This window comes from Leopardus geoffroyi, chromosome C1, assembly GCF_018350155.1.
Source record: "Leopardus geoffroyi isolate Oge1 chromosome C1, O.geoffroyi_Oge1_pat1.0, whole genome shotgun sequence".
NCBI lineage: Eukaryota > Metazoa > Chordata > Mammalia > Carnivora > Felidae > Leopardus > Leopardus geoffroyi.
In genome coordinates this window covers 12,272,723-12,334,117 of record NC_059328.1, presented here as the reverse complement: position 1 = coordinate 12,334,117, position 61,395 = coordinate 12,272,723, and the positions used below count along the sequence as shown (strand labels likewise).

Below are 61,395 nucleotides of genomic sequence, written 5' to 3'. Positions count from 1 at the left end.
TCCAAAGGTGCTGAATAGAAACTTCCTCCCTTCTCTCTGGACATGCTGCCAGTCTGAGACAGGGCGGGGACCAGGACCTGCTCCCCAGGGTCCCCGGTGGGTGCAGTCCTAGCAGTTCACGGATCTCAGCGGGACTCTAAGCCTGGTGCTCTTTTACCCAAGAGTTTGGGAAGGACGTTCTCAAGGAGAGCTGTTGGGCTGCTGGCTTCAGTCACCGCTTTACTTTTTCGGCTACAAAATGGCTTGCTGGCCAACTCACCTCTGGGTAAGAGTCAGGGCTCAGGAGGAAGCCCCAGTCTCCCTACCTGCTTATGAACCTAGTTGGGAAATAGATCCAGAAAGTGGAGGCTTCCCCCTGGCCACTGGACCACTGTGCTGGGGGCCGGACCAGCCTCTGGCTTGGGGCCCTGTCTCTCCCTTTGGAAATAGACCCATGCCTTCACCTCCCCCCAGTTAATACCAGCGTTTAGAAACACATCTGGCATTCATTCAGACTAAAGTGTCAGTGGCTGATAGGCAGCATCTTTTTGCCTGAGTCCACAACAAAAGGTAAAAGAAAGTGACTGAGTGAGTGAGTGAGCGACTGGCAAAGCGTGCAATCGAGGCAGGAGCCAGCGTGTAGGATGCGAGGGATAATACTTTCAGGCCCCTGAGATCAGACCGCCGGGTAGCTTGGTAACTTTGGAGGCAGGAATGAAAGGCAATCATAGTGGCCTTTGGCCCTGGACACAGGTCCCGCTGGAGAATCTCCCACCTCTGCCAGTAGGGCCCAGCACACCTGTCCTCTGAGGGCTGGAAGAGATAGCCCAAGGAAGGGAGAAGAGGTGATGAGGTAGGACCCGCCCCTCGCCTGATGCCCATCTCAGCGGGGCAGTTGGCCTCAGAGCCACGGGCCTGTGCCAGCCATCCTGCTGAATCAGCCCGCCTGGCCGGCACTGGCCCCGGGGGTTGTCCCAGCCAGCAGAAGCTAAGCCAAGGAGATGGCGGCTTGGGGGAGGGGGGGTGTAGAACTAGGATAGGGCTCCCCTCCCCTCCCCACTCCTCCCCACAGCCCGACAAACAGAAGCTGAGGAGGCAGCCACTTGAAGAAACGCACGTTGACATTTTTATTAATCAGGTAGGAGGCGATCCATCACCCGGAACATTCTCAGAGGGGACATCGGGCTCTCCGACAGCTCCAGAAGCAATTCCAGGGCTTCCCACGCTCAGCGCAAGTCCAGAAGGCTTGCTCCCCACCCTCCCCATCTCTCTGCAACCTCCCTCCACCCACAGCCTTTCCCTGGGGAACCTCAACCCTGGCCGCACGCCCGTAGGCTCCGAAGGGCCTCCTTGCCGTCTTGGCTCAGGCTGGGCTGTGGGTCATGGTTACGAGCAGAAGGTGCAAAGGTTAGACCAGGAGTTGGCACATGGGGTCCCACAGAGTCTTCCGGAGGGGGAAGAACCCGGGTATACCCCCCGCCCCCCGCCAGCCACCTGAAACCAGAGCAGCTCTGTCTTATCCATTTCACGCGTTGGGTGTCCACGGCAGCCTGGCCAAGTGTTCCGTGGCTAACAGAGTTTGACCGTGGCGGGCTGGCTCAGTCTCGGCCTTCCCAGGGGCCACTGAAAATCTAGAAGGCGGAGGCCCAGGGCTGATAGCCACCGCAATGGCCCCAGGGGAAATGGCGGGGAGAGGGCAGGCTGGCCACCTCGCGCCCCTGTGTGCCTGGGACAGGGGTCACCTCTCACCCGGCACTGGCCAAGCCCGTGCACGTCCCCGTGACCCCACCTGGGGCCAGGCTATTAACGTCCCGCACCCCCATGGCAGCTCTGTGCCCTGTATGGGAGGGGACACAGGCCTGCCGTGGGGGTTTCCTCACAGGCGAAACCCAGGCTACGGGCAGGGTCTCCGGGTTGCTGAGAGCGACTGGGCGAGCCTTCCCTCCCACGGCCTGCAGGGCGAAGGGGAATAATTAAAGACTATTAAAGGAAATTAAGCCCCACCCTCCGAGATAACCTAATGGCTCCGCCCCCCCCCCCTTCTAACATCTGGGCTCCTATCCCCTGTGACATCTGGAACGGCCAGCCCCCTTCACATCCAGAGTCCAGAATCGGAAGTGGGGAGACCTAAGACACAGAGGCCAGGCCCCACCGTTTGTCCTCATGCCTCGGCCCCCTTTACCATCCTGGCCTCCCGCCTGCCAGCCTTCCTTGCGTGTGCCCTCCTGAGGCCTCTCTCTGGCCTCTCAGCGTTTCGGGGCAGAAGCAGCCAGCACTCGTAATTAAAGGCCTTCTCAACAGGTAACAAGCACCCTTCTGAGGACGGAGTCAGGTATTAAAGGGTTTTTGTTGCCTTTTCTTTTTAAAGCAGGCCCCCACATGCTAGGTTTTCCCGTCCTTATTTGCCTCTATAAATATGGCTGAGGGGTGCTGGGAGGTCACATCTTGAGGGTCCCCTGCAGGAGAGGACAGCTGGTCGGGAAAAGAGGCTGCCTCGCCTCCCTGCACCTGCTCTTACAAGAACCACAGACGGCCTGGACCCAGGCCCCTGCCTCTGAGCCCAGGCCCCATGGATGCCGTTCCCGGTGCAGACCCGCGAGAGGAATAGGAGAACAGAGGGAGAGTGACTCAAAGTCGGGCACAGCCGCGGCCACGCGCGGCTGCCCTTGAACGTGCTGAGGCCGTTGCTCTTTTCCAGAACCTCTGGGAGTGGCGGATCGGGAAGAGGGAGGGAGGAATGAGGACGGTCCCTCTCGGGCTGTGCAGGCCACTCCAGAGGTGAGGGTGTGGGCGTCCGTCGCTGCGTCCCGGGGCCTGCGGTGGCCAGCACGTTCGCAGGCACTCGAGGAGAAGCGCCCGAGGCTCCCCCACGAGGACGGGGGCCGGGTGGAAGTTCCTCGCCCCCTTCCCCGGTGGGGCTCCCTGGCAGGTGGGCAGAGAGGACGGCGGGTGGAGGGGGGCTCAGGGCACCATGTGCCACCACTTGAAGGAGAAGGGCTGCCGGCGCACGTTGGTGCCACAGTGGATCTCCCCCAGCAGCTCGTGGTAGGACAAATAGTCGTCGATGAAGATGCAGCGGAGGCCCAGGGGCTCCAGCAGGGACCGCACCTTCTCCTCCAGGCAGCAGCGGCCGTCGATGATGGGCCCGAAGGGCTTGGGGATGCCCAGGTGCTTGCCTAAGACCACCATGTTGACCTGTAGACGAGAGAAGGCAAGAGGGAGACAAGAGGGGACCCATCCCCAGGTCCGACCCACCCTCCCCAGCATGCCCGGGCCACCAGGACTGGCGCTGCCCCAAAAACTAGGGTCCCTGAAGAGAAGAAATAGGGCTGCCAGTAACATGCATGGTAACTCTGTACGAATGAAAGTCACCCCTTCCTCCCACGCTGTCTTCCATCCATCAGACAGTGGTCGGGACAATTCAGGGCAAGATTTTACCTTCCTCTGCCAGAAACCTTGTACAGCAGCTATCTACAAGGTCGATGGTGTGAATGTCTTTCTAGGTTTGGTGCACTTGTGCAGTGCACAGCCTGCTTCACTCTCCCCGGAAGCCCTGATCGTCGTGACAGTTTACCGAACATCTCCTGTGCGCCAGATACGCCATCACTATGCCTCACAGCCTCCCTGCGAGTCGGTGGCAGGGAAAGGTTAAGTGACATAATCCAGGCCACACAATCAGAGAATGGGGAGACTGAGCTTTGACGTGGGGCCAACTCACGCCCAAACCTATGCTCTTCATATGCTGCCAGAGTGTGGCACGGTGGCTGCCTGGGGAGCTGAGGAGTTGGGACAAGGGGCTGGGAGCCCTTGGGGGCGCCTGTGTCTCCAGTGGCGCGTCTGCTTCCCCGGCTGGGGGGCCCTAACACTGGGGAAGGGACGTCTCCCCGGGGCAAGGTATGGAAGTGTCTTAGAGAAAACCTCGGCCCCAGATGGGTGGCCAGAGGAGCTGTCCTTGGTGTTCAAAGGGGATACGCTGAACCTGCTGTCTGGAGGGGAGGGCTGGGTCATCTCAGCATGGGGTGGTCTGCCCTGGGCTCTGTGCCCTCACGCTCTCCATGCTCTGGCCCCTCGCCCTCCAGACTGCCCTGCAGGGCCATCCACAGCTGGGATCAACATGACCCTGGAGGGTCCTCTGGGGTCAGTCCCATGGCCTCCGCCCTGAGCTACCCAGTTGCCCCCTAAGGGGCCAGAACGTGTTGAGTAGTAGTGGGACAAAGGGCAGGGAGGGGAGCCAGGTCTGTTTCTTCCCACATGAGGACTCAGGAGCCTGGAGGCCACTCACTTGCTGGATGACCTCAGGGGAGTCAACCACTCTCCTCTGAGGGCCCGTTTCTTCATCTGACAAACGGGTCAACTGAGTTCTTCCCGTGAGGACATACCGGGCTCCTTCAGCAGGGTCTGGGTGGGAGCTGAGAGATTCCCACAGAGGGGGGCTTCCAGCCGGTGTGGGCAAGGCCACCGCCCAGAGAGGGCCGGCCAAGGTCATGGGCTCTGGCCAGAACAAGAGCCAGGCCGCCCCCTCAGCTCCCCCCTGTCCAATGGGGCAGCCACTGGCCACACGTGGCTGTCGAAATTTAAATTAAACAGAAGTATAAAGTTCATCCTTCGGCCACACTAGCCACATGTGAAGACCCCCATCGCCACAGGTGGCTTGGTGGCTCCCCTGTCCCATCGTGCAAACGCGGAACGTTTCCATCGTCTGAGAAAGTTCTCACAGGCAGCACCGCCTTGGAGGGTCGGTTCTCAACCAGGGCGATCCGGGCCCCAGGGCATTTCGGTTGTCACAGTGAGAGGAGAGCGGCTGACACCCAGCGGGTAGTGGACAGGGATGCCACCGCCATCCTGCGATGCACAGGACGGGGCCCCCACGACAAAGGAGTCAGGACCAGACATCAGTAGAGCCGAGGTCCTGCCTCTGCCAAGACCCCGCAGCGAGGAGTCAGGAGTGCGGGGTCCCGGCAGGGAAACCCTGCCCTGTCACCGTGCCTCCAATCAGGACCTCGGGACCCGCTCCCAACCCTTCGCTTGGCCGGTGCCGGTGCCGGGGCGGGGGGGGGGGGGGGGACACTCCAGTTACAGGCCCCAGGCTGAAGAGGGAGGGTCTCCCATCCTGGGCAACCAAGCCACAAGGGGCCAACAGCCTGACATCCCTTCCCAAAGGCGTTAATGGTCGTGCAGCCGATAACATCACCGGGCCCCTCCCAGAGGCCACACGGGTGACATCACAGCTGTGCATCGGCTGTCAGCTGCCTGACTTAATGACAGCCAGGGAGGCAGCCACCGTGGGCCCGCCTGCCCGCCTCAGGAGCCGCACCGGGGAGCAGCCGGTGGGGTGCAGAGCAGAGCAGGCGGCTGGGCCCCCCCCCCCCCCCCGGAGTGAGAGCTGGAAACGCTGAAACCGAAACAGGCTTCCTGTCTTGACTTGGGAGGGAAACAAAAAGCCCTCAGTGGTGGGGGCCGCCCCGGACACTGACCCATGTTCAACGGCATCCCCGGCCTCCACCCACTGATGCCAGTAGCCACCTCCCTCCTTGTGGCAAGAAAAACAAATCAAGAAAACCTGGAAGGCAAAATCGCCCCAGTGGAGACCCCCCCCCCGGCGGAACCCCTGCGGACCCTGCCAGGGGGCCCCGGGGACAGGAAGTGCCCCGTCCCGCTTCTGCGCTCTCACCATGTCAGGGAAGAAGGCTTCCGCGTGGGAGCCCTTCAGGAAGAAGAGCTGGGGGATGTCCACGATGTCCCGCTCGGTCAGGCCCAGCTCCCGCTTCAGCACCTCCCGGTTCCAGTCGATGCATTTCTGGGGGGGCAGGAGGAGAGGCAGCAGGTGGGCCCAGTGAGCCAGGGAGGCTCTCACGCTCGCTGAACGCCGGCTGCGTGCCGGGCCCCGTGCAGAGCCCTCTCGCCCTCGCGCTCCTCGGGTCCTCCAACAGCTGGGTGCCACTGCCCACCCGCAGATGGGGAAACTGAGGCTCCGGGGACCTGCCCGAGGGCACAGAGCTAGGAAGCTGCACAGCTGGGATTTGGACCCAGGCAGCTTCCGGTTCCAAAAGTGTCTGTGGCCCCCCGCCCCATCCCAGCCACAGCGCGGCTCACACGTCTGTCCATCTCAGCCATCTCGGAGAAGGTGCCAGGCTCCACGCAGGAGACATGAGGGGCCTCTGCGCCGGGCCCTGCACCCCGCCCGTGGCGGGCGTCAGCCCTGCCCCTTCCGGAGACCTCCTCCCACCCGGTCTCCTCCTTGCCGGATCCCCTTGACTCCCACCCACCCCACCCCTCACCCCCACGGGGCCCCAATTTCTCATCTCACTCAGCTTCTCCGGAAACTCATCGTTTCCCCCAGACCAGGGCTGGATCTCCCCTCATCAGACCGGGAGCTCCCTGGGGGCTCCTCTGTGCCTCCTCCGTCAGACTGTGCGTTCACGGCCGAGGCCTGGGGCTGAGCCCCGTACTCCCACTCCACCCCAGCGAGTCCCGGGGCTGCTTCCCCTGGGAGGACGGGGACCCCCCCCCCCAAGAGCAAGCAGCATGGCCATATATCCTCACCTGCGCGTAGAGGCTGTCCCTCCTGAGGCGACTGTCGGCCAGCATCTCATTAATGCTTCTGTTCACTCGGTGTCTTAACCCTGCGAGAGAAGGAAGACAATATGAGGGCTCAGGAAGGACCGCCCAGGGCCTCCTCAGGGCCAGGGGGCTGAAGGATAGAGAAAGCCGGAGACCCAAGACCCTGCTGGGCCCAGGGTCTGGCTGCCAGTATGGCCAGAAATTCCTGGTGATGGAGCCCAGACTCTTCGGGAAAGGACTCCCAACTCGGGGGCCTAATGATCACGGTAGAGCTGCCATTACTGAGCACCCGCCATGCTCTGGGCACCCTCCTAAATTATCGTTCATCTTTAAAACAACGCCAGGTGGGGTAATTATCACCCCCCCCCCCAATTCAGAGAAGAGGAAACCGAGGCACTGAGAGGTTTAGAACGCGACCTTGATCTCCCAGCCATGAGTAGCGAGATCAAGATTTGAACCCAGGTCTTGAAGCTCTGCCACGTCCCTTCCAGTGCTCCAGTTCTCAGATGAGAACACTGAGGTCCGTGGTGGGGAAGGGGGAGGTGCTCGGGGGGGGGGCAGCCAGGTCCTGAGTAAGTCTGGCAAGCCCCAGAGGCAGGTCCCCAGAGGGGCCCCGACCACCCACCTGGCTTCTCACCCCTGCCACTCTCGAGCCCCTGGCCCTGCCGCATCCTGGTGACAGCCCTGGGCACGCCACCCCTCTCTGAGCCTCTGGGGAAAGGGGTTAGGGGGCGGGGGCGAGATCCCGCGGGGTGTGCACGGGATGTCTTTCCAGTTGTCTTCCTCTCCTGGGGTGTGGCCAGGAGCCGCCCGCTCTTCCTGAGAATGTCACCTTCTGTGGGCGCCTGGGGCCATCCACCGGCCTCTTGGCCTCCCGGCCTTGGCCCAGTAAAGGGACAGTGCCCATCCTTAGCTCCCAGGTGAGGGTGTTGGGAGAATTAGTGATGGCCGGTTCTGAGCTGAGGGATCCAAGCGAGGCGAAGGGCCCGTAAACAGAGCGCAGCCACGAAAGGCATGAGAGGTGCTCAGGGCTGGCGATCGATCAGAGGGCAGAGGCCCCACGCACGGGGCGACTGGGTCATTGGCACTCACCGTCAAACTGGGCCGCCTCCCCGTACCCCTCCTCTTTCTTCTGTTGGAACAGTTTGAGGCAAGCGATGGGGCTCGCCAGAAGCAGCCGGAAGCCCTGGCACAGAGGAAGGGAGAATGGCTCGGTGGACGGGTTCTCCCCGAGATGCAGGAGACCCCAAACTCGGGAGGAGGCCAGACCACGCAGGCGGCTCCCCTCTCCCGCTCAGTCCCACCCGCCAGCCACAAAGCACCCCCGGGCAGCATCCCCTAATCCCCCAAGCTGGTTCGCACCCCTGGGGCCTTTGTCCAAGATAACCTCTTTGCCTGGATGCCCTTCCTCACTTGCCTTCCGGGGAACTCGGTCACTGGTCACTGGGAGGCCGCCCCCCCCGGGCTGCGTGCTCTCTGAGGGCTGGGCCCCTCTCTGTAAAGTGGTGGCAGCCGAGCGGTCCCAAGCCCTCTGTCTGGGTCTGGGTCTTGCCCTACCAGTAACTGCCCTTCCGAGCCTCAGTCTTCCCATCTATAAAATGGGGTCGGCGAGAAGCGTACCCGCCTCACGGAAGTGTCGGGAGATCAAATGAGTTAAAACACACACACATCATAGGTGCCGAACGTTACCAATTACTATCCGTGTCATTCCTGGGTCTAGGCTGAGAGGTTTGGATCAGGGCAAACGCCCAGCAAGTGTGAGGACGGGCGTATGAGCAGGGGGGCCGACGAGTACCCTCCGGAGCTGAGCTCTGACCTCCTCCAGGAAGCCCCCTCTGATAAACACCGCCTGGTTCCCCGGGCGCCCGGACTCTGAACTGACCACGGACACGGGTGGGGAGCTGATTTCAAGTGGCTTTGCCCTATCCCATCCCATCAGATCGGGGAGGAGCAGAGGGGGCTCAGAGAGAAGGGACGCACCTTTTGGTCCGAGGTGGGCACAAAGCTCAGGAATTCGTCCACGTGGCCCACGGAGAGCCAATCGGAATAGAGCTCCACGGGCGCCTGTACCTGCTGGGCCTGGAGGAAGTCCCGCACCACCTTGGCCATTCGCCTCCCACCGGACCTGGCCCAGGAGGGAGACAGCAGGGTCACCAGTGCCTGCTGGCCGCTGGCTCCCTGCAGGCCCCTCCTGAGCATCCCACCTCTGTGCAAGCCTCACGACAGCCCTCTGAACGGGTCATCTTTGGGCCCCGGCCCCCAGGTGCTCCCAGGAACTCACTGTCCCTCCGGACCATCATTCCAGAGAGTTCATTCCCTCCTTACACCAAGGGTGGCAAGGCCCTGCCCGCTCCTGCCCACTAAAATGAGTCAAATGAGAGAGCTCCGCTTGTCAAAGACCCTCACCTCCCGTCCCGGGACTCAGAGACATTGACTCTTTACCCAGGATGCCCAGTCTCTGGGTCAAAACATGACCAGCACCTGGGGAACCCCTCCCTTAGCCCAGAGTTTCCCAAAGTGTGGGGCCTGGACCACGCAGGGGGCAGACTCGGGGGGGGGGCGGTGCTTGTTTACAAGGAGGGGTCTTGTGGCGTCTGAGGGGCTCAGTCAGTTAAGCGTCAACTCGGTTTTGGCTCAGGTCATAATCTCACTGTTCCGTGAGTTCGAGCCCCACATCGGCTTCCTCACGGATGGGGCAGAGCCTGCTTGGGATTCTCTCTCTGGCTCTCTCTCTCTCTCTCTCTAAATAAATAAATAAACTTTATTTTTTTTTGTTTTTTTTAATGTGTATTTATTTTTAGTGGAGGGGCGCCTGGGTGGCGCAGTCGGTTGAGCGTCCGACTTCAGCCAGGTCACGATCTCGCGGTCCGTGAGTTCGAGCCCCGCGTCGGGCTCTGGGCTGGTGGCTCAGAGCCTGGAGCCTGTTTCCGATTCTGTGTTTCCCCCTCTCTCTGCCCCTCCCCCGTTCATGCTCTGTCTCTCTCTGTCCCAAAAATAAATAAACGTTGAAAAAAAAATTAAAAAAAAAAATCCTTATTTTTGGTGGAGAGAATAGACAGAGTGTGAGCAGGCGAGGGGCAGAGAAAAGGAGACAGGATCGGAAGCGGGATCCAGGCTCTGGGCTGTCTGCACAGGGCCCGCCGCGGGGCTCGAACGCACCAACTGTGAGATCACGCCCTGAGCCGAAGTCGGACGCTTGACCGACTGAGCCACCCAGGCGCCCCTACATAAATAAACTTAAAAAAATGATAATGACTCATGCGCAAGAGAAGCCCTATCGCCATCATTTTGTGTTCAACATGGTCTGTCTCGTCCCCAGCAGTTCCCGAAATGAGCTCTGGGTATTTGCAAACCACCCTGTACTAACAGAAGGAGGGGCTGGGGTGGCCTAGGACAGGGAGCAGGTCTCGGGAGCCGGGGTCCCAGAGCTGTGGGAGGAGTCGTTACCCAAAGCTGCCTGCGCCTGTGTGGAGCTCGACCCTGCCTCAGGCAAGGCCATGTCCCCATTTCACAGATGAGGCAGCTGAGGCCCCGGAAGTTCAAGGGGGTGACTTTTCCAAAGTCAGAACAATGTGTTATATACTCTGGGCACGTGCCACCTGCCCCTGGCACAGGTATAGCCATGAGGAAACACGCATACGTATGCATAGAGATTTCCTCTTTCAATATGTTTTACCAAAAAGGGCATCACATTCCTTGACCTTGCCTGCTTGTCATGGACAAGCTCCCCAGGCTGCATCGAATCTGGTGCCTTCTACCGTAAACAGAACACCATCCAGCCCCTCCCTCCTCCCCTTCTGCCACCGTCTGGCCCAGACACCCCCCTCCTCTAAATAATCTTAGCGGCTTGCCCCTTTCTCTGGTCTCTCTGCTTTCACCCTTTTGCTCCCCCGCAGTCTAAACGGATGGAGAGTTTTTAAGTATGTCAGATCGTCTCCCTCCTCCGGACAAAACCCTCCTACCACTTCCCTCTCCCTCACTGTGAAAGCAAATTCCTCACGACAACCCGCACAGCCCCTACCCATCCCTACCACCTCCCTCGGTCCACCCTCCTCTTCATCTGCTTCGTGCTGGCCATGCTGGCCTCCCGCTGCCCCTTGCACATACCAGGTACATTCCTGCCTCAGGGCCTTTGCACATGCCGTTCTCTGCACCAGGAATTGTCGCCCACTCCCCATCTGTCATGGCTCACTTCCACCTTTCCTCAGGTTTAACTCAAATGTCACCTTCTTTCTCTACGAGCCCTTTGAAAATTACAACCGTCCCTCAACCCCCTTCCCAGATTTACTTTTCTTCTTGGTATCAGCTAGCATATTTGATATCTCATTTATTGTCTGGCATCCCACCAGAATGTAAGCTCCGGGTGGGCTGGGATGCTGTCTACGTTCCCTGCTGTATCCCCGGCACCTCTTACATAATAGAGGCTCAGCGAATGATTGTGAATGATGTGCTTCTGAACAGCTTTTGTCAAAATGCTTTTAAAAAAAAAGTTGTTGTTTTTTTTTTTTTTTGAACAGCTGTGTAATAATCCCTGGTCTCTATCACTCAAATATGTCATAGACAAAGATTAGAAGGGAGACCTGACAAACAGTGACAAATGACAACACTGATTTGACTTGGGGAATAAGAGTGTGTTAACTATTTTTCTTGTATTTCTGTTATGTTGGTAGAGGGCCGGCAATTTAAAAAGAGTTCTTAAACACGGCGAGATGGTGGAGAAGCTCTGGACTCCAGAAACTTCTCATGGGCGCAGAGTGGCAGGCATCAGAAACACATTCGGTTGGGGAAGGGACAGAGCCCCGCGTTGTGCTGCCCTCTGCCTGGAGGCTGGTGGGGGCGGGGGTGATGGGACAGACCCGCTCTTCAAGTCACATCAAAGCCACCACTAGGGGGCAGAATTGCTCAAAGATGATTTTAACTATGGGGAGCTGACTGTGGAGAACCCAAGCAGGCAGAGAACAGACCTAGGTGCTCAGCGAATGATTGTGACATTTACTTAGCACCTAGTGTGTGCCTGCCTGAGGCTCCTCGCACTAAGTATCTTGCTTAATCTCCATGATTCCTCTCGGATGTCCGTACAAATAACAGGCCCAGGTCACGATCTGAACTCTGCCCTGCTAAGCTCTCTGAACTCATCTCCCATCAAGCCCCTCCTTGCTCATGCTCACTCTGTTCCAAACCCCAGGCCTCCTTGCTGCTCCTCTAATGTCTCCGCCACACTCCTGCCTCAGGGCCTTTGCACTGGCCATTGCCAGTCCTTTGCATGCTTTCCCGCCAAATACCCCCATCTTTGACTCCCTCATTTCCTTCAGGACTTTATTTAAATGGCAGTTTCTCACCAGGGCTTCCTTGATCTAACACACTATATTATCTACTTCCTTGTTGAGTTTGCTTACTGTCCGTTTCTCCCTGTTAGAATGAATGCAGGTTGTCTGTTTGTTCACTGCCAAGGCCAGAAAGAAGCCGAGACAGGAACACAGGACAGAGGGTTACATTTGTTGGGAGTCCAGGGAGGAGACCTGGGTCCTGACTATTCCACTAACTCGCTGTGCGGTCCTAGCCGGTAGCTGTCCCTCTCTGAGCCTCAGGACCCCTTCTGTTTACCAAGGACCTTGTTCCTGGTTTTCAATACAATGGTCAATGGACTGGCTCACAGCTGCACTGGAGGCCCCCACTGTCCCATCCCTAGTCCTTGCTCTGACCCTGGGAGCTTCTAGATTGTTTCTTTTATCTAGGCCTGTGGGAAGTCTCAGTAAATATTCACTGAATTGGCAAACGAATGCGTGAATGAGTGCACTCACTCCACTTTTCTGAGCCTCGGCTTCCTCATCTGTCAAATGGGAATAACAATCGTCCCAGCCCCGTAGGACGGCTCTAAGAATTAAATCATAGTAGGTGATCGATAACTTCTGTCCGATAAGTTCCAACCTGCTTCAAAGCAGACCCACTGCTAGGGGCCCGGCTAAACAATACCTAAACTAGTGGGGGATTCTTTATCCCCACTGGTGCTGATTTCATAGCCAGCCCAGAGATTCTTAATGGACCCATTTCACAGACAAGGAAACTGAGGCATGGACTATAAACTAATGTGTTCATTTGATAAAGTATCTGCTGCACACTGATGTATATCCCTAGTATCTTCAACAGTGCCTGGCACATAGTAGGCATGAGATAAATTGCTTCAAATGAATTAACTGAGCACCTACTGTGTGCCGGGTATACCCAAAACCACATGGCTAGTATATACAGCAGGGTCAGGACTCAAACCCAAGTCCAACTGTGCTCCTTCCTCCTGGGTCCATCCCCGAAGTCCAGGATTCTACCCAGAGGCCCCGGCGTCCTCCCGCCTCCAGGGCTGTGGGCAGGATCAGATCGCAGAGTGGTGTCTGAGCCTGAGTCACCGCCAAGGTGAGCACTCCTCTTGCTCTAGCCGACCTTAGCCCCGGGCCCCCGGCTACGTGCCTGCGGTTGGTGCCAGGAAACCTCGCCTCACCTGATCCAGAGCCCTGGGGCCACCAGGGTCAGAACTAGGGGCTGGGTGACCTTCCTATGACTGCCTGGCTGCTCTAAATAGTCAGTCGGGGCTTGGGGACTTGGGGGAGGGGCAAGCTGGGCTCACCTGGTTTCCATGCCAACCCCACACAGATGAGAAGGTGGCTCCGGTGCCTCCAGCGGGCTTCATCTCCAGGCGGGAAACAGAGGACCCCACCAGGATCCCCGCACAGCTCACCCCATTCTGTGGTGGCCCGCAGCAAGGTGGGGACCCATTCAGCAGGATACTGTCACCTGTCTGAGCACTAAATCCTGGGCACCTTGTTCCCTGCCTGATGACAGCTGTCGGGGGGTGGGGCGGGAGGGGGCGGGCACCCACCAAGTCACCTCTGTCACCCGGGTCTCCTGACCAGCCACTCATTCACCGGTAGCCACAGGGTGACCCCGGGGCTTTTTAAGCTATTGCTAGAACAGCAGCTATTTTGACCTCCTGCTGGGAGAGGTCAACCCGTCCCTCTCCTGCCTCTGCTCCAGCTGGCACATCACCTCCCCAGAACCCCAGTGTTTCTAAAGAAGCTGAAAATCTGGGATTTTATGGAAGGCCTCCCCGCACATACGGAGTCGGTGACTAATTACGCTCACGAAATACTAGGCAGGCCAAGAGACCGTGGGTCAGTCGTTTCTGAGTTTTCCCCCAAGATTCTATGACCTTTTAAATCTAACATTCCAGGACTCTGGGTCTTTGACTCCAGGACTGAGCGTGGGAGTTAAGACCACCCCTGAGCCTGGAGACCCGTACTGGTGGTGAGGGAGCTACAGGTGGGCGCCACGGCGGTCCCCGCGCCCTCCCACCCCCCGCCAGGGCCTCTCACTTGGGGAAGCTGCTGCCGATGAGGATCCGGCCGAGCGGGTACTCCTTGCCGCCCACCGTGACGGGCGGGCTGACGTCCAGGTTGCCGAAAGAGTCAAGGCTAGAGGCACCAGCGAAGAGGATCTCCCGGGTTACATATCCAAAGTCGGGACCCTAGGGGAGGACCAGCAAGCCCCCCACCCCAGAAGGAGGGGTCAGTTAGGACAGGAAGCGACAGCTCTTGGCAGGGGTTGCCCCTGCTCTGTGTGCCCACAAGTTCCCGGGCATCTCCCTCCCAGCCCCCACCCTAACACGGGCATTGTCCTGGCGGTGGGGGTTAGGGTAAACAGGCTGCAGGCCTTGGGCCCACCTCAAAAGGCAGTTCAGCCTGGAAGTAGGGGTATGGAGACAGCCCCTCTGGTTTTGCACCTTGGTGCCATAGCTGGGTGGCATGGGGTCCGTTACCTAACCTCTCTGAGCCTCAGGAAAGAGGGGATAAAGACAGCAGCTAGCCACAGGACTGTGGATTGGATGAGTGACCGTGTAAAGTCAGGGCCGCACGGTTGCCGGGGCTGCTCTTGTCCCCAGCCTGCGCAGAAGAGGCCGCATGGGGCCTGGCACGCAGTAGGTGTTCAGAAAAAATGTGTTACCCCCAAAGAGGCCCCACCTCGTAAAAGCAAGAGTCATGAGGGCTCATTACTGGTGCATTTCCCCCGTGAGGCGGTCTCCCCAGGACTGACCCCTCTGTCGACTCCCCGGTGGGGGAGAAGGGTTCCCCGGGACGACTTTGCTGGCCTGCCCCACCCAGAAGGGGGAGGAGGATTTGCATGTTGTTTGCATGCTATTTGCATGTTCTGTCCCAATCCCCCCACTGACTCCCCGTTTCCCCACCACTTGTGTCCTTTTGGCCCCCGCTAAAGGACCAGGACCAGGGAAGACTGATTACAGGGTCCTATTACAGAGCCACCCAAGGGACCTCCCCTCTGCCCTTTGCCACATACCAGGATCCGCTTGTAGGGGAAATGCTTCAGGCCTCTGTTTCGGGGAGAGTCAAAGACCACTGGGAAGGCCTTGTGAGGGGCCTCGGTGTAGCCAAACTCCATCTCGTCCTAGGAGGGGAGAGGAAGAGATCACAGTGGTATCCCCGGCGTGGTTTTCCTGACACGGTGAGCCCCGCCCCTAGACCTCGCTCAGGGCGGTGCCACAGATTTCCCCCAAGACCTGGGGGCACAGGGGCCAGGGACGGAGGTGAGGCCTCTTGGGACCCCAACTGGGAGAGGACTCTGTCTGGGACCCGAGCATTCTAGGGAACAGGAGAGACTGGAGTGACACAGGCAGTGGGGAAGCGTTTCCGGAAGCTGCCTGCGCCCCGCCCCGCCCCCCACCCCCCTGCCCTGACCGAGTCCTGGCTTCTCTAGGGAGACCAGAGCTGTGCAGGCTCCATTTCCCGAAGTCGGGGTGAAGGACAGGGGCTCAGGCCTCCCAGGCCACCCACCTGGATCCAGCGGTCATTTCGATTTTCAATCTGAGGGCAGATGACCAGCTTGCAGTTGGCTTTCAACGCTAGGTCAGACATGTCTTCCAGAAATTTCTTATTTGAGCCATGGGAGTCTACCACACTGCAAAACCCAGGGAGAGGGGAACGTAATAGTGACCTCTGGCGGTGGCCTGGGTCCAGTCGGCGCTGGACCCCATGTGGCCCCTGGGTTTCGGGGTTCGAACACAGCCCCCGCCCTAGAGAAGGCAGGTGATGTCCCCAGATCATATCCGGTGGTAGGCGCAAGGGGCGGGGCAAGCCCAGGTGGGTGGAGTGCAAAGGCGCCCAGGTGGGTGGAGCCCAAAGGCACCCAGGTGGGTGGAGCCCAAAGGCGGGCCACCAAAACCAGGTGACGGCCACGGAGGAGGTGGCCCCGGGGACTGGGTTAAGGTGGCAGCCAGGGGGCAAGGAGCCCCCTCTACTCCTGCCCCTTTGGCCTACGCAAAGGAGCCAGGGTGGGGTTCGTGAGCAAACGGAAAGAAAGAATTCCCCTCCAAACACCCACAGAGCAAACCTGTTTCTCTACACCATCCCGGCCTTGTGACTTATGTTCCAAGTCAGCTGCGGCCCTTCCCACTGGTCTGACCTCTGACGCAGGGGCCTCGAGTGGCCTCGCCCATCAAGGCCCACCTGTCCATGAGGGGACTGACGAGGATTCTGGGCCACACAGGACTAGGATCCCAGGCTGGGCCGGGGCTCACGGCAGACACCAGCAGCTGGGTCCCGTGTTCTCCTCAGCCCCGCAGCACCCCACGCCAGAGCGAGGCTAGGACTCCCGCAACCTCCGGCTGCCCGAACAGGGCCTGGTCTCACCGCCCGGACTAAGTCTGAGCTGTTCCAGGGCTGCTACAGGCAGGACAGGGTAGAGGCAGGGATGCTAAAGCTGGAGCCGGTGACTTCAGCTGGGGGCCTTAACCAACCGGCCCAAGCCAGCCTGCTGCTATCCCGTACCCAGCCTGCGCCCGTGGGTGCCCTCGGTGAATCCATTCAGTGAGTGAGGGCCCAGCCCTGGACAGGGCATTCTGTTCCTGTCTCTACCGGTCCAGAGATGGTGGGATCGCGCAGGAGGGGGAGGCCTCACCTGCACGCGTACAGCTCCAGGGGGGGCTGGGTGTTGGGGGTCATGATCCAGGGGGCCACGCGGAAGGCCACGGTGTCTGTGAAGAGGGGCACCTCAGGCAGAGTCTGGGGGGCGAAACGAGGACTAAGTGGGCCCTGCGGGGAGCCCCATCAGGCCTCAAGATCCCCCAGCCCCCAGCCAGCCCGGCCCCGGAGACTCCAGACTGGTCCCCCAAACCCTCAGCCCCCATCCCAGCCACCGGCACGGTACCTACCCCCGTGTCCACCAGGCTGACACTGAGGGAGACCAGCCCCAAGAAATCAACGTCGGGGAAGGCGAGTCCCTCCACAAAGAAGCTGATCTTCCGCTCCCCCGGCTGCCGCTCAACTTCGTAGGACAGACGCTGAGGTCCCAGTACCTGCTTGTAGTCCTCAAGGGAAGTCCCACCTAGGGGGAGCCAGAGTCAGGGGCCAGTGCTGGGACAAAGGATGGGAGGAAGGACACCAGAGGCCCGGAATCCAGGGCCGCGCCGACTACGCCTTCATGTTAGATCTACTTGGCCGCTCCTCTCTAGCTCGGCCACGCGCAAGCTGTGTGACCTTGGCTCAGTGACTCAACCTCTCTGAGCCTCCGTTCCTCGCCTGTAAAACGGCTGGCAGCATCTCTTGGGATCAGCATAAGCTTTAAGTCAGATACGGGGATAAAAAGCAGGCGCCACAACAGGTGCAAAATACCCAAATGCCCTTCAACGGAGGAATGGGTGAACAAAATATAGTATGTCCACACAATGGTATGTTTTTCACCCAAAAAAAGGAATGAGGCGCTGACACCTGCTACGATGTGGGCGAACCTTGAAAATATTATGCTGAGTGAAAAGCCAGACGCAAAAGGCCACATACTGGATGATTCCGTCGACAAGAAATGTCCAACATCTCCAACATCGGTAGATCCGTAGGGACAGAAAGTGGCCAGATCAATGGCTGCCTAGGACTGGGGGCAGGGGAGGGGGAGTGACAGCTGAGAAGTATGAGGTTTTCCCTGGGGGGTGATGACACTGTCTTGGAACTGGACGGGGGTGGTGTTCGCACAGCAGTGAGGACGTGTCAAGGGCCGCTGAATTATCCGCTTTCAAATGGTTAATTTTGTACGATGTGAATTTCACCTTCATTTATTTATGTATTTTTACTTTTTTTTTTTTTTTTTTTTAAATTTTTTTTCAACGTTTATTTATTTTTGGGACAGAGAGAGACAGAGCATGAACGGGGGAGGGGCAGAGAGAGAGGGAGACACAGAATCGGAAACAGGCTCCAGGCTCTGAGCCATCAGCCCAGACCCTGACGCGGGGCTCGAACTCACGGACTGTGAGATCGTGACCTGGCTGAAGTCGGACGCTTAACCGACTGCGCCACCCAGGCGCCCCAACTTTTTTTTTTTTTTAATGTTTATTCATTTGTGAGACAGAGAGAGAGAGAGAGGGAGACAGAGCGCGAGCAGGGGAGGGACAGAGAGAGAGAGAGAGGAGGACACAGAATCCGAAGCAGGCTCCAGGCTCTGAGCCGTCAGCACTGACGGCCTGAGCCTCAGTTGGCCCCCTCTGTAAAACGGGACTCGTTTCGGACCCTCCTTCTTAGGTAACATGCGGCGAACCGCTGGAAGATGCCGGAAGATGCCGGAAGATGCCGGTTATGGAAGATGCCGGAAGGGAGCGGGGACAGGGGTCAGAGAAGAAAAGAGCTTGGGAAGCAGAGAACGAGTGGAGCAGGGGGGAAAGCAGCCCCACCAGGCCACTCACCCCTAGCGCAGAAGACCCCCACTCTTCTGGAATCAGAAAACGGCACATCCAAGACCAGCTTGTGGGTGTCGAAGAGGCTGTCTGGGCCGTCGCAGCTCAGCACCATGGGGGACATGTCCTGCAGGTCTGGAGAGAGTGGCACCTGGAGACCACTCTCCCTGCACCCCACCCACAGGCTCCCCCTCCACCCCGCAAGCCTCCACCACCCCACGCCACTACCCTGGACACCCCCCGCCCCCACGCACACACACACACCCCAGTCACACACCATCCAGTGTTGCCAGCTGGCTGTTGGTGAGGTCGGGCCCCGCGGACACGACACTGTCCCGGTCACAGTTCACCAGCAGGACAGCCCCATAGCCCTCAGGGCCCCAGCGCCAGGTTTTCTGTGGCAAAACAAGAGACTGGGGGGTCAGTGGGACCCGGATGGCCTGGGAAGGGGCTCTGGAGCTGGCTAGAGCCGGCTGCTTCTTTAAAATGGAGACTGCTGTATTCTGGGTTTGCTTAAAGATTGAAAGAGGCATCGTAGATGTGGGGACTGGAGTTTCAGGTGTCTAGACCCAGATCCACCCCACTCTTGTATAGTGAACAACCTGGGCAACCATACCCAGGGGCCTCACCCGGCCATCACACTGGGGGAGGAAGGGTGGTGTCGCCATATCCAGAAACAACCTCCACCAACCTGCTGAGCTTTGGCCCTGGACAGAGGCTACCTCACCCTGACCTTGATGGGGCTGGACAATCCCAGGGAAACTTTCTCCGTCTCAGCACTGTCCTGGGCCCTGTCGCATAGACATCTCTGGCACCTACCCTCAGTCCTGCAGGCCCTGCAAAGAGGTCTAAGCTGAGGTGGGAAAGATAGCTGGAGCCCCGCCTCTGGTCGCAGCTCTCCCTGACACACCTCCACTTAATGCCCACCAGACCCCACAAGGCAGGGCTCACTTGCCCCATTTCACAGAGAAGGAAAGAAACGCTCTGGGAAATGAGCCTTAAGTCCCATAGGTCAGATTCAAACTCCTATGGGGGACTTCAGAGGGCCATTGCTAACCCATATGGCACTCTGTCCACCTTTCTGGGTAAATGTTGCCCTGTGCTGGGCACTAGACATGACTTGTATCATAGCCCCACTCACCCGCTTAGCCAAGCAACCTTGTGCAGTGAACAACCTGCGCAGCCATCCATGGCTACCCTTCCCCGTCTTGTCCTCAAAGCCTGTCCCTGTGGCCCAGGCTTTCTCTCTAGGGTCTTTCCCTATAAACTATACCTTCTACCCTTCCAGGATGGCTTCCAGATACTTGCCCTGCGGTAATGTCTTGAACTCACGCCACCCTCCTCCTCACTCTCTGGGGTCTAACTGAGGCTGTCGCCCCAGCCTCCTCTGTCAGAAGCCCTCAGTCAGTCACTCAGCGACCTTTTATGATGCACCTACCACGTTTGGGGGTCCAAATACAGCCAAGGAAATAGAAGGCGCATCAAGCAAAAGACCCAATCCCAACTCCAAAGTGGCACAAGAGAGGCTCAGAGAGGGTCTCACGGGAGTCACGCAGCATGTCGGTCGCACGGTGGAAGTGACGCCCACCCGCGCCCGTTTGGCAGGTCCCCACATGGGTTCCCTACACTCTCGGCTACCACAGACCCTAGGACCCACCACCCCCGGGTTTGCCTGTCGACCGCGCCATCTGGGGGAGCCAGGAGACTGTCACCTTGTCGTCGTGGTTCCTCTTCACCTTGCCCGTGCGACCCGTGTCGACGTCCAGGGACACGTCTGAAAAGGGATGGAGTGGGGCTGCCAGGGGCTCACCCGGTCCCGTCGTCAGACCCATGACATCCCGGCAGAGGCAAGCTTTGCTCATGAGACCCAGGAAGCCCTGTTCTGGGGACCATACCCAACGCCTGGGAGGCCGGGGGGCCGTGTGGCCGCGCCCCCTGGTTCTGGATATTGGAGGGACCCAGTCTCGGGCTCTTGAAGTGCATGCTCCGGGCGGCCCTGACTCTGGCAGTCGGGACGAGGCCCGGCTTCTAGGTGCTGGCTCTGCGGTCCTCGGAGCCTGCTGCCCGGGCTCTGGCCGAGGGCGGCTCGTGGCTCAGGGAATCTTGGGGTTCCGACAGCGTGACATGTGGGAGAAAGGCCTCCAGAGAAAGGAGCCCTATGGTGGGTCTAGCTGGTGACCTGCGGGCAGTGCAGTTTCTAGATTCTGGTGGCCCTAAGTCTTGCTGGGTCTCCGTCCCTGAGGTTCTAGAACGAATGGAAGGCCTCTGAAGAAGCTCCTTGCTGGTGGAGGAAGATGGTCACGGGCCTTGCACTGAGGGGTTCCCCTGAGGGGGGAGGGGATATAGGGGAGCCGGGGGGGGGGGGACAGTACTTACCGACAGTGGTAAGGTAAAGCACGCAATGGCCCAGGGCGCCAGCCTCCTGCCGCCCGAAGTAGGAGACCTTCACCTGTGGGGACATCGTCAGCCCTGAGCCAGCACGGCCACCCCTTCAGAGGTGGCAGTGGCAGAGGGAGTAGGAGGGACGGTCCTGCTGAGAGGTGGGGACCCCTGGGCACCCCAAGACGCTCCCCGCCGCAGAAGGCCCAAGATTCACAGTCTCCCGGCTTGGACTCAGGGCTGCCTTCCCGGCTAGAGAGGCTGTGCCTGGCTCCCCGGTCCAGGGCCGGGCTGAGGAAGCAAGCAGGGCCCGGCCGTGCGGGGCGCATCCCAGAGGGAGCAACGAGACCCTCGGGAATCCGTGGAGACGTCAAAGAGGACGAGGGAAGGAAGGGGCCGCCGACGCCATTGACGGAGGCAAGTTACTCGGCCTGTCTAGCCTTCTGTGTCTTCATCTGGAAAATGGGACATCCCCCCAATAAAAGCCCACGGTCACGGCTTCTCCCATGGCCCGGAACGCACGCCAAGGGCTCCACCCAGGGAGTCCAGGCCCCCAACACGGCCCCAGGAGTCCAGGCCCATCCACAGTGGGGCCACTCCGGCCCCCTCCCCCCCACTGCGGGCATGCAGCTAGGAAGCAGAGGAGGTAGGATCTGAACCCTTGGCAGGCTCCAGGGCCCCTGCTCTGGAGGGGGAGAACAGCCGCACAGCCTCTGCCTCTTGCCTGTCGGGGAGAAAGGGCCAAGTCAGTGACCCAGTGGGTCGCCGTGCGTGCCGTGGGTGCCCGGGGGTGAGTGACGAGGGCGTGACCCGTGAAGGAGAGAAGCCTTCCTTCTCCCTTCGCTACGGGGACACACACACATCCAGGAAGGCACCTGCGTCTGCGTGCACGCGCGCATGCGTGGGCCCGTGGTGTTGCTGCGGGGTCCCGCCCGCTACGGGGGCTTGTTTCCGGGTCTGTGTGTAGGCCGGGCACGGGGCTTAGTGGGGAGGTGCTTGTGAACTTGAGGGGACGCGCAGGCGGGCTCTTTTTATGGGCGTATCCATCCGCGCGTGTACGTGTGACGTTGCGTGTGCGGGGTGTCTGTGGAGCTGGATCGGGACGCGTTACGTGGACGGAGGTGTCAGAGGGTGATACGTGGGTGGCGTTGAACTTGCGTGGGGGTTGGGAGATGCAGCCTCTGACTATGGAGACGAGGGTGGGGGGGGGGTCGCTTACCTTGAGATCATGTAAGGCCTTACTGGCCGCGTCCACGGATACGGTCACGTCCACGTTGGCGTCCAGGGGCCAGCGGGTCTTGCCTGTGGGCACTGTCACCCGTGCTGGGTCATAGATCACGAACACCTCCACTCCGGGGCTCCCGGAGACCCCGAAGGTCTCGGCACCCTTGGGCACATCACTGATAGAAAGGAGAGAGGGCAGTTTCCGGGGGACTCAGGACGGAGGCCGCAGCAGGGTGGTGGGGGCTGGGGCAGCCAAGCGACACAAGCCTCAGCACCCCCTAACCTGCCACTGGCCAGGAGACCTGCCCAGCTGTGCATCAGGCAGCCTGGACTCCATCCCAGCTCCCCACTGATTCCCCAGGACCCCGCCCTGGGCACCTTGTCCTCTGGCCTCAGTCTCCCCGACTGTAACCTGAGGGGTTGGAGCAGAGCATTGGCTCTAGTGACAGGGCCCCTTCAGCGGACCCCGGGTGGAATCCAAGAGGCAGCGGGGCATGGAGCTGAGCCACGGTTTTAACCCCTGCACACTGACAGTGGTCCCCGGGGCTCCAGAGAGCGGAGACCGCCAACCTCTGGAGACCCCACCCCCCACCCCAAGGCTTCCCGTTCTGATACTTGCAAATTCTCCAACCCAACAGGGAACCCACTTGGCCATCCACCTGTCACCACCTGACGGCCGGGCAGCCTCCTCACTGGTCTCCCTGGCCCCACCCGTGCCCCCTCTGTTCCACACACAGCACACTTGAGCAGATTGTGCTGTTCCTTCGCTCAAAAGCCGTGGCTCCTGTCCCACAGTAGCTTACCAGGCCCCCTGTGATGTGCCCCCTGCCACCTCCCTGACCTTCTCCTCCCCCACTCTGCTCCCCCTCATCCTCTCTGCTCCAGCCACATTGACCTCCCTGCTGGTCCATGAAGCTGCCAGTCTGTCCTGCCTCAGGGCCTTTGCACTGACTGTTTCCTCTGCATAGGATGCTCTTCCCCCAGATATCCACAGGGCTCATTCCCTTACCCTCTTCAGGGTTCTGCTTAAAGGTCGCCTTCTCAGTGAGCCCCCCATCTCTCCATTTAATGCTGCACCTTGCCCCCACCTTCTCCCCCTCCACCCTATCCCTCTCACTCCACTCTGATAGCTAGGCCCCAGGGTTCCATGAGGCTCTTGGCCACGCGGAGCCCATACCCTAGAGGGGAAGTTGAACAACAGAACTATGCATCAGTGTTTCTCCGTCCCCCTACATGTCAGGGCTCTTCCCTGCCGTTCCCCAGGACAGAGCCATCAGCCTCAAGGCTCAAGGTCAAGTCCACTTGCAGACGTCCACCTGTCTGCAAAGATGCTGGGCCAGAGGGGTCCTGCCTCTATCCTTTCCTGGGCTGCTGAGAACCCAGCCAGATATTAAACCCTCTGGAGAAACCAGACACCCCTCCGAAACCGCCACCACGGTCACCGGTGCCCATCAAACTGCCTCCACTGACAATGTTGATGGGGGTTGTAGTTATAAGAACCCCAGGTCCCACTCAGTGCCTGGCTCCCTGATGCTCAGCACGGCCCTGCAAGGCAGTTATCACTCTCCTCATTTCTCAGAGGCAGCCGGGACAGAGAAGAGACTGGAGCCCTGCAGGCCGCTGGCCAGACCCGCCCCCGCCACCCCCACTCGTCCCCATGAGCCATGGTACCTTCGGGAACCCCCATCTCGCACGCCCTTCGTCCTCGTTTAAACAGTTAGCACGGGAACCCGAGTACCCCCGGATGTTCACCCTCTGATCTGACCCCGCCTCCCACCCGCCCCCACTCCCGGACCATCCCATGTGCCACCAGGTGTGCGGGGCGGTGGGGGGGGGGCTCATCTCATCTCAGAGTGTTTCCTTGACCTTCCTGCAGCCTCAGAAACCTGCTCCCCACAGTGGGCAGCGTCCCCTCGCAGCCCTCTCAACGGTGGCCAGTTCCCCCTCACTCCCTCCCGACCGGGCCCAGAGGTGGGTGGGGGTCCTGCGTGCTCTTTCTTCCCTGTCACTTCCAGATCGTTGTCACTCTGCCCTCATTCCTGGAGGGGGCCGACGTCTGCCACTACCTACAGTTTCAGAAGCCAGGTGGGTGATGGGCCGGCACCAGGCATGCCAGTGCCTGACCTTCTTCCCCAGCGACCCTGTCCTCCACCCTCTCCCAGGGCAGACCCTAGACTTTGTCATCACTGAGAACTGCGCCCACCACAGACTCCCCTACCAGCAGCCCGGGGATTCCTCCTGCCCACCTGCCAGCTCCCTCCCCTAACACACCCAACCCCATGAAGCCCCCAGCTCCGCAGCCACTGAAGGGGGAGCCCTCACCATCCCCCCTGGACAGCCCAGGGCTGCCTGTTCTCCCTCCCCTTCGCAGGCTCAGAGTCCCTAGCCTGTGTCTCAGTCACTCCCCGGCACCGCTTGACTCTCTGTGCGCCTTGCTCTCCATCCGACTGCCTAAGCACCGCCCCCGCCCCCGTCAAACTGCCTCCCTCCCCACTGTGCACCTGCACCCACACAGTTGACCGCAGCCCACCCAGATTCGCCATCACTGTCCTCAAGGGACCCTTGTCACTGCCCAGCAGCCTTACAACATTTCTGGGGGCTGGACAGCCTGGGAGGGAGGGGCTAGGGTGTCAGGCCGATTTGGGGGTTCCATCTCCAGAGTTCCGGCTCTGAGCCCTGGGGCCAGGCTTTGGGGCCTGGGCTCTGCGTTCTGACGTCCGAGTGGAACCTGTGTGTGGCCCTAGAATGACCTGGTGCTCACAAGATGGGGACAGGACTGGGCCGTCCCGAATTTCTCCCTCCGCTTCTTGCCTCTGACCCATCTGCCTGAGGTGGAGGGGCCATCGTCTCTTCAGCTCCCTTCCTTTACAGGAAAACGCCTCCGAAGTTGAGTGTGCTTGCTGTCCGACTCTGTCTCCCTGTGGTCCCTGTGACCTGCCACTAATCAGGGACATAAATGTGGATTGATGTTTTCATTTGTGTCCAAGAAGAAAATGGAAGGAGGGGCGCCTGGGTGGCTCAGTCGGTTGAGCGTCCGACTTCGGCTCGGGTCACGATCTCACGGTTCACGGGATCGAGCGCCGCATCGGGCTCTGTGCTGACGGCTCGGAGCCCGGAGCCTGCTTCGGATTCTGCGTCTCCCTGTCTCTCTGCCCCTCCCCCGCTCATGCTCTGTCTCTCTCTGTCTCAAAAACAAATAAGCATTAAAAAAAGAAGAAGAAGAAAATGGAAGGGAAGCAGTGAAGACTTTCACTCCGTCGGTGCCTCGGGCAACCTCTTTGCTGAGTCAGCTAATGCTGGACTAACAGCTTTTCCCCCCCCCCCTTTTGTGCTAATCTCAACCTAACACACCTTTAAAGTTAATCTGCATTGATCTCCTTTCCTTCATCAATAAAGCAATAAATGTGAGTCCTGGTTTGTAGCCTTTGCCAATTTCTGTGGTACAGAGGCTTCCATCAAGAGCCACATTCAAGTTGGGGTGCCTGGGTGGCGCAGTCGGTTAAGCGTCCGACTTCAGCCAGGTCACGATCTCGCGGTCCGTGAGTTCGAGCCCCGCGTCAGGCTCTGGGCTGATGGCTCAGAGCCTGGAGCCTGTTTCCGATTCTGTGTCTCCCTCTCTCTCTGCCCCTCCCCCGTTCATGCTCTGTCTCTCTCTGTCCCAAAAATAAATAAACGTTGAAAAAAAAAAAATTAAAAAAAAAAAAAAAAAAAGAGCCACATTCAAGTTGCCAATGTAACATCAACGAATTCAGAGTTGCAAAGAAATACACAATCACACCTGATGTGTAATTAGTTCTACCAGACGGACGGATGGAGGTGAATGATGTCGGAGCATAGATCGCAGTAGAGTCCAGTAACATCGTAAGGAAGCGGTGCGTTTTGAGTTGTTACCGTTGTTTTAAATATAATTTATTTGATTGCAAACATGTGGAGTTTCATTTTAAATACTGTCATGGCTGTGTTTAGCAGCAGGCTGGTAAACTTCCTAAAAATGGGCAATGAGGTGCTCTTAGGGAAGGACCCTGCCATACTGCTACAAATAGGCCCTGTTCACCTCTCTCCTAGCCTTCTCCAAAGGAACTCACAGCCCTTACCAGGTGACGTGCCCTGGGGAAAAGGAAATAATCAGACTTTTCTGGTTTTAGTAGACACTGGCTCTGAACTGAGGCTAATTCCAAGAGATCCACATGTCACGGCCACCTGCCAGTCAGAGCAGAGGCTTTTAGCAGTCAGGTGATCAATGGGGTTAGCTCAGGTCTAGCTCCCAATGGGTCTAGTGGGCCTCCAAAGCCATTCTATTGGGGGGTGGGGGTTATCCCCAAACCCATTCTATTGGCGGGGGGTTATCCCCCAGATCCGGAACACCTAATTGGAGTAGACACCCAACGACAGGCAGGGCCACCTTACAGACATTCCTATGAGTGTGTCCCAGGGGGCTCCAGCCCACGTGGCCCCAGGGCTTGGTGCTCAGTCCTCTCTGGTGACACTCATCCCCTTGATGATCTCCACCTGCCACACTGAGATGCTTAGAAACCCCACTTTCCATCTCCAGACCCTTATAGCGAACTGTTTTTTGAACATCTCCCTTAGGTGAGTAACAGACATTTTAAATTTAATGTGTCTGTATATAAGCATAAAGGGAACAATCCAGCAAGAAGATACAATTTTAAATATTTATGCCCCCAACATGAGAGCACCCAAATACACGCAGCAGCTAATAACCAACATAAAGAAGGTAATTGATAGTAACACAATAATAGTAGGGGACTTTCACACCCCTCTTACACCAATGGACACATCATCCAAATAGAAAATCAACAAGGCAACAGTGGCTTTGGATGACCCATTGGACCAGATGGATCTAACAGATATATTTGGAACATTCCATCTTAAAAGAGCAGAATACACATTCTTCTCAAGTACACATGGAACGTTCCCCAGAATAAATCACATATTAGGCCACAAAACAAGCCTCAACAAATTCAGAAAGACTGTAGTCATACCATACATCTTTTCTGATCACAACACTATGAAACTAAAAATCAACCACAAGAAAAAATCTGGAAAGAACACAAATACTTGGAGGTTACATAACACGCTTCTAAACAAAGAATGTTTCAATGAATGAAACAAGAAATCAAAGAGGAAATTAAAAAGAAATACCTAGAGACAAATGAAAATGAAATCACAACTGTCCAAAATCTTCAGAATGCAGCAAGAGTGGTTGTAAGAGGGAAGTTTATGGCAGTACAAGCCTCACTCAAGAAGCAAGAAAAATCTCAACTAAACAATGTAACCTTACACCTAAAGGACCTAGAAACTAAAAAACAAACAAAACTCAAAACCAGTAGAAGGAAGGTAATGATAAAGATCGGAGCCAAAACAAACGAAGTAGAAACTAAAATGACAATTGAACACATCGATGAAACCAGGGGCTGGCTCTTTGAAAAGATCGACAAAATTGATAAACCTTTAGCCAGACCTAAAAGAGAGAGAGAGAGAAAACTCCAATAAACAAAATCAGAAACAAAGAGGAGAAATAACAAGGGACACAACAGAAATACAAAGGATTATAAGAGAATATTATGAAAAATTATGTGCCAACAAACTGGACAACCTAGAAGAAACGGATGAATTCCTAGAGATATACAACTTACCAAAAATGAAACAGGAAGAGACAGAAAAATCAAACAGAACAATAGCCAGCAATGAAATTGAATCAATAATAATAAAATAAAATAAAGCTCCCAACAAACAAAAGTCCAGGATCAGATGGCTTCACAAGTGAATTCTACCAAACATTCAAAGAAAAGCCAATACCTGTTCTACACAAGAGAAAGGGGAAAAACCATATTATCGTTTCAAGAGAAGCAGAAAAGGCATCTGACAAAGTTCAACATCCATTCCATTTATGACAAAACCCCTCAACATGTAGGTTTAGAGTTAACATACGCCAACATAATAAAGGCCTTAAATAGAAACCCACAGCTATGATCATACCCTATGGGGAAAAACTGAGAGCCCTTCCCCTAAGGTCAGAAACAAGACGAGGACGTCACTCTCCCCACTTTTATTCAACATAGCACTGGAAGTCCTAACCACAGCAACCAAGCAACAAAAAGAAAAAAGCATCCATATTGGTAAAGAAGAAGTAAAATTGTCACGATCCTCAGACGACATGATACCATATATTTAAAACCCTAAAGGCTCCACCAAAAAACTACCCGAGCTGATAAATGGATTCAGTAAGGTTGCAGGATATGAAATCAATATACAGAAATCAGTTGCATTTTTAGATGCTAAGAATGAAGCAGCAGAAAGAGAAGTTAAGAAAACAATTCCATTGACAATTGCACCAAAAATAATAAAATACCTAGGAATAAACTTAACCAGGGAGGTGGAAGACCTGTAGTCTGTTAACTATAAAACACTGATGAAAGAAATTAAAGATGACACAACCAAATGAAAAGATATTCCGTGCAGCTGAATTGGAAGAACAAATCTTGTTTAAATGTCCATACTTTCCAAAGCAACCTACGGATTTAATACAATCCAAAATACCAACAGCATTTTTCACACAATAGAACAAATAATCCTAAAATCTGTATGGAACCACAGAAGACCCTGAATAGCCAAAACGATCCTGAAAAAGAAGAACAGAATTAGAAGTATCAAAATTCCAGATATCAAGATATACTACCAAGCTATAGTAATCAAAACGGTGTGGAACTGGCACAAAAAGAGACACGTTGATCAATGCAACAGAATAGAGAATCCAGAGGGGCGCCTGGGTGGCTCAGTTGGTTGGGCGTCTGACTTTGGCTCAGGTCATGATCTCGCGGTTTGTGGGTTCGAGCCCCGCGTCGGGCTCTGTGCTGACAGCTCAGAGCCTGGAGCCTGCTTCGGATTCTGTGTCTCCCTCTTTCTCTGTTCCTCCCCTGCTCGTTCTCTGTCTCTCTCTGTCTCTCAGAAATAAAATAAACGTTAAAAAAAATAAAAAAAGAATAGAGAATCCAGAAAAAAAAAAAAACCCACAGTTATATAGTCAATTAAACTTCAACAAAGGAGGCAAAAATATGCACTGGGGGAAAAGACAGTCTCTTCAACAAACGGTATTGGGAAAACTGGACAGCAACATGCAAAAGAATGAAACTGGACCACTTTCTTACACCATCCACAAAAATAAAATCAAAATGGGCTAAGGACCTAAATGTGAGACCTGAAACAATAAAATTCCTAGAAGAGAACGTAGGCAGTCATTTCTCTGACATCGGCCATAGCTGCATTTTTCTAGATATGTCTCACAAGGCAAGGGAAACAAAAGCAAAAATCGGCTCTTTGACTACAGCAACATAAAATACTTCTGCACAGCAAAGGAAGCAATCAACAAAACTAAGAGACAACCTACTGAATGGGAGAAGATGGTTGCAAACGACCTATCTGATAAAGGGTTAGTATCCAAAATATGTAAAGAACTTATACAACTCAACCCCTCCAAAAAACAAATAATCCAATCAAAAATGGGCGGGAGACATGAACAGGCATTTCTCCAAGAAAGACATCCAGATGGCCAACAGACAGGTGAAAAGATGCTCCACATCACTCATCATCGGGGAAATGCAAATCAAAACTACAGTGAGAGAAGCTCCTGGGTGGCTCAGTCAGTGGATGTCCAACTCTTGATTGTGGCTCAGGGCATGATCTCAGGGTTGTGGGATCGAGCCCTGCATTGGGCCCTGAGCTGAGCACGGAGTCTGCTTAAGATTCTCTCTCTCCCTCTCTCTCTTCCCCTCGCCTTCTCACTCTCTAAGAGAAAGAAAGAAAGAAAGAAAGAAAGAAAGAAAGAAAGAAAGAAAGAAAGAAAGAAAGAAAAAGAGTAAGATATCACCTCACACCTATCAGAATGGCTAAAATCAAAAACACAAGAAATAACAAGGACTGGCAAGGATGTGAATGCGAACTTTTTGCGTTTTGGTGGGAACGCAAACTGGGGCAGCCACTCTGGAAAACGGTACGGAGGTGAGTCAAAAAAACTAAAAATAGAATTACCATAGGATCCCGTCATCCCCCTATTGAGTGTTTACCCAAGCAACACGAAAACACGAATTTGAAAAGATACACGTGCTGTCGCAGCGTTATTTACCAATCGCCAGATTATGGAAGGAGCCCAAGTGTCTATCACTAGACGAACAGTAAAGAAGACGTGCTATCGACACGTGTCGTATACGCATGTGCACAGTGGAATATTAGTCAGCCATAAGAAAGGACAAATCTCGGGGCGCCTGGGTGGCGCAGTGGTTAAGCGTCCGACTTCAGCCAGGTCACGATCTCGCGGTCCGTGAGTTCGAGCCCCGCGTCGGGCTCTGGGCTGATGGCTCAGAGCCTGGAGCCTGCTTCCGATTCTGTGTCTCCCTCTCTCTCTGCCCCTCCCCCGTTCATGCTCTGTCTCTCTCTGTCCCAAAAATAAATAAACGTTGAAAAAAAAAATTAAAAAAAAAAAAAAAAAAGAAAGGACAAATCTTGCCGTATGCGAACGTGGCTGGATCTAGAAAGTACAACGCCACGTGACATAAGGGCGGATACCAAACGATTTCAGTCATAGGTGGAATTTAAGAAACAAAACAGAGGGACAAAGAAAAAAAGAGAGAGAGAAAGCGAAAAAACAGACTCTGCACAAAAAACCTGATGGTTACCAGAGGGGAGGTTACCCATGGGGGGATGGGGGAAATAGCGGATGGGACGGAGAACATACTTATCGTACGGAGCACTGACAGCCGTACAGAATTGTTGGGTCGCTGTATCGTGCACCTGGAACTAGCCAACACTGCATGTTAACTATACTGGAATGATTAAAAGAAGGGGGAAAAAAGACCTCCTACTCTAGAAAACGATAATAATAGAAATAAATAAGTAAATAAATGTAAAGCGTCCAAAACCGAACTCCTACTTCCCCACCCCCGCCCCGTCCAAACGTGCCCAACACCTTGCACTGCCTCTGCGTCCTCAAGTGCATCCTGGGGTGCCCCCCTCCCCCCTTCCCTCCCACTCACACCCAGCACCCCAGCAGACCCTAACGCCTCCGCGTCCACATCATCTCCAGAGCTGACACTCTCACCTCCTCCACAGCTAACGCCCTGGTGCGGACCACCAATGGCTTTCACGCGGATTTTGTAAAATGGCTGATCTCCTGCTGCCCTCGGTCTGTTCTCGACACTATTTTTTTTTTTTTAAGTGCCATGGTGTCCCTCCGGCTCGTAAGCCTTCCACAGAGCCTCTGTGGTCTGCCCCCAACTGGCTTCCTGGCCATGTGACTCCTCTCCCCCTCCCACAAACCCACCTCCTTGCTCCCCCTCCGGCACGCTCGGCGCACTCCCACCCCAGGCCCTTTGCACCTGCAGTTCTCGTTAATCACAATGTTCGGCTCGCAGATATCCACCGGGGCCTCGCTCCCTCAGCTCCTTCTCCGAGATGTCATCTCTGCCCAATTTAGGACAGTGCGATTGAGAGGACACCATGAACCCCATGCTCCCTAGCCCCGTGACCCAACGTCATTGCCCCCGACATCTGCTCATTTTGACATATTTGCTTCTTGCCTGCCTCTCCCGTTTCTCCCTCTAGAATGCAGCCATTCCCCCCCCCCCCCCCACACACACACACACTTGACTCTCTCTAATGCTGCTGTCACCTGAACACCCAGCTCAGCGCCTGGCCTGGAGCGGGAGCACAATGAGCCCTTGTGTTCAGGATAAACCCCGGAACCCAAGACTGCCCTGGATTTGAATCCAAACCTCCTGGCCCCAGAGCCTGGGCCCGCTTATCCCGAGAGCGAGTAGGCGTGAGCCCCGGGCCCCCAGCTGGCGGCAGAAAGGTTCCCGGCTCGTGGGAGCCTTTCAAGGGGAGCGGGGTTCCAGGGGGCCAGTCCCCGGCTTTGGGCAAAAGTTGACATTTCCAAGTCACGGCCCTGGCGCAAAGCTCCCTTATTTGGAGTAAGAAATAATAGAAACAGTGAGGACAACAACGGGGACAAAAGAAGAGGGGCGAAGAGCGGACCTTCCGAGCCCAGCCTGCTCCTCGCCCCCCACCTTGCTCAGTCACTGCGTCTCAGCTCGTGATCTCCGGGGTGCCGGGAGTTCGGGCTCGGTTTCTCTCCTCCCTGCAGGCGGCAGATGAGTCCCTCAACGGCCGCCTCTGCAGATCTCCCCTGCCCTGTGCCCACCCACCCGCCTTCCAGGTTCTGTCACTCACATCCAGGCAACTTCCCGTGCCTGGGCTGCCTCTCGGGATGGAAAAGGTATAAAAGAGCCAAGGCTATCCCACCAGGAGCTTCGCAGACTGGAAGGGAGAGGGAGAGGAAGGGAACCCCCGGAGGGGCTGCTGTTTCTCCCTGGTGCCCACACTGGGCAGGTGACGCCAGGCAGGCACTTGCCGCCTCAGATTCTCATTCGATGCCATCCGCCACCCACGAACCCGAGCCCCGGGCCTCGATGAGAGGGTGCGCAGCGCCCTTTCCTCATCGCTCAGGCTCCCGGATCTGCGGGCGGGGCCGTGGATGCAGGGCGGCTCTTGGGGGTGTCGCCAGCGGGCGTGGGAGGTTGTGGCGAGCTCCGGGCCCACCCGCGGTGGCGGCAGGAGCCTCTCAGGTCACACCTACCCGCCTGCTTGCCTCCAGGGGAGTCTCACCCCGCAGCCCCCAGATCCAGCCCAAACTCACAGTCAGGTGAGGTAATGGGTTTGAAAGCACCCCTTAGATCAGAGGGTCTGAGTCATTACCATACATGTAACCACTGTTGTCTTTATCATCATTTCCGGGGCCCTGCCCTTGCCCTCTGCTTCCCCAGCGCCCTCCTCCTGTCTCTGCAGGGGCGGGGGATGAAGACGGGGAAGAGGGAGGAGAAACCTTCTGCGTGCTCGAAGACCCGTTTCAAATGCCACCTCTTCGGTGGAGGGAATTGTGGGCTCTGTGCGGAGCGTGGTGGGCGCCCTCAAACCTGGTCACTCCACTGCCCTGGGCCTCTATTTTCCCCCTCTGTAAAATGGGCTTGATCCAAAGAGCTACTCCCTAGGGCTGTTGGAGGGATTCCATGAGATGATGCATTTAGAGCGCTTGGCACACCGTGGGTGCCTAAGAGGCATGAGGTTGCCCTTGTCACCGTTACCTTTGCTCCCCCCAGAGCCCCCTACCAGCCCAGGCCACTCGGGCCAGATCCCGGCGTCCTCTCCTTCGTGTTCCCACGGCACTGGTTCACACCTGCCCTGGGGTCCGTTCACGGTTCGTCTGTGTCGCCCAGAGCAGCGTCCTGCCTGACTCACCCTGCACATCTCCACTCCCCACGCCCCAGCCCGGGCCCGGGGGACCAGGTTAATAAAGAGGCTGCAAGGAGAACAGAGTAGAATCCTAGAGAATCTCGCAGAAGGAGGCGGGGAGGGTGGGACGAGGAATTTCAAGTCAACGGGCAATTCCCCGCCAGGCCCACCTGCTCTGGCAAGGCGTGCGCCCACCCCCCTGGTAGGGCATAAGGGTGGCATGTGCCACAGGTAATACCGAGGTGGGGTGGATCGGGGGTGGCATTTTCAAGCACCTACCATGGGCCAGGCACGTGCTCAGTGTTTGATGCTCATGATCTCATCCATCCTCGCCACAACCCTCCCCTGTATGTGCTGCTGTCCTCATTTAGCAGATGAAGAAACCTCAGAGAGGTTAAGTAACTTTCCCAGGGTCACACAGCTGGCAAAGGGAGGAGGGAGCAGCAGGTTTGTCTTCTCTCTTATGCTGTCCTGGCTGACGTTAAAAGGAACACGGGTGCCCTGAGCGCGTCCCCAGCGGGGACCGGAAGGATGAGATCGCTGGGGAAGAGACGGGAAGGGAAAAGGAACATGTTGAAACTTTGCAACATGAGCTCCTCGGTATGGTTCCTCGGCAGTGGACAGGCGAGGCCTAGGGCAGCACGTGGGGCACTGAGTCAGGAAAGTCATGTCCCCTCCTCCCACACACGCACCTGAACTTTACAGGGGTGAGGTCAGGGAAGGCCAAGAGGGCAGCACCCGGGAACTCCTGGCTCCTGCCTGCCCTAAAACAACGAGCCTGTGAAGTATCTGCATAAGGCTCGGGTCAGAAAGGGATCTCGGAGATCATCTTGGCCCGCCTCCTGCCCGTGGTAGGGCTCTATGCTTGAACACTTCTTATGACAGACAACTCACTCCCTCACACCCCTTTGTGTTTTGACAGCTCAGGTAATTAGAAAGCTTTTCCTTTTGCTTAGCTGCACCCTGCCTCCCAGAAGCTTCCTCCCACTGGGGTTCAGCAGGCCACACCTTCTCTCAGCTACTCAGAAACTGACTGCCTGACCTCTAAGGACAGGAGAAACACGGCAATCCTGGACGAGTCTCTCCCGTGCCCTCCGTCATACCTGCCACTTGGACTTCACCAGCCCCCGGGGACAGAGTTCGGAGGTCTGGGGCCCCTCTTCCCAGCCTAGGGCCCGGGCGGGAGGGCAGAGTGGTGCTGACCCGGTCTCCGGGGATGGCAGCATCGTGGCAAAGGACCAGTGCGCCCTGGAGGGTGGCCCAGGGCCCGGTGCTGGGGAGAGGCGAGGGCAGGAGGGGAGAATAATGCAGAATTGGAGGGAAAGGCTGAAAAGCAAGCCAGAGGGCAGCTCTCGAGCAGACCAGGCCAGGCAAACCTCATGCCCGGCCATCCACCTGCCCACTGGATGCCCCCAAGGTGCCACCTTCCAGACACCCTAGACTTGAAGTTTTCTAGACTGAAGCCACAAGAGATGCCACAGGGCCAGCCAGCAGCATCCAGCAAGTCCCTTCTGATGCGGCCAGCTCTGTGAGTGCTTCTGCTGGGAGCCAAGAGTCCCACAGAGCTGGCCGGCCCCCACGGGCTCCAGTCCTAAAGGACGGCAGCTCGCCAGGGGCGCGCGGAGCTTCCTGCGAGTGCTGCGGGCTGCTCGGCCTCAACACGCATCCCCTGAGTACCTGCTGGGCACGGGGAGGGCGGAGATGGGTCACCTGCCCTAGGGGGGGGTCCACACGGCACAGGTGATCCACAGTCTGCACCACAATTTGACCCCATTCTAATTCCATCCCCACGGCCCCCCGCCTGCTGAGCTCCTCTCTTCATTTTACAGAAGACGTCTTTTTTTTTTTTTTTAATTTTTTTTTTTCAACGTTTATTTATTTTTGGGACAGAGAGAGACAGAGCATGAACGGGGGAGGGGCAGAGAGAGAGGGAGACACAGAATCGGAAACAGGCTCCAGGCTCTGAGCCATCAGCCCAGAGCCCGACGCGGGGCTCGAACTCACGGACGGCGAGATCGTGACCTGGCTGAAGTCGGACGCTTAACCGACTGCGCCACCCAGGCGCCCCTACAGAAGACGTCTTGAAATTCAAAGGGACCCAGTGCATGAGCTGAGATTGGACCCCACTCGGGGCCTGACTCCAAAGCCCAGCCTCCGCCTCGACCGCCACTCCGCCCCTCGAACTGACCCAGCAACACAGAAAATTCCCAGCGGACGAAGCCTTTGGGGGTCGAACTCAGAGAATCTAGGGTCGGGCACAGGGCCATGTGACTTGGGGCAAGTCTCCCGACCTCTCTGTACCGCGCTTTCTTTGTCTGCAAAGTGGGGATCGTAGTTGCCCGCGTCTCACAGGCTTGCTGTGACATTTCACTGACTATAGTCCTGCCCACGGCCGTTACCACCACAAAGAGTGTGGGGAGCGGGCAGATCCTGGAGGGAGGGCTGGTGGCTAAGAGGATCCTGGTACCTCCCTTGACTCGCCCACTTACCGAAACTGTGGATTGTTAACATCCACGTCCTGAAGTCCTTTTTGCCCTCAGACTAGTTTGGGAGCCCCTCACCGGCGGGTACGGGCTGGATCGCCTCCAGAGTCAAGGTCGGCGTGGAGCTGTTCCGTAACATCTGTGAAATGACCGCTGTGCGCCGTGGGGTAAAAGGCCACAGAGGGTCCTTCAACTTCCCGACCCTGGTGCGGCTTTCTCCTTGGACCTCCCGGGGTGCTGGCAGTGGCTGACAGAGGTCGGGGAGGGCAATGACTGGCCCCTTACCGACCCCACGTCACAGGCAGGCATTTTCTCCTAAATCTAGGGTGCGGCCGTATCCTCTCCCTCTTTCCTTCCTTCCCAGAGATAATGATTATGGGTAAATTCTGCTCTGTCGTTGTTCAGGGAGGATGCACCCAGAGCCTGGAAGGAGGCCCCAGGCTGGGTAGGCCTTCTTTCAAACGGACCCCTGCCTTCCTGGGAGTGGGGGCTAGAGGCGGGGAGGGGTGGACAGCTGTCACCCACAGGCCTCCCAGCAGAGGCAAACCAGGGGCAAACCTCCCCGCGAGAGAGCCTTGAATGGGGAGTCAGCCGTGAGTTACTGCTTCCCTGTCCCCCGCAGGCCCCCCGTGTACGGAAGGAAAAGCAAGTGTGGCTGTGCTTATGCGTGTTGTGGACTGTGGAATTCCTCATCTGTAAAACGGGGCCCAAATTCTCAAGTCACAGCAACAAAAACCGTTACCCCCATCTAGCATGGGCGAAACAGGCACGGCGCTCCCCGAGGGGCCACCGTCCTAGGCTGGGTGGCGATTTGCCAGTTCCTTTGAGCCCCACACCCTACCCACCACACCTTCGAGCATCAGGGCCACCTGACAGAGCTGAACAGCTGCTTAGCAGCCCCAAGAGAAGGGAGTGGATGCTTCTCTGGACGGAGCAAAGCTGAGGACATATCTCAAGGAGACCATTTGGGGAGGGGGGGGGTCAAGAGGAATCGACCTCACACGTGAGCAACACCCCCATGCCTTGTGTCTCAAGTGTCCTCTCGGGGTCCCCGGCTGGTCCGCCCACCAAGAAAGGAAGGGCAGGGCCTGGGAGAAGGGACAGCGGGGGGTCGGAGGTGATGGGAGCTGGAAGGGCAAGAAAAGGTGAAGAATGAGAATGGAATTCCAGGGCCAAAAATGATGGGAGGGGCGGGGAGGGGAGGGCAGAGTGGCTGATAGGGAGGGTCCCGAAGTCTCAAACGGCAGGTGGCCAGGGGGACCAGGGAGGCAGGGGCACCTGTAGGGTTAAGGAGTGGCTGACCTCAGAGGTCCACCCAGATCCCAGCATTTTCTGTTCCAAGAACCCACCCCCCCACCCATGTCCGGACAGCACGACACGCCGGCCTGTCACCCCTCCGTGGAACACAGGGAGGACCCTGGCCTCACATTCTCCAGACACCTCACACTTAAACCATAAGATTACTTCTAATAAAGGAATGCCGTGTGACACAGGATGCAGCCGGGAGGAGAGAAGGTCCTCACCCGGCTTTTAAACCCAGGTCCCAGCCTGGCTCTCGGAGCCTGTCAGTCATGACGAATTAGTGTCTGCATCAATCCTGTAATTATCCCATGAGCAGCACAATTATGCTTCATTGTACTTCTGTGCAAGTTAAAAGCATCAATTTACTCCATGTAAACATTAAGAATATATATATATATACACACATATACATATATATGTATATATATATATTCCACCACAAGTTTCAGAACTCTGTTCTGGCGCTTTCCTTCTTTGAAATACACAAAACCGCAGGAAAAAGCAGCCAGCAGCCTGGGGCCTCACGCTGGCTCATCAGAGAGGCCCTGCAGAGTGCCCCCTCCCTGCACACCTCCAATCCTACCCGTCCGATAGGAAGTGTCTGTTTTGCTTTGATGCTTTTGTGCAGGGCTTGGGGAGGTTTGGGGAGGCTTGGGAGAGATCCAGGAGAATGTCTCTGTCCTCCCGCCAGCCAGCCTTCTCCTCCATTCCAGAAAATAAACATTCATTATGGCCTCTGGGCAGACAAAGAGACCAGACCACACCAGGCATGGATTCCCCACACGGCCCACCCCCTCTTGTTTGGCCTGAGTCCTCCAGGGGCCACCTCTGAGCAAGGACAAGGACCACCAGGGCAGTCTGACCAGACCTGGAGGGTCAGGGCGGTGAGCTAGCCCGCTGGGGGCGGGGGGGGGGGGGGGGGTTGGGTCAGGGCAGTGAGCTAGTCCATTGGAGGGAAGGGAAGGGGACAGAATCTGTAGCACATGCTAAGGCAGGGTGTTCTTTTCTTTAACGTTTGATTTCTTTTTGAGACAGCAAATCCAAACAAAGTGGGCACTGCTCTGAGAGCACCAAGCCCGACGTAGGGCTCGAGCTCACGAACCAACTGCGAGATCACGACCTGAGACGAAGCCGGACACTCGGTCCGCCGAACCACCCAGGCGCCCCTGAGTCACGGGATTTCTAAAGCTTCCTTGGGCCGGGGCGCACAATTACCTCGAACACAAATATTTCTCCAAATAACCAGTCCACGCAGCACCGGGGGGAATTAATCACTTCCCGTGATGTCACCCCACATGCCCATCGCCACCGGCCCTGCCAGAGGGCTTAGCTCCTGGGCTGCCCTGGCAACTGAAACACCCCCTCTTCGGGAGGGCTTTCCCCCTTCGACCAGTAAGGCTAAGTAGAAACCCCTTGCTTTTGGCCTCAGCCGGAGCCAGACAACTGGCAATGGGGCAGAGGAGCCCCAAGTTCATCATGGGGTGGAATCCCCTCCTCCTGGTCAGCCCAGGCCCTGGGGGACCTTCAGGCTTCTTCTTCAAACCTTCCCAGGCTGACAGTCCCATGGCCCTTCTCTGTCTATCACAGACCCCATGGGCAGGAAGCCCTGCCTTCAGTCTACTTTTCAGCCAGCTTACTGCAGAACAAACTTTTGTTTTCTAGTTTCGAGACTCTCGGTGGCTATGTCCCTGGTCGCCACCCGTGCCCCGGTGAAGGCTCCTGAAAGGCTCTTTGGTGGGGGGTGCTCTCAAAACGCTCACTCAGGACCCCAGAGTAGCACCCCCTCCCAGAGTCAACCAGAGGCACAGCAGCGCGGGCCAGGCTGGGCAGCTCCCTCCTGCCCCACGGCTGGGCCAGTGCCCAAATCTGAGGGTGCCAAGATGCTTGGTGATCCCGAAGGGGGTCCCCAGACAGCACTGCCCTCCGCTCCCACCACACATGCCCCGATCTGTCCTCTGCTCTTCCTGCCCTCTGAGACGTGATGGCAGAGGGAACCCAAGTCCGTCCAGCCCCACAATCTGCACACTTGACCTCCACGCTGAACGCAAGAGGGGCTCGGCTCACCTTGTCGGGGCTCTGATGAGGAAATGAGGCCCAGCGAGGGCCAGTGACTTGGCCCCCTGCCAGACAGCACGTGAGCATCAGAGCCAGGACCAGAACCCGTGTCTCCTGGCTCCCAGTAAAATGCCTCTGGCCTTAGTCAGCAGCACTATGAGCGGCCCAAGTTTCTGAAATGACCTTCCATCTCCTCCAGCAGGGATGGAGACCATAGACAGTGTCAGAGCTGGAAAAGCCCCACCCCCGAGGTCCCTAAGTCCAGCTCCCTCAGCGACCAGCTTCTTGTCCTCTATTAACTCCTTGAATCATCTCTCTGACACTCCCCTCCTGATCCCAATCACCCGGGCTGGCCTCCAAGGATCGAGATGCCACACACCCCACACCTCCATTCAGACATACGGGTCGTGGGCAAGAAACAGAGGGCGGAATTCGGGACGATCTGGTCTTGAGCCCCAGGTCATTCCGCCATTGCACACGAGTTCCGCTTGGACGTCAGAACGCACCACCCGGGGCCCAGAGCTGGAACCCTTAACCACGGGCTTGAGGCCAGAGACCTGACCCCGGTGCCCAGGAGACAGAGCCCCAGGATGGGCCTGATACCCCAGCTCCTCCCTCCCAGACTCTCCATCCCACTCCCCCTACCCTGACGTCAGAGCAACCTCCTATGAGCACCCTCCAGCATGTTCGATCTGTCCACCGGGCACCCACCCCCCCTTGCCTTGGGGTCCTCCGGGGTGGCCCGGCCCAATGCAGCCAGGTGGCTGCCTCTATGCTCTCACCTGTGAACGTCCACGTACGTCTCGACTCCCACCACACACACGGCATAGGTGGGCTTCTTCAGGGACAGCTGCACCGCTCTCTGCAGGGCCATCCTGCGCCCCTGGCTCCCGGCCTCGGCGCGCCCTGTCTCCCCAGCTCCTCTCCTGGGCACCAAGTCACCAGGAAGGAGCGCACATTCTGATGGGTCGGTGATTTCCTCCTCCCTTTTAATTTCACCCTGTGACCTGATGAGCTGCCTAAGCCGAGTCCCCACCTCCTGGCTCCGCGCCCAGCCCTCCTCACTCGGGCTACCAATCCAGGAGGCCGGGAGAGGAGGCACCGAGGTCCCTCGGAGAGATGGGGGGAAATGGAGGGACCCCGAGGGAGGAGGGCTCAGCGGTCAGCGGGAGCTCCCCATCAGCCCAGCTTTGCCTCTGTTCTGAGACTCCTGGCTCTGAGGGCCGACCAAGTACCGGGTGGAGATCTTATCTCACGTGCTAAGAGATCAGGTCGCATATACAAAGCACAGTGCAGTCAGACCTCCGGGGCTCGAGTCCCCTTACAACCTAGAGCCCCTTACAACCTATGCTCTCGGGCAGTTACCCCACCTCTCAAGACTTTGTTTCCCAGCGCCGAAGACGGTAGTTATACCCGTTCCCTTCGGCTGGTGCGGATTCTCCAGAGATGGCAGAAGCCTCCCCCTCCCCCCCTGCCGGCGAGCACCCCTGGCCAGCCCGTGGGGAGGGCCCCTCAGAGGGAGCTCAGGGCAGTGGGCTGGGGACGGCTGATTCGTTTCTCAAAATCCCTTCTTTGCAGCTCTAGCCGGTGCCTGTCCTGCCTGTTGTCAGGGTGTTTGTGGAATCTCAGTGGGCAAGCATTCACTGAGCACCTGCTCCGTGTTGGGCCCCCCTTTAGGCGATGGGGACGCAGCTAAGAGTGAAACAGACCGCAGACCCTGCTCTGACAGCGTTTGTATTCTGGAAGACACGATTAAGAGTTGAGACGCCGGTGGCTTGGTCCTAGGGGCGGGGGAGGGTGGCTGGCGGACTGGACCCAGGCGTGAGAGAAAGAGGGGAGTCTGGGATGACAGGAGTGCTTCGGGCCGCAGCCGCTGGAAGGATAGAGCTGTGATAGAGACATGGGGAGGGCTGGGGGTGGGCAGGGCAGGCAGGGGGCTCGGCCGGCCCGTGTTGGACCAGTTAGACAGGAAGTGTCTATTAGGCCTCCAGGGGAAGCAATGCTTTGCGAGTAACGTGCTCCCTCCATACTGGGCATCGAGGAGGAGGAGGAAGAGGAAGAGAATTCCCTTGAGAAGCACGGGACACCCCCTTGGCCACAGCGTCCCCTCGTCCCCGGCAGCCATCGCACAAGGCAGAATGAGGACGCACAACCAGAACCCCCACCGTCCACAGGCCTGGGAGAGAGAGGGAGAAAGGAGGAACACGCTTGCCTGGGGGATGCCAGTCAGATGGGGCAGGAGGGGGACACAACCCCTGCTCCAGGAACCCCCGGCCTGACTAGGAAGACAGGAAGCATTAAAATGGCACAAACATTTTTCTTAAGTTTATTTATTTATTTTTGAGAGAGACAGAGACAGCACACGAGCAAGGGAGGGATGGAGAGAGAGGGAAAGAGAGAGAATCCCAAGCAGACTCAGTGCTGCCAGCACAGAGCCCAACGAGGGGCTCAAACTCACAAAACCATGAGATCGTGACCTGAGCTGAAACCAAGAGTCAGACGTTCAACCGACGGAGCCACCCAGGTGCCCCTCAAACATTTATTTGTTCAGTTTGATTTTGAAGATCTTCCTGAAATGTCTTTCTTTTTTTATCATTTTTTATGTTTATTTATTTTTGAGAGCAAGAGAGACAGAGCACAAGCAGGGGAGGGGCAGAGAGAGAGGGAGACACAAATCCGAAGCAGGTTCCAGGCTCTGAGCTGTCAGCACAGAGCCCAATGCAAGGCTGGAACTCATGGGCCTCAAGATCATGACCTGAGCCAAAGTCGGACACTTAACCGACTGAGCCACACCCAGGCGCCCCTGAAACATCTTTCTTTATTGCCAACATATCTGATTACAAATGTTCTTAATCTGCAAAGTTCTTTATACCCAATGGCACCAACACAGAGTCTAGGTTTACTCTGTGGACACAGGACCTAGCAACACAGCACAGGGGTCTCCAGGGGGGCACAATGGTTTCCACCCCACTCCCACCCCCACTCATCAGAACATGAGTCACTTTGTTCATATGTAATGTAATGTGGGGTGTAAAAAACAGGTTCCCAAAAAGCACATGGGTATATACCCATTAGAGAAGGATGGATGGATGGATGGATGGATGGATGGATGGGTGAGTGGATGGACGGATGGATGGATGGATGGACGGATGGACGGATGGATGGATGGATGGATGAGTGGATGGACAGATGGACGAATGGATGGATGGATGTATGGACAGATGGATGGATGGGTGAGTGGATGGATGGATGGATGAATGGGTGGATGGGTGGATGGGTGGATGGATGGATGGATGGATGAGTAGATGAGTGGATGGATGGGTAGATGGGTTGGTGGATGGATAGATGGTGGATGGATGAATGGATGGATGGATGGATGGGTGGATAGATGGATGAGTGGATGGATGGATGGACGGATGGATGGATGGATGGATGAACAGATGGATGGGAAAGAGAGAGGAAGGGAAGAAGGCAGGTTGTTGCATAAGGAGCTATTTGCAAAAATGACAATGATCATGGTGACAGTGATAAGGAGATGCTAGCAAACACCTGCTTGGCACTCACCATGTGCCAGGCACTGTTCTCAGCCCCTTCCATGTATTCACTCACCTAATGCTCACAATAATATTAGGTGGCAGGTACCAACTAAGGTGAGAATCCCAAGTTCAAATGGACCACAGCATGGGTGTACAGGATGTGTCTTTTGCAGGTTGTGGGCAGGGCAGGAGCCCGGGCAGGTCAGGGTGTCTTAAAGGAAATGTTCTCACAGCCAGAGGAAAGAGGGAGGGAATAGGAGAGAGGTGGCAGAGAGACTGAGAGGAACATCAGTGCATTCCCATTTTACAGATGAAGAAACCAAGGCACAGAGAAGTTAAGGGACCTTCTCAAGGTCTGAGCCTAGAAAGCAGCAGAGCCAAGATTCGAGCCCACGCCATCTGACCCTGGGTTGGCTTTTAACTGTTGACTGGGTCCCTGAGAGATAGAATATCTCTGATTTGGGGTGTGTTTTTTTTACCTTCTTCCTTATGCTTCTGTGTATTATTTGAAAGTTTTGGTAAGCAAATATTTTTACTATTGGAAAAAAATGAAGTCTCTCTTGGGTGCCTGGGTGGCTCAGTTAGTAGGTCATCTGACACTTGATCTTAGGATCATGAGTTCTGGCCCCACATTGGGCGTGGAGCCTACTTAAAAAAAAAAAAATGAAGTCTCTCTTTAAGAAAATATAAGACGAGTTTCCTGCTCTTGGCTTCCCTGCCCACCTTCGGCTCTTTGCCCGTTGCCTCCTTCCCTCCTTTCCTGGGCTTTTAGAACATTTCCTTTAAGACACCATGACCTGCCCGGGCTCCTGCCCTGCCCACAACCCGCAAAAGGCACATCCTGTTCACCTATGCTGTGGTCTATTTGAACTTGGGATTTCAGGCTTGATTGGTCAAATTTGGGAGGAGCAGGGGTGGGGGAGCTGAATGACCTCATTGGGTCAGGAAATGAGACACAGTGAAGCAGGGCAGAGGGGCAGAGGAGGAGGGGTGCTGTTTGAGTAGGCTGATCAGGGAAGAGCTCGCTGGAGAAAGGACATTGGAGTAGAGACCTGAAGAGGAGACCCTCAGGGACCTTCAGGGCTCTTCCAACCTCGGGCAACCTAGGATTCCATTAACCCAGGAGCCCCCACCTCCCATCCCCCCTTTCACAAAACGGGGTTGTGGAGCTAGAGCAGGGCTTCCAGACTCAGATGCCTTCGGGGGTCTGGCGGGTAACATAAGCGTGGGAAGAGCCAGGAGCATCGCAACAGGGCAAGTGGCAACTGGCGAAGGGAATAAAACCCGCTTTGCCCAGTGCATTAAAATTCAGTATTTCTTAAAAACAGAACACTATAGGTCAAGCAAAACCCATTTGTAAGTCAGACCTGTCCCCTTGGGCTATTGTTTGAGACCCCAACATGGACTCATTTAAAAAACTGGTGAAGGGGCACCTGGGTGGCTCGGTTGGTTACGCGTCCGCCTCTTGGTTTTGGCTCAGGTCATGATCTCGTGGTTCGTGAGATCGAGTCCTGCATCAGGCTCTGTGCTGATGGCTCAGAGTCTGCTTGGGATTCTCTCTCTCCCTTTTTCTCTCTGCCCCTACCCTGCTTGCTTGCTCTCTCTCTCTCTCTCTAAGTAAATAAATAAACTTAAAAAAATAATAAATAAATAAAAACTGGTGAATAAGGAGGGTGGTGGAAGGAAAAAGTCAGGCTGGGGAAGTCATTTGATGCCCAGGAGGGTAAAGCTACCTGGCCCCAGGTAAGCCTTGGCATCATTGGGGCAAGGAATCTGTCTGCCTCAAGCCTGGTGAGAAGTCAGAATGGGTTCTGGACTGCTCCCATATGCTTACTGATACCAAGTGTGGGCTCTCCTCCTCGGGGGACCCCTCTCCCAGCCCCCACACACCACCTGCGCCTGAGCTTACCTAGGATAGCCATCAGGGGAGGTGGCAGGGGGTAAGGGGGCTAACAGAGCCCAGTTCTCTGGACCCCCTGCCTGCGGCCTTTCTCCGCTCCCGGCATCCCTGAGTGCCACAGGGTCAGTTCCGCCTGCCTTCCAGGATTCTCCCATTTCAAGCTGGAAGGGCTTCTGAGAGCCCCTTAATTTTCCAGCTGGGGAAACCAAGGCTCAGAGAAGGGCGATGACAGACACGAAACAACAACCGTGGAGTCACAGGAGGCCAAGTCTGGATCCAAGGTTTTCATTCGTTCATTGAAGAAAACATCTCCTGGGCTCTTCTGTCTACATTGCTGTTCTGGGCATCAGAGCGGTCACCATCAACTCCTTATATTGACTCACCCCTCTGGGGTCTTCCGGGGTACCCCAACTGCCTCTCCCACCCCGGGCACCCAGGACAGGATCCTGGACCCCCTGTGGGCCTCGGGGGCTCTGACTCAACTCGCGCAAGAAAGCAGGGGACCCACCAATACTGCACAGCCAGAGAGCCTGGGGCCAGTGGCTCTAATAGCAGGAAGCGGCAAGGGCCATGAGTCACCCAACTCAATCCACACATCCCCTCAGAGCCGGAAACACAGGCCCAGGTCTCTGCCGGGCACCACGGACCTTCAGGAATCACTGACTCCCTCCTCGGCTCTGGGACGTCCCAGGTTCCGTGCGGCAGCGTCAGAGGCTTTAATGGCATCACGTGCAGGGCTGGGCTGGGCACGTACAGGCCCAGGGGGCTCGTGGTCAGGTGGAGTCAGCCCCACCCCCACAAGTGGCCGACTCAGCAGCCCCCCAGGCACATCACCTCCTTCTCTGCCCCCAGCTGGCTTTGTCCCATCTCAGCAAATGGTGTGGCCTCCAGCCCAGGTGCCAAGCCAGAGACCCAGGCAACCTCTCTGGTCTTCCCCTCCCTCGTCCCCAATATCCAGTCATCCCACCTGACTCATCAGCTCTAACTCCCAAACCCCTGTGGCCCCCTACACCTTGACTCTCACCCCCACCCCCACCCTGGTCCCGGCCACCGAGTCTGGGCCAAGACCTGAGCAGCCCCCCGCTCCCCCAGTCCCCAGGCTCACTACACCCCACACCACAAGTAGCAGTGACCTGTCTGAAACAGGCATCTGATCTGGCCTTCCCCCCTGACAAGGCTGCTCCAGCGTCCCGAGGCTCCCAGGTAAAGGAGGGTGGCTGGATGGGAGACGGACCCTTCTGTGGTTCCAGTCTGGGCTCCCGTCTGGGCTCAGCCATTTCTTAGATTTCAGAGCCCTGGGCAAATGATTAAACTCTTCGGAGGCGTAGTGCCCTGATGTGGAAAGCCTAGAATAATGTAGAAATTTTAAATGATGTATGTAAGGTGCCTGGGATATAGTTGATCATCAAGAAATAGAAACTGAGCCTGGTGTTCAAGCCCCCCGCCCCCCCAGAACAGGTCCCTGACAACCTCTTCTTCACTCAGTGCCAGACTCCTGTTCTCGCCCCCACCAACTGCCTGCCCTGGGTCTTTGCTCCCTGCCCTGGGGGGGTCTCCATAAACCTCTGCCCATCCCCAGCCCTCCTGCCTTCCCCTACAACTGCCCCCCAAACTCAACACTTCTAGTCTTTCCTGGACTTCAAAAAATTTTTTCTTAACCTTTATTTATTTTTGGGAGAGAGAGAGAGAGAGAAACAAAGCACAAATGGGACAGGAACAGAGAGAGGGGGGGAGACACAGAATCCAAAGCAGGTTCCAGGCTCTGTCCTGTCAGCACGGAGCCCGATACGGGGCTCAAGCTCACGAACCGCGAGATCATGACCTGAGCCGAAGTTGGAGGCTCAACCGACTGGGCCACCCGGGGGCACCCGGATGTCTTTCCTGGATTTTTATCCCATGTCCTAATAGAAAGAATTTGGGCCAGCTTACAAAATACACCCTGAATAAGATTAATTTTTAAATGAGAAAATTAAGTCAGAGAGCAGGGGAAGAAAGTAAAAACACAGGAATGGACGTCTACTCTGCTTGGTAGATCTAGCTGAAGACAGAGAGGCCCAGAGAGGGAGAGCAACTTGCCTCCAAATACACAGCCTCATAGAAGCAACGCGAAGCAGAAGACAGGGAATCAACCCCAGAGTTAGAAAGTTGGATTCTCAGGCTGCCTGATAGGGTTCCTTAAAAATCTCTTCTTTCCTGGGTCTCCCGGGCGGCTCAGTCGATTAAGCGTTCGGCTTCGGCTCAGGTCATGATCTCCCGGTTCGTGGGTTCGAGCCCCGCGTCGGGCTCTGTGCTATCAGCCCGGAACCTGCTTCGGATCCTCTGTCCCCCTTGGGCACCTACCATGGGCCAGGCCACGAGTAGAGGACCGAAACCCGACCGCATCCCGCCTTATAGGAGAGCATGGTTAATGGGGAATGCGGGTGTAGGAACGCTTTGTCACAAGGACGTTTTCCAAGAGCCGCGACAGGGAAATGTGCTGAGGCCCGGGGACACACGCAAGGAGAGAAAGACAGTAACGATCGCAGCCTGCGTTTTTTGAGCACTGTCTTTCATTCTTGTATCCGACCTAGGCAGCGAACTGCTGGGAGAGGGGGCAATCTAGTCCGAGGGAGTTTCAGGACACGTCCCTTGCTCAGGAGGGTGGAAACGGAGCCGCAGCCCCACCGGGGGACTCAGAGCGTGTGTGTTAATTGCCGCACTCTTCTGTCGTCGGTGCTTCCGGGCTGCAGGGGCCGCTGGCCTCACCCCTCCTGTCGCATCCCACGCACCCCCCAACTTCTGCCCTGGGGAGGCAAGACTGTCCTGTGTCTGACACAGAGACCAGACGGCAGGACTCAAGAGACACCCAGTCCAAGATGCCTCACACCATCAAGGCCATGTGAGCCCCAGCCACCCAACTCTCTCTGGCACCTTCACACCCTGGAACCTTCCATGACATGGGCCCTGGCCATCTGGCCCCCACTGGCCTTGGTCTGACTTGAGCCCTGGCGCTGGGGGACAGCCTGGGGGCAGACGCCCACCTCAGAGAGGGCCCTGATGGCTGGGGTGGGGGTGAGGGGGCACAGAGACTCCTAAAAAGCCGGGGAAAGAAGAGGCTTTAGAGATAAGCTGGAAGTTTCAGGGGGTTACATTTAAAACAGACAAAAGAGACACTCAGGGCCAAGTGAGGTGGGGGCCCAAAGCCCACCTGCTCACCCTTGACCCCCCCCCCCAGCCCTTGATAAGGAGCCTAGGGCTCCACAGATCCTCTCAGAAAGCCAACGGCCTGGCTGTCACCAATAATAAGCCCAGAGAGGGCCAGCAATTTGTCCACGGTCACACAGCTCGTCCTGTTTCTCCCACACAGGGAAGGAAGAAGGAGGGTGTAGGGAGGCCAGTAGTCGGACAGGCTGTACGACACTGGACAGAGCGTGGGTCCAACGGGCAGGTCCGGCCCTGGACCATCATTCACTGGCTGGGTGACCAAGCTTGACCCTTCTAGGACTGCTTTGGCCTCATCTGCAAAATGGGGCTCGTTACGTGCGCATTTGGTCCAAGAGCTGGGCTTTCCAACACGGTCCCCTTGATTCCAACACGGTCCCCTTGACACCTCCCATGCGGTGGCTGTGCTTATCCCCACTGTGCAGATGAAGAAACTGAGGTCATGTTTACAGAGCACTCAGCACGGGCTGGGCCCCTGGCGGGCACTCTACCTATCAGTTCCCCCGCTGGCCCCTCGAAGTCCACTGCCTCCAGGAAGCCGTCCCCGCATGCCTCTGGCCCCCAGGGAATGTTCTGTTGTCTAAGGAGCAGCCCCAGGCTCTGCTCCTGGAAACCACCTTTTAACCCCATTTTTCTCATCACTCTAGCAAGACTACATATTTCGAGGGCAGGGACGGGGTGTGGCCAGGCCTTCAGCTCTGGGGGATCAGGAAGCCGGCTCGAATGAAATCAGTCGACCAAGGCGGTAAAGGAGATCTCGGCCACCCACCCGCAGCCAGTCAGCAGCCAGCCGCCAAGTTCTCCAGGCAGGGGGTCCGGCCACCCGTTGACAAGCCCTCGCGCTCTATCTCTCGACCCTGTGGCCTTGGGGAGCCCAGCAGCGTCTGAGGGGCTGAGCTCCAGCTTTCTCCCCGCGCCAGCCTGGCCTTGTGGCTCAGTGAAGCCAGGCAGTCCTCCGGAGAGGAGAGGTGGAGGGAGAGGGGACAGAGAGATGCACAGAGACAGGAAGAAACCGGGAGAGACAGAGACAAAGGAAGCCCCACAGAGAACAAACGGACAGAAGAAAGACACGGAGAACGAACGGCAGGGACAAAGACAGACAAACTGCAAGACCGAGGGAGGGACAGAAACCAGGGAGAATAAAAGGCAGACACGGATGGAAAAGCAGAAGGAGCTGGGGCCAGGCAGACGAGAGCCCAGGAGCTCCGTGAGACGCAGAGCACAGAGGGTCCCCCTCTCAACTCCCTGCTTCCCCCAGGGGCTCCCTTTCCCCAAGCCTCCTGCTCCCGCACTCAGACATGTACCCATCACCTACTCTGCACCTGCCCTGGGTCCTGTGGCCACACGATCCCACCCCACCCCCCCACCCCTGCCACCACTGTGACCTGCCCACGGTAGTGGCCGTGTTTATCCCCACTGCGCAGATGAAGAAACTGAGGCTGGGAGCCATCAGGTGACTCAGTCAATCAAACTGGATCCACTACTGCCAGGGTACAGGAGGAAGTGCAAGGGGCAGAGAGACTGAGGCCCAGAGAGGGGAAGTGATTGGCTCTGGGTCACACAGCAGCCGGCCACAGAGCCAAAGGTAAAAGCCGGGCCCTCTGGAGCTTTGCCTGCTTGCAAAGAAGACACACTAAATCTCACTAAGTCTTCAGCCAGCGGGACCCAGGTCTTATTAGATGGCCCGTCGCCAACACCCTAGAGGCTGTCAGCACACCCCTGCCACATCCTTCTTGCGTCTCTCCTGCTATCGTTTCTGGGAAGTGCAGCTCAGGAAACCCCCAGACTTGTCGTCTCTGCCAGGAACCAGGATCGGGGCATCTCCACCACCACCCCCCTCCCCACCCCCTTCTGACTCAGACTGCCACACAGAACCGGCAAGAGACAGGGGGGCTGTTCCTAACTTTTGCTGACATCAGCTAAGCGTGTCCTCAGGCTCCCCACCAGGTCCCGATGGGTCCAGCCATAACACGCAAAACCAGGGCAGAACCCAGGGGAGCGAGGTCAGCAGGTGAGCACGTGTTCACCCACTGGGACTTGCAGCGTCAGGGAAACTTCTAGAAGCAGTACTCACTGCAAAGGATATAAAGACCCAGCCCAGAAAACAAACACAGGGGAACCTTGTTGGTTTGTTTTTTTCACCCCACCTGGGTTCTGAAGAAATTCTCCTTAATAAAATGTTTGTAAAGAAAATCCTATCAGCTTGGTGAGAGGCGTTGGCCTCTTAACAGCTCTTTCTTTCTCCTTCTGAACGTCTGTCTCCCCCAGAGGGGAGCTCTCAGGAGGGCAGGGGCACAGCACAGGCCTCGGCACCAACGGGGCCTGGCCGGTCATCACCGACGCTCCTGGAACGACCCATGGCTGAGGGAATTAAATGTTCGTGTGCAGGAGAAGATACTCATTATCTGTCTGACAAAAGGCCCACATCCGGGATACATTAAAAATGGCCTATAATCCACACGAAAAACAGAAACCACCAGCCCTGCGTAGTAAGCCGAGTAGGACACTCAACATTCACAGGCCACAGATGCCGAGCGGGAACCTTCGGGGAGAGTCCGTGCTCACAGCTGGCTTCCCCGGCTGGGACCCCTGGGCCCCTCGGGGGTCTGCTTCCACGGGGGCCTTTACCTCAGGGGTCTATTTTGCAAAGTCTCATGGAAAGAGGGGCCCGGTTACAGAGCCAGAGAACAAAGGGTAAAAGGAGAGGAGGATGGGAGACCCCCGGAGCAAAGGTAAGGGGAGCAGGAAGTCTCCCCAGATGGCCCCCCCTCCCCCCCCCCCGGTCACCCAGCTCAGTGCTAACAGTGGGGTGTGTGGGGAGGGTTCTGTTCGCCCCCAGATGGGCGGGGAGGCTCCCCAAGAGGCACCGGGCCAGGCGTCAGGAGCCCTGGGATCCGGGGCCAACACGCCGTGTGCATACTGGCAGGTGGCTTCGGGCACCGTCTCCGGGACCTCGGTCCTTACGTCTGTACCAGGAGAGGAAGGGGTAGCCGATCCTCGGAGCGCTCCCGCCACTGACCCTGAGAGCTGGTGAGGCACGCGCCTCCTGCTACCCCTCCCCCACGGGCTCCCCAACGGCATCCCAGGGCCCCCAGCCCCCGCGACGCCCCCAGGGAAGCCACAGTGAGGCCGGTCAGGGCTTGGCCGAGTCTGAGAGCCAACCGGCCCCAACGCGGGCCTGAAGGACCCAGCCTGACCCCGGCCCCCCGGCCTGGGAGTGCCCGCTGACAACGTGGCGTGGCAGGGCGGGCACCTCGTTGGTTCTGAGCCACCGCTCAGCTTTAGTGTGCTCTTCCTGTTCCCTGTGCTTCCCGTTTCCCCCGAGTCCCCGCGCGGCCTCTTTCTCCCTGATGTCCAGCGCTGGTCCCCAAGGGCCAGCCACGCACACAGCAGCCGCCCACAGCACAGTCCTCCGGCGTGCTGGCTGTGAAGGAGCCCCCGGTCTGAAGGGGTAGGCCCAGCCCGCACTCTGTGGGGTCCCCAGACCGAGTGTAGAGCCAAACTGCCTGTCCGACGGGAGCGTCCTCTCCGATGGGGGAGACACAGCCCCTACCCTTGGGAAGCTTCCGATCGGATGGGGAGGCACAGCCTCTGACCGTAGGGATCAGCTAGTCTCATGGGGGAAACACAGCTCCTACCTTGTAAGAGATAAGAGTTAAGCAAAGCTCCTCTCTCTTTATCAAGCCTTCCGATCTAAAGGGGGAGGCACAGTTCTGTCCCAGAGGAATCTCTAGTTCGATGGAGGAGCCCTAAGGAAAGTCTTCCTGGCTGTGAAAGGGACCCGTTCTACCACGCACGTCATTCTTAAACCCCACATTGACTCAACTTGTGGCAAAAAAACTTTCGCATATATACCGTCTTCCTTGACGTGCTTCCTTGACGTGCTTGATGTGTTATCACCACCCGGAAGCAAGGCCAGCCAGGGACTGGCCTCCCTGTTTGACAGACGAAGAAACTGTGGCCCAGAAGGAGAAGCGGCAGGGCCAAGGTCACACAGGAAGACGGGATTAGAGCCCAAGTTTATCTCCAGAGGGAAGGAGGGGAGGAAGGAGGCAAGAAAGAGGGATGGGCGCCTAAGGGAGCTGATGTTCCCATACCCTTGGCCCAGAAGGCCGGGCAGCTAAACGCCCCGTAACCAGTGCCCCTATGACGGCTGACTCAGGGGCGCCCAGAGCTGGTCTTTCTCCATCCTATTTGGGAAACATTTTTTATTCGCGAGAGGCCTGCCGTCCCGCCAGGCATTTATGAGCCTGGTTTATTGGTCTGGCCCAGGGAGCCTGGGGCACGGCTTCTATGTGAGCCACGGCTGGGCAGGGGCTGGAAATCGCCAATGGTCAGAGCCAGAGGGTCCCCAGGGCTGAGTTAGCCCCACTCCTGCCTTTTAGAGAAGGGAACAGTGAGGACCAGAGGAAGGGCAAGGACTTGCCCAAGGTCACGGAGCGCCTCAGCAGCACGGCTCGGCCCCCTAACCCTTGTCGGGCGCTCTCCCAGCCTGGGGCCAAGTAGAACAGGTCTGCACCTCAACCTGTCCTTGTGGGAACAGCCCAGGTGGCAGAAAGATCTTCTGTATTGGGGATATTTGGGGACTGGTTTGGGGCTGAACCCCCTTCCCCACCCCTGGCTCTGTACTCCCCCAGAGTATCCCCTGAGGAGGCCGACCCAGGTTCTGGCCGTGGTAGGGATTTGCCGAGGTTTGGGTGGGGCGTAGGATCACGTCGTCCCTCCTTCCAGCCCCCCACCATCAGCCACCAGGATTCCCTAGGGAGGAGAAGAGAAAGCTAGGGGAAGGAAGCAGAGGAACATACTATTTACGGAGCGGCTCCAGTGCACCAGCCCAGAGAGAGCCCTGGAACATGAGCTCATCACAACCGTTGTCAGGCTGGGCCCGTTTACGAGAGGAACTGGAGGTTCACAGATGTTGAGACACTTCACCCAAGGTCATGCAGCACCTGTGTGGGGAGCTGGAATGCCAGCCCGGCTGTCTGCCTCTGAAGCCCACGCTCTAGTTCTCCGTTGTACCCGCAGCTTCGGGAAGGGTCCCAGGGGCTGCCCGCCTCCTCTGAGCTGTCTACCTCACAGGATAGAGGTCCCGTGGAGGCAGGGTTCTTCTAGCCGTGGCCCACAGCTGACCTTGCCGCCTCCCGCCGCATGCTGCAGCCTTGGCCTGGAGCTTCCTGAGCAAACCTAAACTCCCTGCAGGGAACAATGGGGCAGGCCTAGCCACAGCTGACCTTGGGGTATGTTTGACCCCATGGGGATTCCCCAGGCCGGTGCCAGGCAGCACGAGGGGCCCCGCTGAAAAGGGTTCGTGGCCACACTCAAGTTCATACAGCTCCAAGCCTGGGATGGGAGTTCAGAGGCTCCAAGCCTGGGATGGGCATTTTGCTGGCCTCCTCTGAGCCTCAGTTTCCAGAGGCTGTTCGCTGACAGTCTGCGATGCATGAGTCCGCACATGCCTGATGGGGCTCAAAGGTTCAGGCAGGACCACTGCTGAGCAAGGGTGCTTAGGAAGGGACCGGGCCAGCAGGAGGGGTGAGTTCCCAGACTGTCCCTCTCTGGTAGGACTGTGTCATCCCTCACGAGCTGTGGCATGAGCAACTCTACGAGGGTGCGACCAGCAGGGGGTTTGGCTTGGGTGAGGGTGTGTTTTGTTGGTCTGGAAAGCCAATCGTGTAAAGCATTCACCAGCATGCCACGGGTTGTATGGAGAAGTTATATTTTTCTCGAGATGTGTCCATTACGTCTAAGCCTTCACATTTGTTGGCAGACGTTTTTTCTTTCATGTAAATTTAATTTTCGCCACGAAAGAAAGATAAATTGGGCTTCGTCAAAATTTAAACCGTTTGTGCTTCAAAGGACGATATCCAGAAAGCGAAAGACAATCGAGAGAATGGGGGGAAATATTTCCAAACTGCCATCTAACAAGGGTCTAACATTCAGAACGTATCAAGAATTCTTACAGCTCAACAGTGAAAAGACAACCCGATTACAAAACGGACACAGGATTTTTGTCTTTAAGTGTATGTGTTTATTTTGAGAAGGAGAGACAGCGGGCGCAAACAGGGGAGAGGCAGAGAGAGAGAATCCCAAACAAGCTCCGCGTTGTCAGCACGGAGCCCAACATGGGGCTCGATCCCACAAACCGTGAGATCATGACCTGAGCCGAAATCGAGAGTCGGACGCTCAACCGACTGAGCCACCCAGGCGCCCCTACACAACGGACGAAGGATTTAAATGACATTTTTCCAAAGGAGACATCCAGGTGGCCAACAGACACATGAAAAGACGCTCAGCATCACGAGTCAGTAGGGTGAGAGAGCACCTCACACCCACCAGAATGGCTACTATCAAAAACACGGATGCGGCGCCTGGGTGGCCCCGTGGGCTGAGCGTCCGACTTCGGCTCAGGTCACGATCTCGCGGTTCGTGGGTTCGAGCCCCGAGTCGGGCTCTGTGCTGCCGGCTCGGAGCCTGGAGCCCGCTTCGGATGCTGTGTCTCCCTCTCTCTCTGCCCCTCCCCTGCTTGTGCTCTGTCTCTGTCTCTCAAAACTAAATAAACATTAAAAATATATATATATATATAAAAAAAAACAGATAATGACAAGTGTTGGCAAAGATGGGGAGACACCGGAGGCTTTAGACAGCTGGTGGGGATGTAAAATGGTGTAGCTGCTTTGGAAGTCAGCTGGGCAGCCATAGGGTGATTTGACGGTTCTGCGATCACCCCAGGAAGGGGCTCCCGCCCTGGGGGCTTCCGTCAGAGAGGAAGCAGAGGCACCTCCCTGGAGGCCTGAGCTGCTTGCATGTTTGCAAGTGGGACCGAGAAGCTCCCAGAAGCAAAGACCCGTTGTAGCCAGAAACCAGCTGAGCCCACTGGTTTCCAGATGTTGTCTTCCAACTATTGTTTGGTTCCTAATTTCCTTTGACCGACAAGTTATTGAAAGGGCCATGTTTGAAAATTTCCAAACGAACGGGTTTTTCTCACTCTCCTTCCTGAGCTCTAAGTTAATTGCAGTAGAGTCAGATGCAGTCTGGATGATACGATTTATCCCGATTCTGTTGAGACTTGCCTTACGGGCAGTGTTCACATGGCCAGTTTTCACTTACATTCCTGGGCTTGAGAAGAATATGCGTTTGTCCGTGATTAAGGTTCAGAGCCTCAGATCTGTTGAGCGGATGGAGACTTATTTGTGTTTATCAAACTTTCTTTTTTTTTTTTTTATTTATTTTTGAGAGAAAGAGAGAGGCAGAGAGAGCGCGAGACACAAATCCGAAGCAGGTTCCAGGCTCTGAGCTGTCAGCACAGAGCCCAACGCGGGGCTCGAACTCATGAACCAAGAGATCGTGACCTGAGCCGAAGTCGGACGCTCAACCGACTGAGCCACCCAGGGGCCCCCTGCGCTTGTCAAACTTTCTATTGGCTACTGATTTCTAATCCGCCTCATTAATTAGTGAGATATGTTAAAATCCCCCCCCCCCATTCATAGATCTGCCCAGTTCTCAGAGTTCCACCAATTTTGCCTTCATATATTTTTGTGACTTTTGTGTTTTTATATGTGTGATATTTTGGGGCGCCTGGGTGGCTCAGTTGGTGAAGCATCCGACTTCGGCTCAAGTCATGATCTCATGGTTCATGAGTGTGAGCCCCGCATCCGGCTCTGTGCTGACAGCTCAGAGCCTGGAGCCTACTTCGGATTCTGTGGCTCCCTCTCTCTCTGCCCCTCCCCACGCATGCTCTGTCTCTCAAAAATAAATAGACATTAAAAAAAAAATTTTCTAGGGGCGCCTGGGTGGCGCAGTCGGTTGGGCGTCCGACTTCAGCCAGGTCACGATCTCGCGGTCCATGAGTTCGAGCCCCACGTCGGGCTCTGGGCTGATGGCTCAGAGCCTGGAGCCTGTTTCCGATTCTGTGTCTCCCTCTCTCTCTACCCCTCCCCCGTTCATGCTCTGTCTCTCTCTGTCCCAAAAATAAATAAACGTTGAAAAAAAAATTTTTTTTTTTTTAATTTCCTATATGTGTGATATTTTAACTGTTTTAGATTTTTATGTGTGATTAGGGCTTCCTGAAATGGACTGAGAAGTGACCACTCCTCTTCCATTTTCGGGAAGAGATTGTGTAGAATTGGCGTTAATTCTTTCAACGCGCGGTAGGATTCTCCAGCGAAACCATCTGGGACAGATTTCTTTTTGCGCCGTCTCTAAATTACGAATTCAATGTCTTTAATAGGTATAGAACTAACTTACCTATTTCACACCAGGCGAATTTTAGCTGTTTGTGTTTTCTGAGAAAGTGGTCCATTTCACCTAAGTTCTCAAACTTGTGTGTAGAGCTGTTTGTATTTGTCCCTTATTATCCCTTTAATATTTGCAGGATCTCTATTTTTTTTTTAATTTTTTTTTAATGTTTATTTATTTTTGAGACAGAGAGAGACAGAGCATGAACAGGGGAGGGGCAGAGAGAGAGGGAGACACAGAATCTGAAATGGGCTCCAGGCTCTGAGCTGTCAGCACAGAGCCCGACGCAGGGCTCGAACTCACAGACCATGAGATCATGACCTGAGCCGAAGTCAGAAGCTTAACCGACCGAGCCACCCAGGCGCCCCTGCAGGATCTCTATCGATATCCGTGGCTTCACTCCCGGTGTTGACAATATGTGCTTTTTCTCTTTTTCCCCTGTCAGTGTCCCTAGACATTCGTCAATTTATTTATTTATTTATTTTTTAATGTTCACTTTTGAGAGACAGAGTGAGAATGGGGGAGGGGCAGAGAGAGGGAGACACAGAATCCGAAGCAGGCTCCAGGCTCCCAGCTGTCTCAGCACAGAGCCCGACACGGGGCTGGAACCCACAAACCACGAGATCATGACCTGAGCCGAAGTCAGTTGCTTAACTGACTGAGCCACCCAGGCGCCCCAAGACATTTGTCGATTTGATCGATCTCCTCAAAGAACCAGCTTTTCGTTTCATTGATTTTCTCTGTTGTTCTCCTGTTTTGACTGCATTCGTTTTTTGCTCTTATCTTTATTATTTTCTTCCCTCTGCTTGCTTTGGCTTTTCTTTTGCCCTTCTTTTCCTAACTTCTCACAGTGGGAGCTTGGAATAGTGATTTGAGACTTCGACATCTCCTTTCTAAACAAGCATTGAGTGTAGATTTCGCTCTCGGCACTGTGTTCACTGTGTCCCACACATTTTGATACGACGTATTCCAGGGGCGCCTGGGTGGCGCAGTCGGTTAAGCGGCCGACTTCAGCCAGGTCACGATCTCGCGGTCCGTGAGTTCGAGCCCCGCGTCGGGCTCTGGGCTGATGGCTCAGAGCCTGGAGCCTGTTTCCGATTCTGTGTCTCCCTCTCTCTCTGCCCCTCCCCCGTTCATGCTCTGTCTCTCTCTGTCCCAAAAATAAATAAACGTTGAAAAAAAAAATTTTTTTTGATATGACGTATTCCAATTTTCATTCAGCTCCGTATACTCTTTACTTCTCTTGAGACTTCCTCTTTGACCCACGGATCACTGACAGGTGTATTTTTTAGTCTCCAGGAGTTTGGGGGTTTTCCTGTTACCTTTCTGGGATTCATTTTTATTTTAATTCCATTCTGGTCAGGGAATACGCATGGTATGATCTCAACTCTTTTCCATTTTGCTGCTGGGATGATCCTGAAGACAGTTCTGTCTGCGGTGTTCAGCTGGAGGAGAGTGGTTTATTATCTAAGAGGGTCCTGTGTTCCCCAGCTGCCTCCTTTCCGGTGCTTTGGCTCAAGAAGATAGACTTTTGTGGGACTTTTTTTGTCTGTGCCTGTTGATATTTCTGGGTTACTACCTTCTCTGGTATCCAGTCTGGGATATACAAAAGAAAGGCAAAAAGATGGGGCACCTGGGTGGCTCAGTCGGCTGAGCATCCGACTTCGGCTCAGGTCACGATCTCATGGTTCGTGAGTTCGAGCCCCGCGTTGGGCTCTGTGCTGACAGCTCGGAGCCTGGAGCCTGGTTCAGATTCTGTGTCTCCCTCTCTCTCTGCCCCTCCCCGCCCACGCTGTCTCTCGCTCTCAAAAATAAATTTTTGAAAACATTTTAAAAAAGAAGAAAGGCAACAAGAAAAGCCAGGAAACCCAGCTTTATATATTTTGAACTCATGTCAGAACTGTTCCAGCTTTCCAGTGTGCTGAACCTTTTAACATGATGTGGCAAGCCCCTTCATTCTCTATTTATTTATGTATAATTATTCTGTTATTATAAACAATCACAGTGTTGTTGCCTCATAATGGTTTATCCACAATTATTAAAGCCACACCAGTTTCCTCTAGGTTGACATTTCTTTTCATCTGTCTCTTTTCTTCTACTCTTCGAACTTTCTGTGATTTAATACCAGGGGGTTTCTTTTAGTACAAAGTTGTGCTTTTGCATCCACTCGGACTATATATGCCTTTAAAATGGATAATATATTGGGCGCCTGGGTGGCTCAGTCACTTAAACGTCTGACTTCGGCTCAGGTCATGATCTCATGGTTCGTGAGTTTGAGTCCCACATCGGGCGAGCTCGAGCCCCGCTTCGGGTGAGCCCCACTTTTCTCTCTCTCTCTCTCCCCCTCGTGGGATTCTGTCTCTGTCTGCCTCTCGTTCACTTGTGCCCCCCCCCCCCAAAAAAAAGTAGTATGGTCTACTTCCAAGTATGGTCACTGCTGACTCATCGGTTTTGTACATTCGAATATTCAAGTCCCTGCTATGAGCCAGGCACTGTTCTAGGGGCTGAGATATGGCAGTGAACCAGGGAGCCAGAATCCAAGCCCTAGGAGACAACAAACACATGACTAACACATATATTGTCCAGGGATGAGAATTCCAAGCAGCTTATGTAGATACTCTGCCTTCAAGGAGGTACAGCCTAATTATGGGCGGCACATAATGACTTTCTTCCAATGCGCAGAGCATGGAAAGGGGGAAGAAAGAGTGACTTCACAATGGGGTATATACTTTCCGGGGCCGCCGTAACAAAGTACCACAGACTGACTGTCTCAAATTCTGGAGGCTGGAATTTTGAGATTGGCACATCCAGAGGGTTGGTTCCTTCTGGTTCTTTCTGGTTGGTTCCAGTCATATTGGATTGGGGCCCAGCTAACAACCTCATTTTGACTTGCTTCTCTCTGTGAAGACCCTAGCTCCAGATAAGAGGGTTAGGACTACAGCATATGGATTTAGGGAGTGGGGTGGTACACAATTCAACCCACAGCAGGTGGAGGAAACTGACCAACACACCCTCAGCCAGGTGATCAAGGTTAACGCCAACAGCAGTAAGGCACGGTGCTCAACACCATAGAGCAGGGCCAGGCTGGTGTTTGGTACAGGGATCAGGAAGCCTCTCTGGCCGAGTGACATTTGAGTAGGGACCTGAAGGAAGCAAGGGAACAAACAGTGAGGATGTCTAGGGGATCTGAGTGCTGGGAAGGGGAACAGAATGTGCAAAGCCAGGAGCTTGGTTAGCACATCCAAGGACCTCCTGGGAGGCCAGTGTGGCCAGAGGTGGAGGAAGAGGGACAGGATGCTAGGAGATGAGGTCAGAAAGCGGAAGGCAGATTCGTGTTGACCTTGAAGGCGGAAGGAAGGGTCTCACGCATCCGCATGAGATTAGGAATCACGGCAAGGGTTTGGTTAGAGGAGACATGATTTGGCCCAGTTTCTACCACAATCCCTCTGACCGCCTTGCCGACCACAGATCATGGCAAGCAAGGGTGAAGCAGACAGACCGGTTAGAGACAGCAGTAATAATCCCGATGAGAACCCAGCAGTGGAGCAGGTAAAAAGTGGTCAGATTGAAACTGTTTTTTGGGGGCGCCTGGGTGGCGCAGTCGGTTAAGCGTCCGACTTCAGCCAGGTCACGATCTCGCGGTCCGTGAGTTCGAGCCCCGCGTCGGGCTCTGGGCTGATGGCTCAGAGCCTGGAGCCTGTTTCCGATTCTGTGTCTCCCTCTCTCTCTGCCCCTCCCCCGTCATGCTCTTTATCTCAAAAATAAATATTTAGAAAGAAAGAAAGAAAGAAAGAAAGAAAGAAAGAAAGAAAGAAAATGAAAGAAAAAGAGAGAAAGAAAGAAAGAGAATGAAAGAGAGAAAGAAAAAAGAAAGAGAATGAAAGAGAGAAAGAAAAAAGAAAGAGAAAGAAAGAAAGAAAGAAAGAAAGAAAGAAAGAAAAGGACTAAAGATTGACCCCAGCCAGACCTCCCAACTTTTTCCATATCATGACACACAGAGAAAACACCAATGTGGGTCTGGCCACAGGGAACAGACAAGGCTGCTCAGGGACAGACAGAATGTGACAGACTCAGCATCTCCGGCCACCCTGGGCCCTGCCCGATGCCCCACGAGCTGAATGAACCCACATCTGGGCATCCAGGACCCTTCCCTGCACGGCACCCTGGTCGAGAAGCTCTGGATGACCGGGTCAGCCACAGGGACGTTGTTGGTCACCCTGACTGGAGCTGGGACAGTGGGCCATTTTTTAACGTTTATTTATTTATTTTGAGAGAGAGCAAGAGACAGAGAGAGTGCAGGAGGGGCAGAGAGAGAGGGAGACAGAGGATTCCAAGCAGGCTCTGCACTGTGGGCGCAGAGCCTAACATGGGGCTCGAACTCACGAACCATGAGATTATGACCTGAGCCGAAATCAAGAGTCAGATGCTTGACTCACTGAGTCACCCAGGCACCCCACCTTTTTTCCCTTTAAACTGAGTTTGCTCCTCATTCCGTTTTCCCCCTCCATTTAGACGTTATATCCTCTGTCTGTCTCCTTTCAGTAGTTGCCCGGAAGCAGAGGTCGGCAAATGTGTCCTACAAAGTGCCCAGTAGTAAAAATTTCAGGCTTCACGGGCCATACCATCTGTGAAGCAATCGCTCGACTCTGCTTCGGTAGGTAGCGTGAAAACGGCCATAAACGAGACCTCAAGGAAGGGGCGTGGCTGTGTTCCAATAAAACTTTATGTATAAAAACAGGCACGGAGCCTAATTTGGCCCAAGGGCCCCAGTTTGCAGACCTCTGTCCTAATGGCATGTGCGTAAGTCACGTTCCTGCAAAACAGCAAAACCACCTTAGACAATGTTAAACCCCGTCACCACCCCCCCCGCCGGACTTAACGTGCTACCGTTGTCTGGTGTTTTCACCGTATTTTTTCAAGCCCTCAGAAAAAAAAGACATTACTACCACTAATTATAGATTCGGTGTTTAATTAGATTTAGCCACATGTCTGCAGTGTTCATTACTCACAGTTCCATCTGCGGCTCAGACTTCCCTTCTCAGATCGTGCTCTGGCTTCCTGAAGCACATCCTTTACCACCCCCTCTAAACGTGTCTCGTTGGGAACTACACTCGCAGCTTTTCTTGATCTGAAACAGCCTTAAACTCCCTCTCACGCCACAGAAATAGCTTTGTGAAGCATCCGGGTCTGGTGGAGAGAGCGGTTTTTCCCCTGCGCTTTCTGGCTCCCGCGGTCTCCGATCAAAGGTCAGCTCTTAGCTATCAGCCTACCTTCGGGTCTACTCTTTATCCTTCCTATTCCAAAATTTCAATGTAATCGTCGAGATGGGTATTTCTTTTTTCTTTTTTATGTTTATTCATTTTGAGAGAGAGAGAACACAAGCAGGGGAGGGGCAGAGAGAGAGAGAGAGAGAGAGAGAGAATCCCAAGCCTGCAGAGCACCGAGCCTGACGCGGGGCTCGATCCCGTCAACAGTGAGATCTGAGCCACAACCAAGAGTCATGCCCTTAACCGA

At 55.9% G+C, this 61,395-nt stretch overlaps 1 protein-coding gene across 1 annotated transcript; it reads right to left on the bottom strand.

Annotated features, from left to right (window-relative positions):
* Nucleotides 1-2,010: 2,010 nt before the first annotated feature.
* PADI1 (peptidyl arginine deiminase 1) lies at nucleotides 2,011-40,028 on the bottom strand. Its single transcript, XM_045475816.1, has 16 exons — nucleotides 39,792-40,028; nucleotides 21,861-22,041; nucleotides 20,639-20,711; nucleotides 19,975-20,036; nucleotides 18,540-18,657; nucleotides 18,272-18,397; nucleotides 16,754-16,926; nucleotides 16,501-16,604; nucleotides 15,378-15,501; nucleotides 14,884-14,991; nucleotides 13,905-14,056; nucleotides 8,521-8,665; nucleotides 7,633-7,726; nucleotides 6,523-6,602; nucleotides 5,651-5,776; nucleotides 2,011-3,174 (listed from the first exon to the last, which is right to left on the bottom strand). Exons 1-16 carry the CDS (start codon nucleotides 39,881-39,883, stop codon nucleotides 2,941-2,943), a joined length of 1,992 nt encoding a protein of 663 aa, XP_045331772.1. The 5' UTR covers nucleotides 39,884-40,028; the 3' UTR covers nucleotides 2,011-2,940.
* Nucleotides 40,029-61,395: the final 21,367 nt, after the last annotated feature.

Coding starts and splice junctions, on each gene's coding strand:
- PADI1 (XM_045475816.1), bottom strand. CDS start 39,883: ATGGCCCTGCAGAGAGCGGTGCAGCTGTCCCTGAAGAAGCCCACCTAT. Junction 22,042..39,791: donor ACGTACGTGGACGTTCACAG/GTGAGAGCATAG, acceptor CCTTTCTATCAG/TGATGTGCCCAAGGGTGCCG. Junction 7,727..8,520: donor TGCCCACCTCGGACCAAAAG/GTGCGTCCCTTC, acceptor CCTCTGTGCCAG/GGCTTCCGGCTGCTTCTGGC.